The sequence below is a fragment of the Labeo rohita genome, unplaced genomic scaffold, assembly GCF_022985175.1.
Source record: "Labeo rohita strain BAU-BD-2019 unplaced genomic scaffold, IGBB_LRoh.1.0 scaffold_324, whole genome shotgun sequence".
In the NCBI taxonomy this organism is placed as follows: domain Eukaryota; kingdom Metazoa; phylum Chordata; class Actinopteri; order Cypriniformes; family Cyprinidae; genus Labeo; species Labeo rohita.
In genome coordinates this window covers 1-64,594 of record NW_026129242.1, presented here as the reverse complement: position 1 = coordinate 64,594, position 64,594 = coordinate 1, and the positions used below count along the sequence as shown (strand labels likewise).

The 64,594-nt window shown below is 40.6% G+C and overlaps 1 protein-coding gene across 1 annotated transcript; it reads left to right on the top strand.

Annotated features, from left to right (window-relative positions):
* Positions 1-20,861: 20,861 nt before the first annotated feature.
* On the top strand, positions 20,862-45,422 carry LOC127160307 (plexin domain-containing protein 1-like). The gene is made up of 4 exons (XM_051102970.1): positions 20,862-20,973; positions 26,799-26,965; positions 44,959-45,102; positions 45,222-45,422. The coding sequence occupies exons 1-4, from the start codon at positions 20,862-20,864 to the stop codon at positions 45,420-45,422; spliced, it is 624 nt and encodes a 207-aa protein (XP_050958927.1).
* Positions 45,423-64,594: the final 19,172 nt, after the last annotated feature.

Genomic DNA, 64,594 nt, shown 5'->3' with positions numbered 1-64,594 from the left:
TTTAATACATATAACATATAGGTTTTCAGACCTTTGTTTGGGTATAAGCAGCATTCCACTTTTGTTTAACTCTGTGTCAGCTATCTGAAGCTGAATTTTTGCAGAACATGAAAAACGAGGAACTACGAAAACCCTAGGCCAAGAACTGGAGACATAACTATGACAGTTTCAATGCTACTGGAAAACAAATCAGTTGACTTCCTGGACTCAATAGCAATAGGGGTAACATTTCCTGTATCAAACGTATCAGAGCTACATGAAGCAGAAAAGTGCAGTCTCTTGGATGCTGGAGTTAGAATCAGTTAGTTGAAATATGTCTTTCAGGGGATCCTTGTCTAAAAGTACAAAAGTTTTCAATGTCCCTCCAGTTGTTGGAAACACCTAGGCAAGCAGTATTCACTGAAACATTTTGATTTTAAGCGCTTGAACCTTTGGGGAAAGCTTGCTGCCATCTAAATTCATCAGTACCTTCTGGAAGAATTCAAATGTGAACTTGAGACTTTGAGGGTAGCTTAAGTTGAGAGCGTAGACCAGTCCAAACAGCACTACTAATCCAAAGGAAATACTCTTCAAGTTCTGACCTTTATGCTTGTTCCTAAGAGAGTTCACAGTGATTTTGGGGTGTCCAGTCTTGCTGAGTTTAGAGTGAAAATTAGCCGTCTTAATCGTTAGGTAGTGTTTCCATCCTTCATGGCCAGTGCGAGTTCCTTTTTCCCTCAAGCAAGGGTGGGCATTTATCAGGGCTTCAGCTGCCTGATCAAGCTGACTATCAGTGGGGTATGTTGCATACCTAAAGATCTCCTCAGCCATGCCTTCAAGAATGTCCGATCTTAGTTTGGGTGGTGGAATAAGTAGTATTCCACTTTTGCTGAACTCTGTGTCAGCTCTCTGAAGCTGAATTTCAGCAGAACATGGTAAACGAGGAACTACAAAAACCTGAGGCCAAGAACTGGTTCTTGACTCCACAGACGTAACTATGACAGTCTCAGCGCTGCTGGAAACCGAGTCATCAGACAAGCTGACTTCATGGGCTGAGTCAATGACACAAGGGCTAACATCTCCTGTGTCAGGAGTGTCAAAGCCACAAGTTGAACTGGGTGAAGGAACAGGAATGCTGGAGCAGGAAGGTGCATCAGGTGCAGTCTCTTGAATGCAGGAGTTACAGTCATCAGGTAGAAAAATCACTTTCAGCGTATCCCTATCTTGAATTTCACTGGTTGACATGAGATTCATGTATTCATTTCCAAAGTCCTTATCTTGGTACTGGAGCCTGAACTATTGCTTCAACCCAAAAACAGTCATTATTTCATGGACAAGATAATCCACAGACTTTGGGATTCCAGTCTTAAGTGTAAGCTTTCTTGCATCGTCATCTCCACCAAAAACAATGCTCAGGAAGACTGGACTCGACCTTTTTCTCTTCTTTTCTAAAAGAGGGAATGAAGCAGAACATGACATAAATCAGTAATACATTTTTTTTGGCACTGTAACTTATTTTAAATTAAAAAACAATTCATACATACATTACCTTAAGTGAGGATGTGCCTCTTCAGGGTCACTTCTAAGGGCAAAATCCCTGGTCTGAACAGATTCAGCCTGGATCTCCGATCTCTTCCCTATGCAAAACCTGCAAAAGTACTCTCCAGAAAAGCTTTCTACGAAGCCTGCCAAACTGTGGGCCCCTAAATTATCTGCAATGACCGACTAGACTGTACCTTTCACAAACCGTCCAAGCTTTGGAATGTAGACACCATCACTCTCTAATGTAACCAATTCCTGTAAAAGGGGGTCTAAAATTGTGTCATATCCATATGATTTTAGATGTTCAGTCTTGCATAAAACTGCCAGATAGATGGATGAAAGTGTTGAACTGCATCCAGGTGGCAAATTATTCAAAATCCAATTGACCCCACAAAGTTTGTGCTTTTTATGTGAGGTGCCTAAAGGGTTACAGAGCTCAAAATCGTCGATGTACAATGACAAAGATATTTTCAATTCCTTTCTGCAAAAAAAAGAATTATTCTTGCAATAAAGACCATCTCTGATAGACCTATACTGCAAGTCTTTCTCTACCCCTGAATCAGTTTTTTGTCTCTCGCGGTCACCAGGAACACATTTAAAAATATCACTGCAACTAAACAACAGCTGAAGAGAAGGCAAAATTGGTATATACTGATAGGTCTTTCGAGTTTTTTGATCAAAGATAAACTCAATTGGCTCTACAACACTTACATGTTCCTTGTAGAATTGCTTCCGCTTGAAAGCTGTGGCAAGGGGACCACCTTTTTTCTATGGCTTTAACCAAGGGATTTGACCTGCCCACTGCTTCAGAAACTCTTGAATGACAGACTCATCAATTTCTAACTTGTGATTTCTTAGAATGTCAGAAATGATGCTACAAGTCACTGGATTTGATGCTGAGGTTAGTTCCTGAAGTAATACATCAACCGCGGTGGCTGGGACATGCAAAATGTTTTCCAACTTTAATAAAACAAGGGCAATATTAAGGACACTTGCCTGAGAAATATCTTCATCATTATTAGCATCACTGCATGACTCTAACACAGATTCTGTTGAACATGCAGGAAAATCAGCGGGAGGACTGGCTGACTCCTGACAGTCTGCAGTGACTGTGACAACATCTAATTTAAAGTTAGTTAGACAATGTGGATTGTGCTTCCTATTTTTATGTGTATGAAAGGCATTATAAATGTAACTCTTAAACGTACAAACACACACGTTTAAACGTTTAAACACACAAGTCACAGTTTCATGTTTGCGCAAATGTTCATTTTGATGACCAAAGTAATCTCTTTCATTTGAATGAATGCATGCACACAGCTGACATGAAAATATGGCTGGTCTAAAAACTGGTCTAGCTTTGGAGATGACTGATCACGGTGGGCACGGTATATATGACTTAGGAGGTTGTTCCATGATTTAAAAGTGCGAAGGCAATTACTGTATACACAAGGTTGAACCTTACCCCAAAGTGTCCATGTTTAAGCTTAGAATGTTTCAATAACTCATACCTACTGGATACGTCTGTGCCACAGATTTTACATTGCCACATTCCCAAATCTCACATATCTAAAAGTCAAAATAAGATTGTAAGAACATTAACACTTTACAAAGAAATTAAAGAAGTAAAGTTAAGTTGTAACTACATTACAACAACAACAACAAAAAACTTACTGTAATTGAGTTATTGTCCCAAACTGGAGTCAGTGTCGAATAATGTCACAACAATGAGTTCTCTGAAGTAGTAAAGATGTCAAATAATTCCCAAACCGGATTCAGGTTGGAATGATGTCACAGTGATGAGGTCTCTGTAGTAAAGATGACATATACTTTAAGTTTTGTAATGATTCTACAACTCTGCATTAAAAGAGTGCATGATCTACTTAATGGACACAATTTGTTTTAAAGGGAAATCCTATATCATTAAGCTTTGGCATGTGCCTTTCATTTACTCACATAATGTCAAAAAGGAGAGAAGAAGTGCAATACTTTTACAACTAAATTACACCAGTAAAGTTGAGTTCTTTTACAATATATATATATTGCATACCGTAAGTGAGTGATTGTCACAAATCACTCACAAGAAAAATAAAATCACTTACCGTAATTGAGTTATTGTCCCAAACTGGAGTCAATGTGTAATGATGTCACAACAATGAGGTCTCTGAAGTAGTAAAGATGACATATAACTCCCAAACCGGAGTCAATTTGGAATGATGTCATAACCATGAGATCTCTGTAGTAGTAAAGATGACATATACATTAAGTTTTGTAATGAATCAACAGTTCTGCATTGAAAGAAAGGGAAATGGAAATCCTATATCATTAAGGTTGTACCTTTAATTTACTTACATAATGTCAAAAAGGAGACAAAAGAGCAACACTTTTACTAAGAAATGAAACCAGTAAAGTTTAGTTCTATTACAAAAAAAAAAAAAAAAAAAAAAAAAAAAAAAAAAAAAACTTTACATACCGTAACAGAGTGATTGTCCCAAATCAGATTCAGTGTTGGAATGATGTTACAACGATGAGGTCTCTAAAATATTAAGACGACATATGAATGAGAATACATGAAAGAACAACTCAGCATGAAAATAATGCATGTTTCACTCTATGGATACGCTTTGTTTTAACAGGACATCCCATTAACTTGTACATCCAAATTTCATTTACTGTCGAGTCGAGACAATTTTCCAAGTTTGTACAATTTCTAGAAAAGCAAAATGCTTGAATCTATTATTAAAAAAAAAATAATTCACGCGTAACGCTAATCTACCTAAAAATGCACATAGTCGAACATATATATCTTAAAATGATCCAAGATACATACATTTGTAAACAGATTTGTTTTTTAAGTGAAATCCTAAAATGTTTAACGTTAACTTACATGTTCTAGCATATTTGAAGTGAAATCAAATCCAAGTGAAATGTATGTCGAGATGACAAAGCTGGTATTTTAAAAATCATACACGTAATCTGTCTAAATGCAAAAATGATGCACATACTTAATCGATAAATTTTAAAATTATCAGATAGCAGGGTAAGCCGAAAAGATGAAGTCATTCAGCAAAAAAGTGCAGTTACGGCAAAACTAAGGTATTTATTAAATCAAGATCAATCAAATCATAAAAATAGTTGATGGTTTAAGTCATCAATTACAAATAAAGAAAATACCTTACCTATAATCACCACATCTGTTCTTCTTAATCTTCCTTCCCGCTGAATCACTGTCGTGCCCTCGTCGACTTGCCGCCTTTAGTGTTTTTTTTTTTTTAAACCTAAAATGCGCATGCGCAACATCTGCATTCGCACTTTACTGCAACAAATTAGGTATAGCTTATGTAATTTGATCACACTGGTGTCAGATCCATTACGTTCATGTTGAGAAAGCCTAATTCGGAATATTAATAGTTATTTTATACTTTTTAAAATATACTTTATTTAAATTGTTTGCTTCATTTCAATTACTGGCAAGAATTTTTTGAGTGTAGCTGATTTGCTGGGTATTAGAACACAGGGGGCTGTGGTCAGGTCATGGTTCAGGAGTGTCGATCAAATGGATGTGCCATCCAAGTTCTATTTTTTTAGCTTGGAGAAAAAGAATGGTCAGAGTAGGGCCATCCATACCCTGCGCTCTGAGTCTGGAGTTTTATTAACAGACCCTGCTGACATTCGAAAGAGAGTGGTCACTTTTTACAGAAACTTGTATAAAAGTGAACTTGGAAGAGAACACAGGGATGATGGTGAATTTTTCAATGACTTACCCCAGATATCCGAGGAGGCGAATACAGAGATCTCTGGGTTTTGACTATGAGAGAACTCTATAAAGCTCTCCAAGGGATGGAATCTGGAAAGGCACCGGGCATTGATGGTCTGTCAGTTGACTTTTATAAGTCTTTCTGGTCAGAATAAGGGGAAGATCTGCTGGAGGTACTAAATGAAAGTCTGGCTGAAGGCCAGCTGCCTCTGAGCTGCCGTAGAGCAGTGCTTACACTCCTGCCCAAGAAAGGTGACCTCACAGACATCAAATGTTGGCGGCCTGTATCATTTCTTTGTAGTGACTATAAAATGCTCTCTAAAGCCTTGGCTAATAGGCTAGCAGGGGTGATGGATGGCGTTATCCATCCTGATCAGACCTACTGTGTTCCTGGTAGATCAATATTTGATAATATTTCATTAGTTTGTGATGTTTTAGAAGTCTCCAAGATGATGAATTTAGATTGTGGGTTAATTTCTTTAGATCAGGAAAAGGCTTTTGATCGCGTTGAGCATTGTTATTTGTGGAGAGTTTTAGTGGCTTTTGGGTTTTGCCAAAATTTCATTAATCACATTAAAGTTCTTTATAGTGGCGTTGAGAGCATTCTTAAGGTCAACGGTGGTTTATGTGCTCCTTTTAAAGTTCATGTGTTAGGCAGGGGTGCTCACTGTCCGGTATGCTTTACTCTTTGGCAATAGAACCACTTTTGCAACAAATAAGAGCCAAACTCCAAGGTATAAGTTTACCAAACTGTAAAGATAATCTTATACTGTCAGCTTATGCTGATGATGTCATGTAATGATTAGTAGACAAAGTGACATACAGGTTTTAATGAGATTACTTAAAACCTTTCGAGGTTTATCCTCTGCAAGTGTAAATTGGAGCAAAAGTGAAACACTTTTAGTAGGTAAATGGACAAATGGGAAACCAGAGCTTCCTGAAGGTTTGGGTTGGGGAAAATTTGGTTTTAAATATTTGGGTGTGTTTTTAGGTGATGAGTCAATAGTTAAAAAAAACTGGGAAGATATTATCGAAAAAATCAAGGGCCGTTTGGATAAATGGAAATATTTGGTTCCGAAAATGTCTTACAGAGGCCATTAATTAATGATAAATAACTTGGTTGCATCTTCATTATGGCATAGATTTGTGTGTGTTGATCCTCCCTCTCATCTGTTAGATGAAAAATCCAGTCTATTTTAGTGGATTTTTTTGGGGATAAGTTACATTGGGTCCCACAGAGTGTGTTATATTTACCAAAGGAGGAGGGTGGACATGGTTTGATGCATCTTCAAAGCAGAATAGCGACTTTTCGGTTACAGTATATACAAAGACTGTTGATGGGTTCAGTTGATTTTAAATGGTGTGCTATTGCATATGTTATCCTCAGAATTTTGAGAGTTTGGGACTGGATAAAGCTCTTTTTTTAATGGACCCTATGAAGTTGAACACTTCTGGCCTACCAGTGTTTTACAGAAACCTTATTAAAGTCTGGAGTATTTTTGTTATTAAACAAGAAGAAATGTCTCAATCCCTCTATTGGCTTTTGGAGGACCCTCTCATTCATGGAGCACGTTTGGATTTGTCTGTTGGTGGACTGTTTCCAGGACTCAATAAGACACTTATCGACAGTAAAGTCACGACATTGGGTCATCTACTGGAGGTAGCAGGAATGGATTTCAAGAAAAAGGAGGCATTGGCACAACGTTTGAGAATTAGATTGATTTTCTCTAAGGAGGTGTTTACTTTGGGGTTTAAATATATGTTGAAAAAAAGATTTGTATGTCAGTTATTAAACTTTGTTTTAGGTCAGGCGAAACTGGCTATTTATTTAAGCAGGAAAAAGAAAGTTGAGCTAAATGTGGATCAAAATGTAGTTGTCCTTTTTTTAAATATGGTTCAATCAAGAATACTGATTGATTTTAATTATTATAAACACATGGATAATCTTGTTTCCTTTGAAGCCATTTGGTGTTTGTGTTATGTATCTGAAGGTGGTTTGGTTTTTACGCATATATTGTGAGTTGTGTGTATTGTAATTTAATTGTACATTATTTTTAATTGTAATAAAGGTTTGTAAAAATTCAAATTCTCTCTCTCTCTCTCTGAGAGAGGGTGATCACGGAGGGTGATCACGGTGAGAGGGATAATTAAAAGTTTTTCTTAACTACCTTCTTGGGATTTTTTCTTTTTTTGGGGAACAGTTTCTATGTGTTTATTTTCACAAGATTAGCTTGATTTCAGTTCTATTTGGTACATTTCTAAATTCTGGTTTGGATATAGGAATATTGTCACAGCGGGGACGGAGATGGCGCTGCACGTGAATGTGCAGGCGTCATCTCTGTCACTCTGTCATGACATCAGGTGTGTCACTAATGCTGGAGAATCTGTGGAAGACATGCTGTTGGAAGTGGCTGAAAAAGTGGGACATGTAAATATTTTCTCTGCGTCCCAAATGAACAAAGCGGTGGTGGTTTTTCTTAAGGATGAACAACTGGTCCACCATCTGATTGAAAGCAGAATTTCGGTAAGTGGTGTTTTTGTTCAAGTTCAACCGTTAGTTACTCCAACAAGTACAGTAATCATTTCAAATGTTCCGCCGTTCATTCCTGATACAGAAATTGAGCACGAGTTAACGCGTTTTGGGAAACTTGCCAGTGGAATTAGAATGGTTCCACTTGGCTGCAAAAATGCGAATCTGAAACATGTGCTGTCGTTTAGGTGGCAAGTGTTTATGTTTTTAAATTTGCATATTCTTAATGTGTCGTTTAGATGCATGTATGAAGGCAGGTCAAATATGCGAGCACAGGTGAGATGCGTTGCTTTGAATGCGGAGCTGTTGGGCACGTAAGGTTATCTTGTCATGTTAGTGCCGTAGCAGGCCCAAGTGGAAGTGAAGCGCAAGCCAATTCAAATGTTAATCAAACCGTACTCAATACTGAGGATGTGGGGAATGATAAAGAGAACCTTACTGAGGATGTAAAGAATGGTGAGGGCATTCCTACTGAGAGTGTAGGGAAGGATAAGGAGTTGTCTGATGAATATGAGTGAATGGTTGAAAGAGAAGAAGTACAGATGTCTGAGATAAAGAAGGGGGAAAAGATGGAAGGAGAGAACAGCGAGGACTGTGTGATAATAGATTCTGGAGGCATTGAAGGTCGAGAGGGTGTAAATAAGGTAAATTCCTGTAGGCCTGTTTGAATCTTTGATCCTATATTGGCAAAAGAGGGTAGGAGAAGAGAAACTGAGTAATTGTAACACCCCTTGGACTGTTTGTGTTGGTTTTGCCCATTGTCACACCCCCATTGGACTGTTTATGTTGGTTTCTCCCTGCTGTGCCCATATTTGGTTCTTCCTGCCCTCGTTGTGTCCTAATTAGTTAACTCACTTCTCCTGTTTGTGTATCTTTAGCCACCCTTTATAAGTTGTATTCAGTTCTGTGTCTGATCTTAAGGTTGTTTTGATGTGTGTTCACCTGCCTTTCTTGGATTTACCTATTGGGATTTATTAAAGACCTGTCGTGTTATTCTCGTCTTTGTGCGCTTCTCTATACACACATAAGTGACAATAATCGAAAGAGATTTCGATTAAAGAAGATTCTCACTAAACTTAGAAAGGGGAAAAATGCACCTAAACATAAATCAAACTAATCTTGGGAAATGAGATACATACTAAGGGTGTCTTTGCAATGCTTTCTTTTTTCTGTCTCTTTCTTTTTCTCTCGCTATATCGCTTTATGGATATTCTGAGAGTAGGATCTTTAAATATTAATGGAGGGAGAGATAGGAATAAGAGAGCAATGATTGCAGAGTACGCTCAACTTAAAGATATGAATGTAATGTTTTTGCAAGAAACACATTCAGATAGTCAAAATGACGTTGAATGGTATAGGTGGTGGGAAGGAGAATGTATTTTGAGCCATGGAACAAACTTGAGTGCAGGGGTTGCAATTATTTTTTCTAAACATCTAGATCTTAACATTTTGTCCACTATTGAATTACAAAAAGGTAGAACTGTAATGCTATAGTAGAAATCAAAGAGTCAAAGTTTCTTTTTATAAATGTTTATGCTCCAAATATAAGTTTGCAATGAATTGAACTATTTAGAAAGTTAAACTGTGAAATAAGAAAATATGTTGATGAGAGACTGTGTGTAATAATGGGAGGTGATTGGAATTGTACCATAAATTTTGTATTGGATTGAAATGGAGAAGAACCTCATTTACAGTCTAGCAAAATTCTTCTTAAGATTACTGAAGAGCTAGAAATGATTGATGTGTGGAGAAATAGGAATCAATTAACAAAACAATACACATGGGTTAAAATATTAGATTCAACTGTGACTGGAGCAAGACTAGACAATATATGTAAATAAATCAGATAATAATAAAGTCATGAATGTTGGCATATCTCCTTGTGGGTTTTCTGATCATCATATAGTGACTATCGATTTTAATACTAAAAGGGTATCACATCCAAAATCTTACTGGCATTTTAATGTTAGAATGTTAAATGATACGTTTTTTTTTTTTTTTGTTAAAGTTTGAAAAGTTTTTGGAAAATTTGGAAACTGGAAAAAGATCATTTTGAAAATATAATTCAATGGTGGGATGTAGGAAAAGTTCAGATCAAGATTTTTTGTCAGCAATTTTCCTATAATAATACTATGATTGTTAAGAAAAATATTGAAAGGTTGGAAAAGGATATTAGTGAAATGGAAAATTTACTGTTGACTTAAAGAAAAAGAGGCTAGAGCTGAAAACACTTTTAGAGGAAAGAGTGCCTTAATCCAAGGTGCCATGGAACAAACTTGAGTGCAGGGGTTGCAATTATTTTTTCTAAACATCTAGATCTTAACATTTTGTCCACTATTGAATTACAAAATGGTAATGGGTATGGTAAGAACTGTAATGGGTATAGTAGAAATCAAAGAGTCAAAGTTTCTTTTTATAAATGTTTATGCTCCAAATATAGGTTTGCAATGAATTGAACTATTTAGAAAGTTAAACATGGCAAGGTGCCTTAATCCAAGCAAGGATATCTTCCATTAAGGAAATGGATGCTTCAACAAAGTTCTTTTTTAATCTGGAACGTAAAGTATTAAAGTAGTAAAACAATATGGTTTGCCTGCTGAATTTTATAAATCATTTTGGAATGTTTTAGGAGAAGACTTTTATAATGTAATTGATAAATGTTTTAAAAAGGGTTTTCTACCCAGTAGCTGTCAAAGGCCAGTATTATCACTTCTGCCTAAGACTGGTGACTTGGGGTTGTTGAAAAATTGGCGTCCTGTATCTTTAATGTGTCAAGATTATAAAATATTGTCTAAATGTTTAGCGAACAGATTAAAAAAATTATTAGGTATTGTTGTAAAAAATGAGCAAACATATTGTGTTCCAGGACGCACAATAATGGATAATTTATTTTTATTAAGAGATGTAAATGACCTTTCTATGAGAAATGATTGTAATACTGGTTTATTGTCAATCGATCAAGAAAAAGCATTTGATCGTGTAAGTCATGATTACCTTTTATGTGTTTTGAAAGCTTTTGGATTTGGAGAAATTTTATTTCATGGATGAAGTTATTGTATAGAGGGGCATCAGTAATGCTTAAGGTGGGAGGAGGATTGAGTTGCCCAGTACCTGTTAAAAGGGGAATAAGGCAAGGCTGTCCACTTTCTGGACAACTCTATAGCTTAGCTATTGAGCCCTTGCTAATTAAGCTGAACAATAGTTTGAAAGGTTTTCGGATATCAGGAGATGTTAATGGGTCAAAAGTCGCTGTTTCTGCTTATGCTGATGATGTAACTGTTTTCATTGCTGGACAGGAGGATATTCAGACACTCTGTAAAAGTTTAGCTGTATATGATAGAGCCTCCTCAGCCAAAATAAACTGGGCAAAGAGTGAAGGATTTATTGTGGGTCCCTAGGAGAATGGTGGGCCACCCAGCTCCCAGGGGGATTACAGTGGGGCACAGAAGGTATACAAATTCTGGGAGTGTTTCTGGGTAAAGAAAGTTATAGACAAAAGAACTGGAAAGGGATGCTGGAGAAGGTGTCAGCCAAGTTGTCTAGATGGAATTGGCTATTACCTGAACTATCTTACAGAGGTAGAGTCTTGGTTACAAACAATCTAGATTATATGTGTTGGAATTGCCAAATGAAATGATAAAAGCTATACAGAAAAAGTTTGTTGACTTCTTTTGGCAAGGACAGCATTGGCTTTCTGGGTCTGTGTTATATCTGCCTTTGCAAGAAGGAGGACAAGCTTTGATAGATGTAAGAAGCAGGATTGATGCGTTCAGACTGCAAACTGCACAGAGAATACTATATGAAGAGGATCAAGGGTGGATTCGGGTTGCTTGTGCTGTTTTAAAAACAGCATCTGGTCTTGGTTACAGTAAACAATTGTTCCTACTGAGACTAAAGCCTGTATTTTATACCCAAATATAACAGCACACAATAACCCATATGTAATTTTATTTTAAAAATGTCATTGAATGCCACAAGACATTCATCAAATATTTGTTTTGACTGGACTTGTCCTTATCATTAGTTTCCCACGGAGAAAAAAAAAACATGTGGATATAAATTAGGCTATAATTGTTGGCTTTGAATAAACTCTTTAGAAATTTGGCATTCAAACCAACCCCAGCCAGTCAGCAAACAAAAAGCTGTCATATTAATTAGGACTGTTGGTTTAATGTGTTAGCTTATTTAATTAGTATATTAATTAGTATATAATAAGATAACGCAATTAAAATATTTTAACGCAGTTAATGCACTAGCCCCGCCCCTAGACCTGTACATCATCTAATATTTCATATAGCTGACTGTTAAAAAATGTGATGCAGGGCAACAACTTCACAACTGCAGGTGTCTCCAAAAATTGACACAATCACACACGGGCAGCAAGAGCAAATATTTTGTGGAACATAAAATAAGGTATTTTGAAGATTGTTGGTAACAAAGATGTTTTGGTTACCAGTGACTTCCATTGTATGAACAAAAATACTGTGATTTTCAAATTCATTTTCAGCATTATCTTCCTTTATGTTCCATTACGGTTTACCGTTGCAGCCTAAATGTGCAATAAATTTTATGTTGAATCAAATAAAATATATCTTTCTAAAGCTACAATTTGTAATGTCTACTTGATGCTTTCTCATTTAACACAAAAATTGCTTTAAATAATTTTTTGTGTGATTAATTAGATTAATCAAAACATCATGTAATTAATTAGATTTAAAAAAAGTAATTGACTGACAGCCCTTTTCACTGCTGAAAAATCCAGCATTGCTGGTCACCAGCATAAGGTATGCTTTGCATGCTGAGACCAGCATGGGATGCTGGTTGCTGGTTTGCTGGTTCCCAGCACGGTTAGCAGATGTGCTGGTGGATCAGCATAAGGTATGTTTTGCATGCTGGGACTAGCTTGGGATGGTGGTGTGCTGGTGGACCAGCATTTGTTGTCTTTTGGGTGCTGGTATGATCCCAGCAAGACCACAACAAAACTTGTGTATGTGTTACATATCACGTTTCTTTTGAAATTGGTTTGTGTTTGTAGTTAAAGACCAAGTCAATTTTCTAAATTAATTTTAATCAATTATTTAATAAAGAAAAACATGTTGCTGGTTACATGTTTACACAGTAAAATCCCCAGTGTTAAACAAACACTACTCAGTTTTCACATGGCCCTGATCTATACAGAGTAAAAGTAACACTGAAGCAGTGTTGTAGTTAGTGAAATAAAGTAAATTCATTCTAGAAGTGATAACATCTCCGGTTACTGTCGTAACCTCGGTTCCCTGAAAGGTGGGAGCGAGACATTGCATCAGAAGCTGATGCATTTGTGGACTCCCTTCCTTCCTAACCTACCTGAAATCTTATTGCACAATGCCAGTGAAGTTGCAACTCTTCGCTGGCCAATCACAGGCAAGATGACGATTATGGGTGGGGCCTCTGCCGCTATATAATGCGCTGTCTTGGCGGCATAAACTCAGAATCTTCCGACTGAACAGACAGTACAGCAGATCTGAGCGGAGAACACGGCAGCATACGCAATGTCTCGTTCCCGTCTTTTAGGGAACCGAGGTTACGACAGTAACCGGAGACATTCCCTATCAAGAACGGTTTACTTGACATTGCGTCAGAAGCTGATGCATTTGGGGACTGTATAGAACAACGCCGTGTGAACAGCCAAGAGAGAATTCAGCCTCGGCAGAGTTAAGAGCAGCTGTACTATTCAGAAGACATAGCGTAATCCCCTCAACCTATCACAGCTAACAATGTGTCATACACATGAAACATAATAAAGCCAACAGAAAATGTGAGCGGTAAGGCTGGGCACAATAACAGTATAACAGTACAACATACTCAGCGAGCAGCCGCAACCAGCGCCAGTACCAAGCACACCAGAGTAATCAAGCTAGTGCACATAACAGCACTCTGTCCCTCGCCAATTCTCACGCCGTATCATATAGACAGCGGAGGTACGATAGTACTGTGTAAAACAGCTCTCTCTATCAGTAATAAGGCGAGCATCGCAGACGGGGTAAGGCGATGACCCTGCCCCCAAGCTTCACGTATAGGACCTAGTCAAAACCACCTGCAGAGCCAATTGGCTGATAGTTACAGGTGGAATCGCTGCCTGTACTCACCGACAGGACCTGAGAGGCCAGGGAGCTTACGTCCAACTTGTAAAATCTGGCAAAGGTGTTCGGTGAAGACCATCCAGCCGCCATGCAGATATCTTTGATAGAAATCCCCTTGGCCTAGGCCCAGGAAGAGGCAATCGCCTTTGTTGAATGCCATCTGATACAAATAGGGCATTCCATTCCCTGGCTACAGTAAGCCAAAGCAATTGCATAGACCACCCAATGTGAAAGCTGCTGTTTGGAGGCGGGCCGCCCTTTGGTGCCCCCTCCAAAGCATACAAACAGTTGCTCAAACTGACGAAAGTGAGCCAAGCGGTCAACGTAAGCGTGAGGAGCGGCATTTGATGTTGCCAGATCCGGAGTGAAAGCAGGGAGCGTTATCACCTGCACCCTGAACGGCGTCGATAACGATTTAGGCACATAGCCCGATCTTGGCTTGAGTGTGATGTTGCAATCACCCAGTCCAAACTGCACGCAGTCAGCATTCACTGAGAGCGCATACAAATCTCCTATGCGCTTGACCGAAGCCAGAGCGAGCAGCAGTGTTGCTTTAAATGACAGCTCTTTCAGACCAACAGACTGAAGCGGCTCGAAGGGGGGGCATGCCAACGCCTCCAGTGCCAGATCCCAGGGTGGCACGGTGGGAGGACGAGGGGGTCTTAGCCATCTCGCACCTCTCAAGAATCTGGTTACCAGATCATGCTGCTGAAAAAATCTGCACCATTTCATAAAGACTGCCCACTTGAGTGCATACAAGCGTCTCGTAGAAGGGGCCTCCGTGATTGTGTCCATAACACGATGGGATGCTTACCAGTTCCCGCACACCAACCACACATGAAGTTTCCACCATTCGGGGTTCGGGTGCCATATTGAGCCGCCCGCCTGAGACAGGAGGTCCCGTCTCAGCGGGAATGGCCACGGGGGAGCTGCTAGTAGTTCAAGCAGATCGGGAAACCATGGTCTGTTCAGCCAGTACGGGGCGATTAACAGCACCAACACTCTCTCCTCCCTGAGTTTGTGCAGCACTTGCGGCAAAATCTTTAACGGGAGGAATGCATACAGATGGGCTTTCGGCCCAGGGCATTGTGAGCACGTCCCCGCCCAGAGGGGAGCGAGACAGAGAGAAGAACAGAGGGCAATGTGCGTTCTCCTTTGTCGCAAACAAATCCACCTCTGCCTTCCCGAACTGATCCCAGATCAGTTCCACCGTCCTGGGGTTCAGTCTCCATTCCCCGTGAGGGATTCCACTCCTCGACAGCATATGTTGCGCCGCTGTTCAGACAGCCTGGGACATGTGCTGCCCGGATGAAAAGCAGGTGACAATCGGCCCACAGCAAAAGGTGTGCTGCCTGCTCGTGAAGGGCTCTCGAGCGAACCCCGCCTTGGCAGTTTATATACGACACCACTGACATGTTGTCCGTACGAATCAGCACATGGTGACCTTGGACCTGCGTGATGAAGCTCTGAAGGGCTAAGAAGACCACTCTCAGCTCGAGGCGATTTATGTGCCATGTTCTCTCCGACTCTGTCCAGCGGCCTGAGGCTGGTACTCCGTCGCAATGAGCTCCCCAGCCCACCGTCGACACGTCTGTTGTGACGACTTTCCGCCATGTGACCAGACCCAGCTGGACACCGCGGTGGTACAGATCAGGTTCCCACCATGGCTCCAGCGCATTCAGGCACTTGCGAGTAACCACAATTCTCCAAGCCTTCTTTGGAACGTGCGTTCTTAACCATATCTGAAGGGGGCACATATAGAGCAGACCGAGGTGGCACACCGTAGCGGCTGCCGCCATCCGGCCCAAGAGCCTCTGATATTCTTTCAGCACTACAGGCCGTCCCAGGCTGAAAGTATCCAGAGCTGACATTAAATCTCGAATACGCTCCTGACACAGACGCGCTCTCATCGAGACCGAGTCCAGATGCACCCCCCAGATATGTAATCGACTGGCTGGGGCATAACGCGCTCTTTTGTACGTTCACACAGAGGCCCAGGTTCTCCAGGTGACGTAACAGAACGTGTTTGTGGCTGTTGAGCACATCCTCTGAATGGGCCAAAATCAGCCAATCGTCCAAATAGTTCAAAATACTTCGTAAATGTGCGTGGCGCCAGGGCTAGACCAAAGGGCATGACCGTGAATTGATACGCTGTGCCTTCGAATGCAAATCTCAGAAAGCGCCTGTGTCGGGGGGCGATCTGGATATGAAAGTATGAGGCTTCAAGTCCACTGAAAAGAACCAGTCTCCAGGTCGGATCTGCCCGAGAATCTGTTCCAGCGTTGTCATTTTGAAAGCGCGTTTGTATAATGCACGGTTGATTGGTCTCAAGTCCAAGATCGGACGGAGACCTCCACCTTTCTTCAGAACGACGAAGTAGCGGCTGTAGAAACAGCTCTCTCTCTCGCTGGGTGGTACAACTTCTATCGCGCATTTTGCGAGGAGATTGAGAACTTCTTGCCTCAGCACCGGCGCGCTGGACGCCGGAACCGTAGACATGACCATACCATTGAACCGGGGTGGTCTGCGCTGAAACTGAAGTGTGTAGCCGTTCTCTATTACGTTCCATATCCGCTCCGAAATGCCCGTAATTGAACACCACGCGCTGGCGAAATGACTCAGAGGACGGGGCGCCGACTGAGCAATGCTGCCGTATGTCGAGGACGCGTTCAGTGAATTCACTGGGCAAACGGGAGCGCTGTGTGACAGCGAGGGTCGCGCATCGCCGATTAACGGGGAACACGAGCCTCTTACCGAATGTGTGTGTGACACCGCCGTGTTCAGCCGGGGTGGCTGCGTGCGAGCAACCGAAATCATAGGAGGAGGAGAAAAAAAGCTCTTTTTGTGAGAGTGTTACAGACTTTTTTACACTCTGAACAGACACAACAAAGACATTCTCGTAGTCGCCTGCAACTGCCAAGGGGACCTCGTGAAAACATCTCGTACGCTTCGCAGCAGGCCCGCCGCTCAGCGTTCTCCTCCTCCGACCCAACTCGTCAGGAACAAGGCTTCTGATCCGAAGGGGGCGTGCCCCCAGGCCGGCCGCCCTTCTTAGGACCATGTCGGATCTTCGGTGCCCTCTGCCACGCTGGGTTGATGCGAGCAGCAGGTTCCAGGTCTGGCGCCGAAGAAACGAAAGCAGAGGGGGGGTGCTTCGAAGGGCGGTTCGAAGCAGACAAAGATCTACTTTGTGGTGGAGGCTGTGCTGCAGCCCGGCGTGGCAGGAAGTGGCTCGTTGCTCTGGAGCGTTTCTGTGCCTCAGAGAAGCACTCTGCAATAGTCTCCACGGCATCACCAAAGAGGCCGGAGGGAGATACGGGGGCGTTGAGCAGCGCCCTTCTGTCCGCGTCCTTGAGCTCAGTCAGAGTGAGCCACAGATGTCGGTGGAGCACCACCATATAACCCATGCTCTGTCCGATCGCCTGGGCTGTCTTAGTGGCTTTTAAAGCGAAATCCGTCGCCGCGCACAGATCTATAAATGCCTCGGGATCCTCTTTATCCTCGTCTAGGGATTTCAGGAGCTGTGCCTGAAAAACTTGGAGCACTGCCATTGTGTGGAGCGCGGAGACCGCCTCCCCCGAGGCGGCGTACACCTTGTCTGCAAAATGAGCAGTCAGACGGCACGTCTCGATGGCAGCGTAGCAGGGGCAGAGATGAGCAGCGATGGACTCCTCGACGGGTGGGACGCACGTGTTTCGGACGCTGTCAGCGACATGGCCTTGTCAAGATCATCGCCCTCCTCTGCGCCGAATGAGATAATCTCTGAAGCACCAGGGCTATAGGATGCAGAACTCGTGTGTGTCCAGAGCCTCGATAGGTCCGGAACAAAGCGTGCAAACTTTGGACATGCTGGAACGCCAAGAGGGAAACCCGTCTTCTTGCGTCTTCTCCACAGCTGTCTTCGAGTAGGAAATTGCTTGAAAGAGGAAGATTCTGAGTTTATGCCGCCAAGACAGCACATTATATAGTGGCAGAGGCCCCACCCATAATCGCCGTCTTGACTGGCATTGGCCAGCGAAGAGTTGCAACTTCACTGGCGTTGTGCAATAAAATTTCAGGTAGGTTAGGAAGGAAGGGAGTCCCCAAATGCGTCAGCTTCTGACGCAATGTCGAGTGAACTGTTCTTGATAGGGAACTGAGCATTAGTGATGACACCTATGATTAACACGCAGAATCACTGAGAATAAGAGGAACAGCTAGAACAGAACAGTGTGAGGAGGTGAGCAGAAACACATTAACTACTTACAGCAACACATCCTTGGATGAAATCAATATCTCACCAGAGGATGATTAAACAACTGCAAGAAAAAGTGAGAAAATTACCATATTCACTTACTGCAAACCAGTATGGATTTATTTCTTTCATATGGTACATGTACAAATGTTACTGAAGTCTGTTGCCATTATGGTAATTAGTGTTCCTTTTAGTTGTGCACTTGGCCATTGACTTTGGTTGAATTAATTCTATTTCAGCAGTTGCACTCTGAAAGTGCACACTATCACTATGTTCAATGATATTTCATGGTCCTCACTACACTGATATACCTTTTACTATGTGCACATTTGGACATATGTGACTTCCCAGATAAGTATAAGTCTTTAAAAACAACAGTTATCAGTTTTGAACTTTCATTATCAAGTTGTTATTAACTGTCCCATTGAAAGAGTTCTTCTCATAACACCTGTTATTGAAGAAACTGCTTATGATTAAGCTTCTATTAGGCATTTTTGTTTTTTGTATCTTTAAATGAATTTGTTATGCAATGTACTCTTTTTAACTGATTTCAGCTCATTTGTGTACAGATCTTATGAAACAGGAGACATTTCTTTTGATGTTTTGAAACGTTTTACCAGACATAATTAATAATGTAATCATAACTAAAAATATATAATATATATATATATATATATATATATATATTGCTCCCTCTGCTTAAAGTAGACCTATATATATATATATATATATATATATATATATATATATATATATATAATATCATTGTAACTCTGCAACCCACCAGATGAGAAACACTGCATTAAACCAATTTCAGTGTGGGATTAATTTCTTATTTTCACCCAGTTACCACTGGAAGAAATTTCTATCCAAACTGTATTTAACGTAGTCATCCATGACTAATATTTGACGTCAAATTGATACCAAGGTGCCCACTGGAAATGCCTTGTGTAGAGAATACAGTTATGTTACAATGGTCATGTCTCTTTTTAATCATACAACTGGGCCTATTTAAGTGTCTGTCTATGAAAGTATTATTTTATGCACCATATCTCAATAGACAAATGATACTGTCTCTTCATTTTAAGATAAAAAATCTGCAGTCAGTGGAAGTGGGTAGCTGTCTACCACGGCCGCTTTTTTAGGCTCCTGCAGGTCTACACATATCCGTATACCTCCTGTTTTTGTTTAGGTGACTACTGTAGAAGATACCCATTCAGAAGTGTCAATTTTCTTGATGATTCCATGTTGTTCTTGGTAGCGAAGCTGTAATCTTCTGTAGATGAGTCAGTAGATGATTCAACAACTGTCTCCGCTGCAGACTGGACCATTGTGCAAGTAGGCTGGTTTCCTGGCAAGAGCTGACCACCAGAGATCTGCAGATTCAGTGTTGTCACTAGGTCCATTCCTAGAATGGGCGTTCCTGTTTCAACAATGTGCAACTGATGCAGTTGTGCTCTGACAGGAAACATCCACCTTCAGACATCCAATGACTGTTAGTTTTTCTTTTGAAAATGTTACTAACTGCAATCTGAGTTTAGTGAGAGGGCATTTGCAGAACTTTGTCTTGTAAACACATTCAGGAAGGATGGACACTGCCAAGCCTGTATCAGTAAGTAGGTCTAGAACACAGCTCTGATTATTTAGTGCAGTTATTTTTACAGCGCATATAAACTTTGCCTGTTTTGTTGAATTATGTTGCAGAAAAATAGTTGATTTTTATTTTAATAATTTATGTTTGCTGTAAGTAGTTGATGTGTTCCTGAATTTATGTTTCAGTTACTTCTGGCACAGCAATTTCATTGACCGTCTTTTCTTTGGATTTGCATACTTCAACAAAATGGCCAGTTTTGCACAGGATTTACATTTATCATTTTTGGCAGGACAAGATTAATTATTTGCCATCTGACTGGTGGAGCCTCAACAATAGCAGTGAGCAGGAGCTGATTATTTCTCACTGGTGATACATTGTTTCATTTTCATTACATTCCTTGTTTATGAGTTTTGAATTGTACTGCACTGGCAGCTTTTGATTCTCCTTCCAACATCATCTTTGCCTCAGCACTGGCAGTTTCAATTTGCTTCGCTCGTGAGCTACCAGTCGACTTGACATATCTGGCATGAGGTTGCTTTAATTATCCAGTTTCCTATATTAATGATCATTAAACCTGTATTTGATTATTGCGATTTGAAAAGCTCATAGTAAATACCGCTCAGCTTTAAGCAAATTTGTAAAAGTCTCACGCAGGTGCAACATGCAGAGTAGGTTTCATTTTGTGTGAAAATATGACTAAAGGCAGACTGCAGAGGGAAAAAAGGTACAGTTCTGTCGCTGGGACAGTACCCTAAGGTAAAAAAGTGAAACGGTACAAATATGTACTTTGAAAGTACTAATATGTCCCTTTCAGGTACTGATATGTACCATTTATGGGTAGGTAAGGTACAAAGACTTTTGTAATTTAGGGTACCGCCACAGCGACAGAACAAGCTCGCTGCCGCACCCAAGTCCGAGCAGCCAAACACACCAGTCTTCGAGCAGCTAAGCACACCGTCCTCTGAGCAGCCGCTGCTTTCCCAAACCCACGGCACTAACAAGCCTTTTGGAGATGGCTGCCACGCCACAGTCACCGAGCAAAATGGCCACCACGCCAGAGTTCCCGTCCGAGAAGGCCGCCATGCCAGATTCCTGCGGCCAAGATGGCCGCCACGCCAGAGCCCCCGGCCAAGGAGGTCGCCGCGTCTGAGTCCTCCTGTCAAGAAGGCCACCACGTCTCCCCAAGCTCCCTACACCACCATGGCGCCCTGAACTGTATGTGTTACCTGCCTCTGACCTAGGGGATATCTGAACCGTCAGCAAATGATACACAGGTGTTACGCACAGCGGATCGAAGAATAAACTGTGAAAAACACGAGAAGACCGAAATTACGTCAGTCAGTTTATTACTGCAATAATTTCTCTTTAAATTCTTACAACTCTGAAATAAATTCAACATTTCAAATCTCAACAACACTCAAAGTGCATTTTGTGAAATACAATTATACAAACAACAAATCAGTGCAAACATTTGATAAGTGTATGCAAAATATACCTTTAGGTATAATATAATGTATACTTATAATATATAAGTATATATAATCTTACATAGATTTATAAAAATGATCAGTATTTTGGATATTCATTTTACAGTAAGTGCAAAAAGAGTGTCAAAAATGCAGTACACCAATTATCAAGCTACCAGAGAGTCTTAAAGACCAGATTTTAAAAGAGAAATACTTGAGATTTCATTGCACTTGAAATATTAATTTGATATAACTTCTATCTCTTATTCCATTTAACTCCATTTAACACTGAAAAAACGCACGTGCTGAACACTAAAAATGGCGACTGAACCGAGAATACAACATACATGGAGAAACGTAATTCCAAAATACTCTTAAACAATGTAAAATATGACACAGACTCATAAGACAATCAACATAAATCATGCATGAAACATGATTAAACTCACTCTTCAGCTGTTTTTGTAATCCTCAGTGAATTAAAACACTTCTTTTTAAAATAGATTCACTTCAAAACTCTTTGTATTACACATTTTGATTTACACAAGTACAATGAAATGAATATTTTGAAATATATTCATATTTTGAATATTTTATTTTTGAAATATATTTATACCTGTGAAACACACGAGAAGACAGAAATTGTCTTTCCACAGCCGCAGTCCATCTATTACTGAGCCCGCCGACCAGCAGGAGGTTAATCTCTCGCGTCTTGGCGCCTGATGCACCATCTATTGGCATGGCAGTGTAATGCCACAATGATAAAATGATAAAGCGTTACATTAATTAGAAAAGTTCTCATTTTGTAAAAAAAAAAAAAAAAAAAAAAAACATGTACATGCCAATAAATGTGTGGGGATGTCATTGTTGTAAGTAAAATCATAAATGGCATTCTTTCAACCCATTACACTCTCCCCTGCTTTTAGAGATGTCTCTGCACATCTAGAACCAACTAGTTAGGTAACTACAGTTGTCACAGAAAGTGAACTATTAGGTTGTTGCTCATAGTACGTATGTGTATGTTTTAGAATGTCATGTGTCTTCTATTCTTTCACGACTTTATCTCTTGTTTTTTGTTTATTTTTACTTTTTTTTTTTTTGTTGTTGTTTTGGTTTTTTTTAGAATGCCCATAGTGCTGGCACTGAGAAGTGGTGTATGTCAGGTAGTACGGGGTAAGTCTGGACTGGGTACAGAACACAGGGATGCATTGCGTTGACTCCTGGTCTCCAAGCCTTGTTTGTAGATTGGCCCATCTGATTGTACTTAAACACCTCCTTTGGCTTCACTGAACGGGTAGACCTGCGCAGGATGATGACTTCCTCACTCATTGGCTGTGCAACATGCTGTGCTCCGAGGTCAGTATCTTTATTACTTCTTACTAGGCATTCATCCAAATGTTTCTGCAGTTCCACAGATGGCAACAGGTCAGCCGGTGCTTGTGCTGGTTCTGGTGTGACAAACTGGGGGTGCTGCTCATATGTCTCAAGGTTATCTGGCTCTACTCTGTGGCATACTAGATGAAACTCTGGGGTCGCTACTTGAAGATGACTGTGTGGCTCACTCTGGGACTGTTTTAGAATTACTTTCTTTCTTTCATATATTGGTATTGGTACTGGGATTACATGCATATTCTTTCTCGTCCCTGGAATGACTGGCTTCTTTCTATAAGGCATCAGATCTTTGAGTCTGGCTGTTCATGTGGTGTCGTTTCTGTCTTTGTTGTTTCCGTGTCTGATTGTCTTGACCATCATGGGCAAAAGGAGATTACGGTGCAGTACATAGAGTGTGCGGTCACCAGTTTCTGCTTGAATTCAATATACAGGACCGTCTCCTATCCTCTCAACAACATCATGAACTTTGTTCTCCCAGTAAGGGCGAAGTTTACCAGGCCTGTCTCTCTTGGACAGGCTGCGGACAAGCACGCGATCGCATGGCTGAAGCACAATTTTTCTGACACCATTATCATAGTATTTTTTCCCTTTTGCAGAGCAATTCTTACTGTTTTCAGAGGCGATCTTATATGCCTCGTGCATCTGAGAAGCCCACTTCTGCACGTATTCCTGATGGGTCCCAGTCTGTGGCTCAGGCTCGAGGTTAAAGAGCAAATCAATGGGTAAACGTTGGGCCCTTCCATAGAGAAAAAAAAATGGTGAATAGCCCGTGGCTTTGTGCCTCGAACAATTATATGCATGGACTATGTGTGGTAAGTGGTGTTTCCACTCAGATTTCTTTTCCTCTGACAACTTTTGGAACATTTGAAGCAGTGTTTGATTCAGACGGTCAGCGGGGTTTCACTGTGGGTGATAGGGGGGTTGTTCGAGAATGAGTAATGCCAGCCAGTTGCTGAAGTTGTTGGAACAAGTTATTCTCGAACTCAGCGCTGAACATGATGAAGCTTTTGTGGATACCCAAAGCATGGTATAAGATCATAGAAAATCCTTTCAGTGGCTGTTTTGCCTGATTTGTTCTGGGTTGGGTAGGCCTGGGCAAAGCGAGTGAAGTGATCGATGAGAACTAAGATATACTCATAGACTCCCTTACTTAGTTCAAGTTGGGGAGAGTTGACGGACAGAAGCTCAAATGGGTCATTAGTTGTGATTGAGCCCATTGGTGCCTTTTTTTAGGAGCAGTGGGTTGCTTTTGCTTGATACATGGGCATTGACAGATGATGTAATCTTCTGTCGTGCTGCATGAAAGGCCAATAAAACCTTTGCCTTGCCAGGTGGATGACTTTGTCAGCCCTAACATGCCCCATGCCATCATGAAGGTGTTTGAGCACAAGAGACTTCAGAGAGTTAGGGAGAACCAGTTGTCTGTGTTGTCCTGTCTGTCTGTATAAGATTCCCTTATAAAGTCTAAGTTTGTTCCATGTATCATCGTGTGGTTGATCCCATGTGTCTCTTGTCTTTGTCACTGGGGTTCCATCCTCTCTCTTCCAATGTAATTACCTCACAGATGGAAGCATCTTCTATTTGGGCAGATCAAATGTCTTCTGTAGGAAACATGAGTGTGCTGGCAGGAAGATCATCACAACGATAACCCAGCTGAAGGGTACTTCAGTAACTCATGGTACTTCTTTTTCTTCCTTGGCTTTATCTCCCTGCCATATGGCAGAAATAACATCTGGAGGTAGATCCTCAGAGTATTCTCTGATGTGGTCCTGAAGCTTCACTGGAAACCATGATAGGGTGCCGGCATCTGTGTTGGTTTTGCCTGGCCTGTATTTTATGGTGAAGTGAATGTCAGCTAATGCACCCAACCAACGATGCCCAACAGCACTCAACTTGGCAGTACTCAGGATATAGGTTAGGGGGGTTGTTATCCGTGAATAACTGTGAACGTGGGGGCATAGTAGAGGCAATCATGAAATTTATTGCATATTTAAGCTACATGGTGGTCAAATCTCTGATGCAGGTTTTGATATCTCTTGAAAACCAGCACCCGACGTTGGCTTAAGGTAGTCATCTTGATGCATCACCTGTGACAGTTGTTCTGTCACAGGCGACATGTGCTGGATCCCGGACAATGAGCCACCAGTTGTTACCGGCCTCCAACCTAGGGGATATCTGGACCAGCAGCAAATGATACACAGGCGTTATGCACTGTGGATCGAGGAATAAACTGTGAAAAACACGCAAAGACAGAAATTACATCCTTCCACAGTGGCAGTAAGTTCATTACTGCAATAATTTCTCTTTAAATTCTTTCAATTCTGAAATAAATTCAACCTTTCAAAACTCAACAACACTCAAAGTACATTTTGTGAAATACAGTCATACAAACAACAAATCCATGGAAACATTTGATAAGTGTATGCAAAATATACCTTTAGGTATAATATAATGTATACTTGTGTAAAAAAATATATAATCTTAGATAGATTTATAAAAATGATCAGATTTAGTTTACAGTGAGTGCAAAAAGAGTGTCAAAAATGCAATACACAAATAAACACGGAGAAACGTAATTCCAAAACACTTTTAAACAATATAACATGACACAGACCCAATATTTGTCTGATAAAACATTTTTCGAAAGGCAATCAACATAAATCATGCATGAAACATGATTAAACTCACTCTTCAGCTGTTTTTTTTATAATCCTCAGTTAATTAAAACTCCTCTTGTAAAATAGATTCACTTCAAAACTCACTTAAACTCTTTGTATTACACATTTCAATTTACACAAGTACAATGAAATGACTATTTTGATTAAATATATTTATACCTGTGAAAAAACCGAGAAGACAGAATTTTATCTCATCTGTCTACAGTATATTCTCCCAGAAAGATTGTGGTTTTGTCACATAAGTTTTGGCAAACTCAGTCTTTTTTTTTTTTTTTTTTGTTTGCAGTGGTGTCCTCCTCGGTCTCCTACCATAGCATCTCTTTTCATTCAGACGGCGACGGATAGTGCGAGCTGACACCGTTGTACCTTGTGTCTGCAGTTAAAAGTTAATCAGGGTTAATCTGGGCTTTTCTTCTGTTTTTTGTGTTGTTGCAATGTAAACAAAAACAATAAGCATGTGAATATCAAAACATTTGCAATTGGAACAATTTTCTGGGAGAAATTGCAATGGTGCCGATATTTTTGGCCATGACTGTAATATTTCCTGTCTGTTCCTTAGTTGTTGTCCGGTTTACTACTATACTAGTCATTTGTGAGTGTTCCCAAGTTGTATTTCTTCTGCGTTTTCTTTATTAAAGACTGTTAAAGTGAAGTTTGTGACTCCTGCATTCTCCCTTGCCTCACACAACCGTCCGTGACAGTGTCTCTGTAATTTTTTTTTCTGAATATCTGAATGTGTTTCTTCATTTGTTCACATTGTTTTAAACTATACTGTATAGCTGTGTGTTGTGATCAGGGCCGTCCCAAGCATGATTGCAATGTGTCCATTGTCAAACTCCGAAATTGGATTATTTTTAATAAAAAAAAAAATTAATAAATAAATAAAATTTAAAAAAAGTGCCATTATTTTATTTGAAAGAGTTAATGAAAGAGTTTGTCTTGTGTATTATTTTTTATTAGATCAGAGAAAATTTGGTCATTTGGCCATGTTACAACGTGCCCCTCACATTACAATGTACCCCACCTACGGGGCATGTTGTGCCTTTTCACTTCCATTAATTTGAGGTAAATAACAAAAGAGGTATACACTGTAATTATGAAACAAAGTGACATATTTGTACTAGACAAGTGTGAAATTAATGTGGATAAAAGAAATATACTCTGAACTCCACGTGAATTTACACAAACTGAGAAAGTCAAAAATTGTTAGGTTGTGCCCCGCACTCCCCTAGTAAACTACTTTTGCCATATTGCTGTAGCTTAGCTTGCTACATTTCCTAGGGGGGTAACTTCAGTGTAGTGAAGCTTCATTTAGTTAATGGATTTTTGAAAAAGTGGATTTGGATGTAGACTAGTTATTTGATGGAAGTGTTGCATGTATGAATTGTTCACAAGATCAAAAACATGCATTTAGATTGTTCATCTGATGCTTTACTCAGTGTGCAGACAACAAATGTTAAGATAACCAAGATAAGATGCAGTTTTCTTTTGTTTTTTACGTCAGGTATAAATCATGGGGAGTCAGCGAAGGCTGATGGAGGTCCATCAGACATCCAGAGAATAAGAAGAGACCAGCAAGATTCCAGCAGACGCACTCAGAACAGAACTGAGCAAGAGCCGACCAACAGGCTGTCCATTGACATGCTCCCTGACAATATGACACGAGTGGTGGTGAGTTAATTATTGTCAAGTTAAGTCAAGTCACCTTTATTTATATATCACTTTATCCAATATGAATTGTGTCAAAGCACCTTTACAGTGTTAAACAGAAAAATGTTGTGTCAATAATTCTGCTGCAAAGCAACTCTAAAAGGATGTTCATTGTTGATTCAGTTCTCTTCCAATATGTGACCTTGGACCGCAAAACCAGTCATAAAGGTCAATTTTTTGAACTTGAGATTTATACATCAGCTGAAAGCTGAATTAAGTTTTTCACTGATGCATGGTTTGTTAGGATAGGACCATATTTGGCCGAGATACAACTATTTAAAAATCTAGAATCTGAAGGTGCAAAAAAATAATCTAAATATTGAGAAAAATCGCCTTTAAAGTTGAAGTTCTTAGCTATGCATATTACTAAACAAAATTGAGTTTTGATATATTTACGGTAGGAAATTTACAAAATATCTTCATGGAATATGATTTTTACTTAATATCCTAATGATTTTTGGCATAAAAGAAAAAATGATAATTTTGACCCATGCATTGTGCTGTTGGCTATTGCTACAAATATACCAGTGCTACTTAAGACTTGTTTTGTAGTCCAGGGTCACATATAGTGTCTGTGCAATCATGTCAATCGCACTGCCAAGAATTAAGTGTTCCCAACTACCCTGCTGAAAAATCCAGCATTGCTGGTCACCAGTATAAGGTATGTTTTGCATGCTGGGACCAGCATGGGTTGCTGGTTTGCTGGACACCAGCATGGGATGCTGGTTTGCTGGATCCCAGCATGGGATGCTGGTTGCTGGTTTACTGGTCCCCGACACGATAAGACAGGTGAGCTGGTGGACCAGCATAAGGTATGTTTGTGGTATCAGTTGTTGTCTTTTGGGTGCTGGTATGATCCCAGCAAGACCACAACAAAAGTTGTGTACCCGTATGTGTTGCAACATTTCTTTTGAAATTGGTTTGTGTTTGTAGTTAAAGACCAAGCCAATTTTCCAAATTAATTTTGAGAAATTATTTAATAAAGAAAAACACATGGCTGGTTACATGTTTACACATTAAAATCCCCAGTGTTAAACAAACACTGCTCAGTTTTCACATGGTCCTGATCTATATAGAGTAAAATTAACACCAAAGCAGTGTTAGTAAAATAAAGTAGATTCACTCTACAAGTGATGACTAAACATTAGTGATTAGTGAGGTGAGCATAAACACATCAACTACTTACAACTCAGCCTTAGATGAAATCAGTATGATTAATGATTAAACAACTGCAAAAACAAAATTACCATATTCACTTTACTTAAACACAGCCTATTATTCAAGCTGTGTTCAGTCCTGTGTTCCCTCGTCCGGTCTACTATGTCCATACGTGTGATTCCTGCCTGTCTGTCTTCTGTTTGCCCTTGTGTGGATTAATTAAAGACTGTTTACTTTAAATCTGCATCTTCTTTGTGCATTTATCCACCATATCATGACAGAAGACCGAACACATAAAGTGAAATTACGTGGCGTGTTTGATTTTTGTTTACAAAGTTTTTCTTTTGTTTTTTTCTTTGAATGGAGCTTGCCGCGAGACTCATGGTTCTGGCTCGGAGGAGCCAGGAAATTGAGGATTTCGCGAGAGACTTCAGTTGTTTCGCCATCACAACCGCCTTTGATGATGAGACGCTTCCCTGATTAAGATCGGGGGCAAACTGCCATCACCCCGTTGACCTCCCAAACACTACAGAACTGAACTGGAGGGAGGCGATTGTCCGGTGTCTGGAGAGCGTCCGGTAGTGTTGGGTTCAAGTCCACCTAAGTCGAGTCCGAGTCTTTAACCAATCGAGTCCGAGACAAGTCAGAGTCCAAAATGGGCGAGTCGGACTCAAGTCCGAGTCCCAAAGGGCCGAGTCCGAGTCCAAGGAAACAGCACTGTTTGTCAGTATCTTAACATTGTTTTAACCCAAACTCAGTCCCAGACGGCTGGTGTCCTACAGATTTTAGCTTAGACACACCTGAACCAGCTAATCAAGCTCTTAGGCATACTAGAAACCCCCTGGCAGGTGTGTTGAGGCAAGTTGGAGCTAAACCAAGGACCAGGACCAAGTTGGCCACCCCTGTTTTGAACCTTTACAAATAGAAAAACAATGTCAATTGAAATGTAAGAGAAGCAAACCTCTATTGCAGTGTTTCTCAACCCTGGTCCTGGGTGACCCCCAACACTGCACATTTTGTATGTCTGCACATTTTGTATGGGGGGGCGCCCAGGACCAGGACCAGGACCAGGACCAGGACCAGGACCAGGACCAGGGTTGAGAAACACTGCTCTATTGGATCTTGCCATTTTGATTTTTGATTTCACGCCATCTCATAATTGGTGTCCTGCTCTGCTTAGCAAACTTAAAAATCATGTAACAGAAGTTAAGGCTGACTTATGTATTGTGACACATTTCAGAATGAAACAGGTTTTAGAATATGAAAAGTTATAGGGTGGGACTTGACTTTATTCATCAGTATAGGAACTGTATCATTTCAAGGGTGGTATCTTGGTGAATGGGACATTAAGAGCAGAAAATGCACCTCTTATCTCTGATTGTGGCAGTGTTTGTTTTGGGTTGTATATGACAAATGATTAGACCTTAAAAAAAAGGGACAACCACTTTACAAGCCAAGTCACACCTTTTTTATTTGTGAATGTATTTATAGTTACATTAATTACAATAAACTACATTATGTAAGGAATAATTGATGACAGGCCATTGAATTATTAGAAAATCATGCACACCCAAGGTGGTTTTGGACCTAAAAAAAACTATTGTCACAAAGATGTTAGAAAAAATATTTTTCTTTGAAGCTGTAAACTGCAACCATGTTTAAAAAATAATAATCATTTCAATACAGCAAAAACTAATAAACTAATGTAAGTAAAACATTCTCAAGCTTACTGAAGGAAAGTAAACACTTTAAAACAAGTATTACTTACAAGCAAAATGATAGATAAATATATTAATCAAAAATAGAAATGACATGCTGTGACTAACAACAGAACCATACAATATATCAGAAAACAACTTAATTACAAAATTAAGTGATTTTTATTTGTGCGATGTATTCCACATCTTCAGAATCCATACGACTAAGGAACAGACCCAAATTCAAGCCTTTATCTGGCGATCTTCATCTCCATCCCAAGCAGCGAGTCCAGCGACCGTAGGCAACAGCAATAAACCCGCGCTGAAGTGCATCTTACAAACTCAAATAGTGCCGCATCAAGAAACGACATGTTTTACAGCAGGAAAATCGAATGCATTGTTGCTCTCACCTGAACTGGTCACAGATTACAACATGCAGTGTTTCTGGTGAGGTGTGTTTAAATGATGCGCGTGTGTGCCTTCACAGAATGAATAGGGAAATAATCTGGATAATATTTTTAGTGATTAACAATGTAAATTCTGCTCCACACAAAACATACTGTATTCAGCCAGAGAGGACTGCAGCTGCAATGCAACATCATTTGGACTGCTTTTGGTACTGCTTTTCACATTTTTGCAATTAATAAATGATTGTGATTGCACTTATATGTCTATCCTGTTTTTCTTTATTACTGTACAGAGAGTTATGGTTAGGTTTAGAGGTAGGAGTGGGATTAGTGACATATTTTGGTCAGTTAGGTTTTATATCCTTTTATATTAGTTCTAAAATTTGTAGGTTTAGGTTTGGGGTAGGTTAAGGGGGCTAAAAATCTAAATCGCTCATTGAAAAAAATGATTAAAAAAAAAAAAAAAAAGGGTAAGGAGAGATGACTGACAGACCATGCTGGAGGATTTGCTGCTCAATCTTGTGCTCAATGACAAACATCCTTTGCACAGAGTGTGCATTAATCACGTAAAAGCGATGTCAATACCCTGCAAATTGATAGTGCGAAAACTATATACAATATTAAAATGTTTCGGGGTGCGAGCGTTAAGAAGAAAAAAAAAAGGACAAATTAAAATGTAGCTCAACTGAATATCGCTCCAATTTTGCTTTTGGCTGTTAGGCTATGTAGTGTGGGGCCAGGATGGGCCAGGCTTCTGATTGGGTGGGCCAGGCCCACCTTGGCCCCCTTGTGGAGCCGGGCCTGGTTCAGTCCTCTGTTCTCTCGTCCGATCTACTACGTCCATACGTGTGATTCCTGCCTGTCTGCCTTGTGTTTGCCCTCATTTGGATTAATTTAATACTGTTTACTTTAAATCTGCATCTTTTTTGTAAATTTATCCACCGTAGCGTGACAGAAAGTGCATGCTATCACTATTTTCAATAATATTTCACGGTCCTCACTGCACTGACATACCTTCCAATACTTCTTTTGGAAGTAATTTATCAGTCAAATTTGATGTGCGATTAATTTGCGATTTAATTAGGTTAATGTAACGTGGGGAGAGAGACGAGAGGGGAGCGGATCCAAATGCAAGCTTTTATTCATAGGACGAGACAGAGACATGGTCGAACAGGCAGGGTCAGAACAACAGCAAACAGGCATATATGGAGCAAGACACAAGAATAGTCCGAGAGGCAGGCGTTGGTCGATCCGGGGGAGAACGTAATCCGAGGGGAACAAGGGGAGGGAATAATCCATAAAATGAGCGAGCAGTCCAAAAGGCAGGCGGCGAGACAGACGAGACGAGATGGCCAGGCGAGAAAGCTGAACACAGGGAACTCGGAAACTAGGGAACTAGGTGAAACAACAATACAATAAACTATAATACTAACCACAATACTCAGTGAGTAACAGGGGGAAAGTCCGAGGCTTATATAGGGGGCCTGATTGGCCACAGGTGTTGACGCAATCAGCGCCATGGATGATGGGAGTAGTAGTCTAGGGTGCAATGCAACAGTCTGTGTGATATGACAGGGCAAGAGCGACATCTGGTGGTGAGCAGACCGAAGGTCACCGACCAGATTCATGACAGAGCCCCCCCCTAAAGAGCGGCTTCCAGACGCTCCAACCCACCAACAGTCCAGGGGAGCAGTGGGGCGAGGACGAGACAGGGCGAGGGTTGGGGGGTCAGGTGACTGAGGCAGGACCGGCAGGGCAGGAGCCCACCATGGCGGAGCAGGCGGAGCTGGAGCCCACCAGGGCAGAGCAAGCGGAGCTGGAGGCGCACACGAGCCCTCCAGGGCAGAGCAGAAGGCGCAGGGACCCTCCAGGGTGAAGCAGGAGGCGCAGGGGCCCTCCAGGGCAGAGCAGGCACCCGCGTCATGGACTGGGACCTGGGGAGAGCAGGGATAGAGGAGGCAGACAGAACAAGGAGAGAAGCAGAGAGTTCATGGATGAACGCCGCCTCCTTAGGAGGTTCTACAGCAAAAACTGACACCTCTGGAGGCAGGAGACAGGAGACACCGACAGGAGAGGCCTCTGGAGCCGACTCGTGGGCAGACAAGACCTCTGGAACAGACTTGTGAACAGGCGAGACCTCTGGGACAGACTTGTGATCAGACGAGACCTCTGAAGCAGATTTGTGGACAGACGAGGTCTTTGGAGCAGACTTGTGATCAGACGGGACCTCTGGAGCAGACTTGTGAACAGACGAGGCCTCTGGGGCAGACTTGTGATCAGATGAGACCTCTCGAGCAGACTCGTGATCAGACGAGACCTCTGGAGCAGACTTGTGAACCAACAAGACCTCTGGAGCGTAGTGTGCGGCCCATATACTCAGAATAGTGACTGCCATCACACTGGCAGACATGACGTGACGAGGCTCTGGAAGGTCGGACGAGACTTGACTTGACTCTGGATGATCAGACGTGACGTAACGAGACTCTGAACAGACAGAGGAGATGTGACTTGACTCTGGGCGGTCAGACGAGACGTGACTTGACTCTGGAAGACCAGTCGGGACGTGACTTGACTCTGGAAGACCAGTCGGGACGTGACTTGGCTCATGAAGATCAACTGTGACTTGACTATGCTCATGGAGATCAGCAGTGGCCTGACCTGGTTCATGGAGATCGGCTGTGACTTGACCTGGTTCGTGGAGACCAGCTGTGGCTTGATCTGTCTTGTGAAGATCAGTAGTGACTTGACTTGGCTTGAGGAGATCTGCAGTGACTTGACTTGACACGTGAAGACCAGCGATAACTTGACTTGGTTCGTGAAGATCGACTGTGACTTGACTTGGTTCATGGAGATCAGCTGTGACTTGACTTGGCTCGTGAAGACCAGTGGTGACCTGAATTGACTCGTGGAAATCAGCAGTGACTTGACTTCACACGGGAACCACAATTTTGACTTTACTTGGTTCAGGAACAGCAGCTTTGACGTTGCTTGAATCAGGAACAACAGCTTTGACTTTGCTTGACTCAGGAACGACAGCTCTGACTTGACTCGACACAGGAAACACAGCTTTAACTTGACTTGACCTGGGAAACACAGCTGTAACTTGACTTGACACTGGAACAACAGCTGTAGCTTGACTTGACACAGGAACGGCAGCTCTGGCTTGACTTGGCTCAGGAAACACAGCTGTAACTTGGCTTGACTTGGGAAACACAGCTGCAACTTGACTTGACTCGGGAAACACAGCTGCAATTTGACTTGACTCTGGAAACACAGCTTCAACTTGGCTTGACTCGGGAAACACAGCTGCAACTTGACTTGACTTGGGAAACACAGCTTTGCTTGGCTCAGGGGTAGCAGCTGTGATGTGACGGAGCTCCGTTTTCATCGCCATTTTGTGAACGGGCTCCGCCGTCGCCGCCATTACATGAGTGCGCTCCAGCATGGCCGCCATCTTGCGAACGGGGTCCACTGTAGCCGCCATTATGTGAATGCGCTCTGGCGCAGCCACCATCTTGTGAACGGGGTCTGTTGTAGCCACCAATACACGGGCGGGTTGCACGGCCGGCGTTACCGCGATGTCACGTTCCTCATCCGCGACACCCACAGTAAAAGATGAGCCCACACACAACAAAGCATAGTCCAAAAACACAGCCAGAGACGAACGCAGACCCTCGCGTCTCAGTCTCGCTTTTAACAGTTCATTTAAACCATCGCAGAATATTTCAAATAATATACAGTCCGGGAGATCTGAATGATTTGAAATGGCCAGGAATTCACGGATGTGCTGTTCTAGTGTACGTGGTCCTTGTTTAAGTCTGAATAAAATCCGGATTGTGTCCATACCTATATTCTGTAACATGGGGAGAGAGACAAGAAGCGAGCGGATCCAAATGCAAGCTTTTATTCATAGGACGAGACAGAGACATGGTCGAACAGGCAGGGTCAGAACAACAGCAAATAGGCATGTATGGAGCGAGACACAAAAATAGTCAGAGAGGCAGGCGTTGGTCGATCCGGGGCGAACGTAATCCGAGGTGGGAAAGGCGAGGGAATAATCCATAAAATGAGCGAGCAGTCCAAAGGGCAGGCAGCGAGACAGACGAGACGAGATGGCCAGGCGAGAAAACTAAACACAGGGAACTTGGGGACTAGGGAACTAGGCAAAACAACAATACAATAAACTATAATACTAACCACAATACTCAGTGAGTAACAGGGGGAAAGTCCGGGGCTTATATAGGCACCTGATTGGCCACAGGTGTTGACGCAATCAGCGCCATGGATGATGGGAGTAGTAGTCAATGCAACAGTCGGTGTGATATGACAGGGCGTCACCGACCAGATTCATGACAGTTAATTAATTGAAACATTGTGTAATTGTTAGATTAAAAATTGTAATCGACTGACAGCCCTAATACATAGAAATGTTTATTGCATCAAATTAGAATAAAAAGCATCAAATTAAAATGACTTCTGAAGGATCTTTGACATGAAACCTTGCTTAATGGCTGCAGAATAAATATATTACATTAGTTATTTAGACTGCTATTTTATAGAAAGCAATTATTTTATAGATTAAAAAAAAAGTGTCACTCTTATACTAAATTGTTCCAGGAATGAAAACAAAATTAACATAATACAGATTTTAGAAGCAACCTGAGTAAACACAGAACAGCTTTATTTTATTTATTTATTAGTAACCCCCCGTAGTTACTAATTCACAAATCTATGTACTCTAAGTAAATGTACTCTCATCTGGTGTACAGTGTTGCCAACTTGGCGACTTTGTCGCTAGATTTAGCGACTTTTCAGACCCCCCTGGCGACTTTTTTTCGAAAAAAGCGCCTAGCGACAAATCTAGCGACTTCTTGGACAAACCTTATTTAGTTTATGAGACACTCTGGTACTGCCGCGCGAGCGCAAAGTTGTGCTTTCCCAGCGCGCGCGCTCTCCCTCTCTCTCTATCTGCGTCTGCTCTGTTCAGTGTGCGGCAGAGAAGCAGCACTTTCAGATAAAAGAAGATATTCTGTTGCTTCTAACTCTATTTTACATGCAAGTATAGCCGAAATCACAGCACAGCCATTGTCTTAATCGTATGTGTATTTTATTTCATTAGACAATGTCGTGATTATGAATCACGATTTTAGTGTAGATAAATATCTTCGAGAGCTGGTTATGTAGTCCTAATGGGCTGCGTTTCAGTCACTATTTCATATTTACCCCGTTGTCTGACAAAAGAAACCGTAAAATATATCAATATATCTATGAAATATATAAATGAAAACAGTTTTATTGAATTTGGCTGCATTAAATAGCAGTATGTGAGCACAGAGACGCAAGACAATACGACGTAGCTAATATGCTGATGAGCGTATGACGTCATTTAGCGACATTTGACGACTTTTCAAATGGGGTTTAGCTACTTTCCATTGAAAAAGGTTGGCAACACTGCTGGTGTAAAAGAAACACTGAATTCCACAAAACGAATATCATACCTGTGGTCAAGCATGGTGTTGGCACTGTGCTTGTGTGCAGAGGAGGTAGTCCACCTCTGAATGTCTCAAATAAAGCTAAACTAAAGTTTTGGAGTGGCCAAGTCAGAGTGACTTCAAAGAGTTCATACTCAAAACCCCTGAACTAAAGCAGTTTCACAAAGAAAAGTGGGCCATAATTCCAACACAGTGCTGTAAAAGATTGATCTCCAGTTATCAGAAGCATTTGGTTGCAGTTATTGGTGCTAAAGTTGACACAACCAGATTTTAAGTTTAAGCTAATATACTGATCTTTACTGTTGTTACCCATAAGGAAGGTGACACCAGTGACACCACTGTCCATATATTCAATGTGTTATAACAGAGCTTTATGAGATTGCGATGAACTGAGATGTCAGCTTTAAGGGAGCTTAGTTGGCCCGCATTCTGCCATGCATGCAGCAGCCGATGCTTGCTTTTCTGTTAGGAATGACAGTGGTTTGTGAATGTTAATGCTTAGCCTAAATAACAAAGATTTTATAGAGAGCATTTATGCTGGGATCTTGTGGAACTTACAAGATGTTACAGAGCCATTTTATGTAAATTTTATCGATGTACTGGAAAAAAAAATTGATATAGGTTACTTTTATGTAGGCTTTTGACATTAACGGCTCAAGAAGGTGTAATTGTTCAAATAACAGATTCAAATTTCAGATTTTCTAAGGATTTTGAGGGCCCGAGCCCTAAAAGGGCGAAGGCCCTATTGATCCCCCAAGGATTATTAGGGCCCAAGCCCTAAAAGGGCGAAGGCCCTATTGTTTTCCTTCAACCAATTGCGAGCGGTTAAACTTCACATGCTTGGTAAGAGTCCTGACCTGAAGACAGTTATATTCATAGCGCCACCTGTTGGCAGCAGGATATGTCATGTCTTACACTAACTCAAGCATGCCATGTTTAATCTACACCAAACTTCATATGTTTGACAAAAGCGCTGACCTGAAGACATCCACATGCCAATATTCAGTTACATGCATAGTGCCACCAGCTGGCAGCAGGAAGTTTGGCACATCTAAATGACTTTGACATATTTCTCCTAAATTTACTATGTGAAAACCATTGTGCCCACCATTCGCCAACGATCAGCGGTGAGGCCGGGTGTCGAGGGCCCTTTCATCGCTGCTTGCAGCTTTAATTATTATTATTATTATTATTATTATTATTAGGGCCCGAGCACTTGCTCACGCGTCAGACCTGGTGAAAAATTACATCTGATATGGTTTTCAGAAGTGGGTGTGGCAAAATGGCTCAATAGCGCCACCTATAAAATTTCAAAGGAGTGCGCCTCGAGCTATGTTTCACGTACATGTACGAAACTCGGTACACACATGTAACACACCAATACCTACAAAAAAGTCTCCTGGCACAACATCCGAAACCCAACAGGACGTCCGTTATATTGAATTTCCTGTATGATTTTTGTGCAGTTTTTGCCATTTTCAGGCCATGTACTTTAACGAACTCTTCCTACAGTTTTAATCCAATCATCTTCCAATTTGGTGAGTGTTATCATAAAGCCTTTGGGATGCAAAATTGCGACGATCTAGAGTTTTCGTCGAGGGGCTTGTCCCTGGCGGCCTGACAAATTTTGATGTTTCGCCATGAAAAAGGAAGTTGCTGTAACTCAGGCAAACAATGTCCGATCTGCCTCAAACTTCACACGTTTGATAAGATTCATGTCCTGAACACATGTCAGTGCCCATATTCAGTTATAGTCATAGCGCCACCTGCTGACAACAGAAAGTGACATGTTTAAAACTGTTACGGACTCCTAGCAACATATTAAAAAGCGTTAGCAAGTTTTAAATAGGCTAGCAACATGCTAAAATCATGCTAAAACATGCTAGCAACACTGCGCTAAGAGCTAAAGCATGATATTAATACAAAGAAAAAGGAAATTGCTGTAACTCATGCATACAATGTCCAATCTGCCCCAAACTTAATATTCAACATGCTACAAACATAGTAAAGCATGCTAGCAACACTTAGCTAATAAGCTAAAGCATGCTAATAATACAATGAAACAGGAAGTTACTGTAACTCAGGCATACAATGTCCAATCTGCCCCAAACTTAACATGTTTGATAAGAGCCCTGTTCTGAACACATGCCCATGCCCATGCCCGTATTCAGTTCTAGTCATAGCGCCACCTGCTGGCAACAGGAAGTGACGTTTAATACTGTTATGGATGCCTAGCAACATTTTAAAAAGTATCAACAAGTGTTAAATAGGGTAGCAACATGCTAGAAACATACTAAAACGTGTTAGCAACACTTAGCTAAGTGTTAAAGCATGTTATTAATGCAATGAAACAGGAAGTTACTGTAACTTAGGCATGCAATGTCCAATCAGCCCCAAACTTAACAGGTTTGATAAGACTCCTGGCCTGAACACATTTACATGCCAATATTCAGTTATTGTCATAGCACCACCTACTGTCAACGGGAAGTGACATGTTTAACACTGTGATACACTATTAGCAACACACTAAAATAAACCATTGAGTGCTAAACTTGGTAAAAACATGCTCAAATATGCTAGCAACACGTAGTAAGTGCTAAAGCATCGTGTTAAAGCCATGAAACAGGAAGTTGTTGCAATTCATGCAAACAGTGTCCAATCTGTCCCAAACTTCACGTTTGATAAGAGTGCTGGCCTGAAGATATCTACATGCTCATATTCAGTTATAGCGCCACCTGCTGGCAACCAGAAGTGACATGTTTAACACTGTGATGGACTATTAAAAGCACAGCAAAATATGCCATATTGTGCTAAACATGCTAGAAACACTTACTAAGTGTTAATGCATGCTAATAATGCCATGAAAGAGGAAGCTGTTGTAATTTAGCAACACAATGTCCGATCTCCCCCAAACTTCACGTTCAATAAGAGTCCTGGACTGAACACATCTAAAGGCCAATATTCCATTATAATAATAGCGCCACCTGTTGGCAGCAGGATATGTCATGTCTTACACTAACGCAAGCATGCCATGTTCAATCTGCACCAAACTTCATATGTTTGACAAAAGCGCTGACCTGAAGACATCTACATGCCAATATTCAGTTATAGACATAGTGCCACCAACCTTAACCTTAACCTTAAAAAAGGCGACTTTTGAGGGGCTCTGTAGCGCACACCGTTTGACCTACAGTTACCAAAATCCATATGCATATAGACCTCATCGGGCCAAACAATTTCCGTGCTCACAGTCCGTGCTTCGCCTAACAGGAAGTCAGCTATTCAAGGTTTTGTGAAAAACACATGCTCTGGAATTTGCGATACTCCTACTAGGGTTTTTTTTTTTCGGATTGCCACCAAACTCGGTCAACATCATCTCAAGACATTGGGGATGCAAAATTGCCAAGGGACAAACTTTAACATTTGTTTTCTGTGTTTTTGGGCTACTTAATAAGCTTAGATTTTCATGAAACTCAACACACACATCAGTATTAATGATAGTTAGACACTGGCAAAGGTTCATAAATGGGCGTGGAGGAGGCACTCTACAGCGCCACTTTTTGTCAAAAGTGGGGGGGGGTTAGTTTTACAGACACCAAACTCAGGACATATATTGTTCTCATCAAGCCGGACAACTTTCTAATTTACACCCATTAGCTATGACCAACAGGAAGTCTGCTATTTTGATTTGAATGTGGATTTTTGGAAAAATCAGGCTATTAATAAATTCATACTCCTCCAAGCAGGAATAAGTAGTTCACACCAAACTTTGTCAACATGATGCCAACATACTGAATATGCTAAATTGCGAGCGGATTTGGGATATTTTGAACGGTGTTGATATGGCAATTTATTAAAGTAAGAGTAAAAAAATAACAGTAATTTTCTTATATCTTTAAAATGCGTTATTCTAACTCTTTAAAACTTTTTTACATATGAACAATAAGTCATTCTTAGGAAACATGGTTAGTTAAGTGCTATCTAGCTCAGAGGCCCAGAAAACAAGAAAGATATTATATATCATAACTTAGCAGATGAAGACTGTAATACCAAGGGTGACCACCAGATGGAGTCTCAGGATAAGGGATCTTTTTAACTCCTAATCCTTTTTTGCTCATTCTCAGTGTTTAGGAAAGAAAAATAATTCAGTCGAATCAGTTGAATTCAATAATTCAATCGAATCATACATAATTATATAATGACTAAAAAAATTTTATTATTGAATTCAACTGATTCGACTGAATTATTTTTCTTTCCTAAACACTGAGAATATCTTACGATTTCTTACTGATAGGATAAGAAATCTTTAAAGTCTGATAATTTACTGCTCAGTTCAATTAATTAGAATAAGAAACAAATACATAAAATAAGTTAATATGTACTTTACTGGTAATATATTTGTATATAATTATTTCACAAATGCTTATAGATCATTAAAATAAAATATAAAAATGGTTGTTATTCATAAAAAGTGTTGGTAACAGTTTAAAATAAGGTCTGTTGTTTACATTAGTTAATGCATTAACTTGAACTATGAACAATGAACTATATTTTTTATAGCATTTATTAATATTTTTTTATTGTTTCTTTATAAAAATATTCATGTTCATGTTAATTTACAGTACATAAACTAATAATAAAATATTCAACTTTACATTTTAATAATGTACTAATAATTTATAATTTAATATTAATTAATGGTAATAAATGCTATATAATTATTGTTCAGGTTAACTAATATAAATATATTAGTTAACATGAACAATCATTATATAGCATTTATTGATGATAACAAATGATATTGCATGGTAAAGTCTTGCCAAAGATTTATATATGGTTCTTTCCAGATGTGTGTGTGTTGATCTTATAGTGTAACCCTTTCATTGCTGTAACCCTTAAATGTAAACTGCCAGAGGGTTACTGTAAATGCATGTGTCCGCTGGGCACCGTTTTCCTGATACTACCGTCATGGCGATTGCACTGGTGGCGAGGGCCCGTCATTGCTGCTTGCAGCTATATTTATTATTATTATTTATTTATTTTATTTTTTTCGACTAAACGGGGCATTTTGGGGGCCTTAACATGCTCAAAAACTCTTGAAAATCGGCACACACATTGGAATCTGCGGTCATTAGGACGCCGCAGAGACTGGGACCCGGGCGTGGCACAGGGGCTCTACAGCGCCCCCTGGAACACCTTCCCAAAACTTGATGTATATCCCGCACATACTTGCACGTAGACTTATGAAACTCGGTAGACATGTAGATCTCACTGAGCCGAACAACTCACGCACTCTATGTCATTAGCTAATCCCAACAGGAAGTGAGCTATTCAGGCCTGTTTAAAAAGTGCATGCTCTGGAATTTGATATACTCCTCTGAGGCCTTTATTCCGACGGCCACCAAACTCAGTCAGCATTATCTCAAGACATTGGGGATGCTAAATTGTCAGGGGATTTTTGATATCTCGAACGGTTTGGCCGTGGCGAGGCGACGAAATTATGGCGAGAAATGAGAAACAGGAAATGGCTAATAACTATTGCACACATTGTCTGATTCTGATGAAACTTCAGGAGTTTGTTTGTTGTATGATGCCGATCACATATATGTGACTATTGAGAGTCAAAGTTATAGCGCCACCAACTGGCAGCAGGAAGTGTGTCATTTTCAAAATGCTTTTAAATCAGCCTCTTAGTTTTACTCGATTTGCTTCAAACTTCATCAGAATAATGTCAAAACACGGCCGATGAGAATCTGTAAAGGGATCGTGGATACATTAAATGCTGTTGTCATTGCAACGTGTCAAACTTTAACATTTGTTTCCTGTGTTTTTGGGGCACTTAATGAGCTTAGATTTTCATGAAACTCAACACACACATCAGTATTAATGATAGTTAGACACTGGAAAAGGCTCATAAATGGGCGTGGAGGAGGAGCTCTATAGCGCCACCTTTTGTCAAAAGTTGGGGGGTTAGTTTTAGCTACAGACACCAAATTTGGTATGTATATTGGTCTCATCAAGCCGGACAACTTTCTGTTTTACACCCATTAGCTGCGACCAACAGGAAGTCTGCTATTTTGATTTGAATGTGGATTTTTGGAAAAGTCAGGCTGTAAATAAATTTGGGATATCTTGAATGGTTGATTTATGGTGATTTATTAAAGTAGCAGTAAAAAACATAACCGTAATTTTAAAATGTAGCATCCAAACATTTCAATTTTTTTTTACATACATAGAACTAGTCATTCTGAGAAATAAATGCTTAATTTCATTGATATAAAATAGTCTACAAAAAATAGAAAATTAAAAACCTATTACACATCTGATCTCACTCTCTCACTCTAACTCTGTGTCGGGGGATGGGCTTTTGCTATGTGTGTGTGTTGAGTCCAGGGGTGAGTTTGTGCCTGGGTGGCCGTATGTGTGTCAGAGAGAGAGAGACAGAGTGCAGTTAAAGTGCATTATCCTAACTCTTCACAACATTTTTACACATGAAAAACAAGTCATTCTTAGGAAATATGTTTATCATGTTTTCAGAGACTACAAAAACATTTAAACTATCACCCTTTTATTGGCAGATGAAGACTGCAATACCAAGGATGAACACAAGATGACCTCATAGGATAAGGAATGTTTTTCAGCTCATTCTCAGTCTGTCAGAATGATTTAAAAGCATTTTGCTTTTAACCCTTTCAATGCTGTAACCCTTCAATCCAAACTGGTACAGGGTTACTGTCAATGCATGTGCCCGCTGGGCACCGTTTTTTTGATGGCACCAAGGTTGCGGATGCACTGGCAGCGAGGGCCCGTCCATCGCTGCTTGCAGCTATATTTTTTTTTAATATATATATATTTTTTCGACTATTCGGGGGTTTTTGGGGGCCTTAACGTGCTCAAGAGATGAAAAACAGGAAATGGTTAATAACTATTGCACACATTGTCTGATTCTGATGAAACTTCAGGAGTTTGTTCGTTGTATGATGCCAATCACAAAGATTATCTAGACTATCATGAGTCAAATTTATAGCACCACCAACTGACAGCAGGAAGTGTGTCATTTTCAAAATGCTTTTAAATCAGCCTCTTAATTTTACTTGATTTGCTTCAAACTTCATTAGAATAATGTCAAGACATGGCCGATGAGAATCTGTAAAGGGGTCGTTGATACATTAAATGCTGTTGTCATGACAACGTATAATATATAATGTAAAATATAGCTCTGAATAAATGAATACTACAAAATACATCGAATTTACACCAAACTTTGTCAACATGATGCCAACATACTGAAGATTTTAAATTGTGAGCGGATTTAGGATATGTTGAACGGTTTTGACGTGGTGATTTATTAAATTAGCAGTAAAAAACATAACCATAATCCTTAAAATGCAGCATCCAAACACTTCAAAACATTTTACATATGTAGAACTAGTCATTCTAAGAAATAAATGCTTAGTTCCATCGATATAAAACAGTCTACTAAAAATAGAAAATTAAAAACTATTAAACATCTGATCTCACTCTAACTCTCTCACTCTAGCTCTGTGTGGGGGAGGGGTGGTGTTTGTGTTGAGTGTGTGTGTGTGTGTGTGTGTGAGAGAGAGAGAGAGAGAGAGAGAGAGAAACAGAGTGCATTTAAAGTGCATTATCCTATAACTCTTCACAACTTTTTACATGTGAAAAACAAATCATTCTTAGGAAATATGTTTATCATGTTTTCAGAGAACGCAGAAACATTTAAAATATCACACATGTAAACTAGCAGATGAAGACTGTAATACCAAGGATTAACTCAAGATGACCTCATAGGATAAGGAATCCTTTTAACTCTAATCTTATCAGTTCAGTCTCATTGTATCAGAATGACTTAAATGCATTTTGCTTTTAACCCTTTAATTGATGTAACCCTTCAATCCAAACTGCCACAGGGTTACTGTCAATGCATGTGCCCACTGGGCACCGTTTTTCTGATGGCACCAGGGTTGCGGATGCGCTGGCGATGAGGGCCCGTCATCGCTGCTTGCAGCTATATTTCTTTATTGTCCTCAGAAAGAGGAAATTTGATTTCACAGACTGTACACAAGGTGTACTACACATAATAAAAAACATTTAAAATACACAAATGATACACACATATTTCCACCAAATACAAAAATACACATATATACACCACAAATGTAAAAGAGAACATCCCAATCGAGTTGCAGCGGACAATTTTGTAAACGATTTTACTTGGACCCATTGTGCATGCTGTCTCCTTAATACCGTGTGGTTTATATAAATGTTGTTGCTGATTGGGCTGACATTTTTGACACACTCACCAAACAAGAGAAAACGTATCTCAAACCCGTTGCACACCATTTCCAGAAAACATGTCGTTCAACCTGGAAACTGTTTGAGCTTGAACATGCCCCAGGTACACTCTTAAAAATATAGGTGCTTCACAATGCCATAGAAGAACCTTTTTTGTCTAAATGGTTCCATAAAGAACATTTAACATCTGAAGAATTGTAAAAAGGTAAGAAAGAGATGGTTCTTTAAAGATCCTTTGACTGAATGGTTCTTGTGGAACCAAAAATGATTCTTCTATGGCATCACTGTGAAGAACCTTTTAAAGCACCTTTATTTTTAAGAGTGTAAGTTTGTTGCTGCTATATACATCTGGGTAAAGTGCTGCACACCTGAGATAGCAAGCAATCAGCCAAAGAATCATGATAATCCCCAGCATTTTTCTGGCGTGGGTCATGGTGTTCATGGATTACTAACTCGTGTAGATGAACACAAACTCGAACACATTACTAACTCAAATGTAGACGAACACAAACTCAAAAAAAAAACAAAAACAAAAAAAAACAGTGGAACAAACAACACAAAAAAGACTTAACTCGTGAGCAGGTACAGACTGTGTTGTCATAGACGGAGCGTGCGCCAAACATAGTTTCACTTTAAAACATAAAGAAATTGTAACCCTAAAGTGTTTTTCAAGTGTAATATTTCTTTAAAGGCTAGGGACAGAAAAAATGGAAATTTCCATAGAATTACTCATATGTTTACTTAGATTTTTGTTTTATTTTGTGAAGATCTTATGTACTAAATGTTAAGAAAATTCATTTTTAACAACAGGGAGCACATATTTTTAAGGACTTATAATAATATTGATGACTCATCATGAACTAAACAATATTCTCTCTGTCTTTCAGGAGGACTCCCAGAGGTACTACTCCTGGCGCAGTTTTGGTCCTGGTGACAAACGCACACAGGATCTCTGGGTGGATCTTGATTCAATGCATCAAGGACCTGTTAGAGTGCACGCTATCCTATCCAACACACACAGACAAGCATCGGTGAGACAACCACACAGAGAAGTTCCTTTATTCTTAGGAAAATATGCACATGGCTCACATGAGCCAAAGGAATCTTATTCTAGCTTTCTAGCTAATTTTTTTTAATGTCTCCTCACTAGCGGGTGGCATTAACCTTCGACTTCCTTTTCTATGGACATCAAGTGAGACAAATCACCATAGCAACTGGAGGTATTGTTTATAGACTCTGTTCACCTCTCTTCTCCATTAGGCCATTTAGAGCAGGGGCCGAGTTTGGACACCCCTGTTTTAAGGAAATTGTAGATATGTACTTAACCAGGGTTGTCCAAGGTCGGTCCTAGAGGGCCAGTGTCCTGCAGTGTTGAGGCAAGACTCCAACTTGCCTCAACACACCTGCGTGGAAATTTCTAGCATGCCTAGTAAGACCTTGATTAGCTGGTTCAGGTGTGTTTAATTAGGGTTAAAGCTAAACTCTGCAGGACAGTGGACAGACTTTGGACACATGATTTAGAGCATATCAAACCGGTTTGTGTTTGCCTTAGCACACAGACACTCAGAAAGTGGCTCACAAGAGATGCTTCTGTGACCTATTTTGTATTATTCATGACTGGCCAGATCGTCCTGGTTAAGGTTTGTTTTTTTTGTTTTTCCTCAATACTTAGGCCCTATTTTCAAAACTCTTCACATGGTTCTCCTAGCCAAATTTCAGCTTGGCACAGCAGTAAATTTTACATCCAAAATGCACTAAAACTACTTATACTACTCAAACACTTAATACATTGTCTCAAATTCACTTATTCTTCCATAACACTAGTGAACCCTCATAACGCGATTATAATGGGATTTCGGCAATATCGCAATAAAACTTTAAGTAATGTAAATGCAATAACTTTGATAAAAAAAAAGTGAATAAGCTCATGATTGTAACAAGCATAATCGTGTTAAAATATATATATATATATACGTATATAATCATGTTCGGCACCGATAGCCTCGTGGGCAGTGCATCGACATGCAGTGCCGTTGCCTTCGGGTGTCCCGTGTTCGAGACCCGGCTTGTGGAAGGAAGGTCTCCGGGGCGGATCAGGGAGCCATGGCGGAGCACACAGTCTGGGGGGCCATGGCGGATCAGGGAGTTTGGGGAGCCACGGCGGAGCACACAGTCCGGGAGGCCATGGCAGATCAGAGAGCTCAGGAAGCCATGGCGTATCAGGGAGCTCAGGAGGCCATGGCGGATCAGGGAGAGCGGAGCGGCAGCCTTGAGCGCTGAGTGGTGGCCGGCGGGTTTGAGCGCTGGGTTCTGACTCTGGAAGGGCCGGTGGGCTGGTTCTGGATTGGGGCTGGACACTCCAGACACCGGAAGATCCCTTCCCTCCAACTCAGTCCTGTGGTGTCTGGGAGGTCCACAGGGCGGTAATAATTCGCCCCAATCCAGAACAGAGAGTTGAGTGTGGCGTCGTCCAGTAAACAGTCCACAGGGCTGTGACACTATGAGGTGATTCATGTATGCTATGGGGTTATTCATATGTTATATGTGCAGCAGCAATATTTCTTAAATGCTCACAGCAGCATTTTGTGGATGCATTGGCAGTAGCAAGTCTCAAGCCCCCCTTAAGGACTGTGGAATTTTATTATTTTTGTTTTTTTCTGTGTGAAACAAAAGTTAAACGTCTTCAGAAAAGTTATCCACTGCAATTCTTACATTAAAGCGGCAATGGCATCAGAATCTTCTCCTTCATGCTGCCATCGTCGAAGACACACCAGAAGACACAACTTCTCTTGCGTGCTCTGTTCTGACTTGCCGGCACATGGCCTTATGGGGATGAGGCCCATTGAAGGGCATAGTTGCAGAGCTTTCCCCTCTCAGAGCAAGCGGTATGTACATTCTAAATTATCTAAATGACTGGGTGATTTTGGCCCATCCAAGAGATGTGCTTATCAGTCATACGGACATGCCGCTTCGCCATCTGGAGTCCCTAGGAACGTTTGAGGAGCGGAATTCCTCACAGAGAGTGGAGGCTGCATCCCAACTCAGTTTGGAATATTTGGGACTGCTTTGGGAAGGTGAAGGTGGATCTGTTTGTGACGAGTGAAAACACACACTGCCCAATGTTTTTTTTTTTTTTTCTCGCTGTTTTACTTGACCCTAACTGGGTATGCTCTGGCATTGCGCTGGCCAAGAGCCAGACTTACGCATTTCCCTGGTAAAGATTTTGCCTCTGATATTATGCAAAATCAGAGAGAAGAGGGGTCAGTGATCCTCATTACCCTGAATTTGCCAAATTAATCTTGGTTTCTGGACCTCAGGGAGATGCTTGTGGCTTCCCCTTGGCGGAAAAGTCCCCTCAGGAAGGGCCTGCTGTCTCAAGCGGACGCCTCGATATGGCACCCCAGCCAGGAGCTGTGGAGCCTTTAAGTGTGGCTACTTCAAGAGGAGCTAAGTGCACTGTCTTACCGTGTGCATGACATGATCACAGAGTCTCATGCCCCCTCTAATAGCCATTTGTACACACTTAAATGGGGAGTGTTCATGAAATGGTGCTGTGATGAAGATATCGACCTGGTGCACTTCCCTGTGTCAGATGTTCTGCATTTTCTGCAGCATAGGGTAGATAACGGGAGCCTACCATCAACGCTAAAGGATTATATTTTTTGCTTCGTTTCGTTCCCTGGTTGACGGGCAATTGATTAGAAAGCACACTTAAGTGGTCAGGGTTTTCAGGGGAGCGAGGAGCTTGCATCCCCCATGCCTGCCGTCAGTGCCGCCGTGGAACTTATCACTGGTTCTTTACCCCTGTTTGGGCCTTTGGGATCTGAGGAAACTCTCCCTCAAAACTGCTGTGCTTCTTGCCCTTGCTTCGGCTAAGTGCATAGAAGATTTACACACACTCTCAGTGGATGAGGATTGTATTTGCTTTGGGCCCAGAAGCTGCAGTGTTAGACTAGGCTACATGCCTAAATCTGATTTTTCCCCCGTTAAGGTGCATGTTATTTCTGTGCCTGCTTTGTCTGCTGAGCTTACGATATCAAATGATGCCAAGGCTCAGAGCACCATTTGCCCTGTTACTTTGAGGATCTATATCAGGGGTCACCAAACTTGTGTCTGGAGGGCCGGTGTCCTACAGAGTCTACCTCCAACTTTCCTCAAAACACCTGCCTGGAAGTTTCAAGTATACCTAGTAAGACCTTGATTAGCTGGTTCAGGTGTGTTTGATTAGGGTTGGAGCTAAACTCTGCAGCGACACCGGCCCTGGTGACCCCTGATCTATATTGTCCGCTCACCGTCTTTCGACAGTCTACCAGCTATTTGTGTGCTATGGTGGCTGTGTTAAGAGACAAGCAGTTTTGAGGCAGAGGCTTTCTCACTGGATAGTGGTCGCTATCGTGTTGACTTATGCGAGCCGGGGACTAGAATGCCCTCTCAACGTTAGAGCTCATATGATGTGGGGTATTGTAGAGGTTTGTTGCCATGCTTGCAATTTGAGCAGTTGTTTCTGCATATAGCAGTTGACGCTGTGCAAGACTATGTACATTTTTATATGTGCCTTTGTACCAGTGTATAACTGCTTAAAATGTTGACTGGGTTATTGCTATGCTTGTAATTTGAGGACAGTTTGTTACCGCATGTAACTGTTGACACTGCAGGACTATGTACATTTTTATATATGTTTCTGTACCAGTCTGTTACCGTGTGTAGCTGTTGACACTGTGCGGGCCTATGTATGTTTCATGTGCTTGTTACATTGCAGTGTCTGCCCTGTATTCAGTGCAGCCACTTATTCATTCTGTCTGGATATGCAAATTCAGTATACCTAAGCTAAGACAAGTGATCAACTATGGGCTTTCCTAGCGGTGTCACTATCGTTTGGGAATTATATGTGGAATTATATGTTGTTCTACCCCATGCTTGACGTAGTCTTGGTTTTGCCTGATCTCACCGCTCTCAGCATCAAAGCTCATGTGTCGAGGGCTATTGCTGTTTTCGTGGGCCTGGTCTAAGGCACATCTATTTAAGAAACATGCTTTGCAGCTGGCTGGTCTTCACAGAATACCTTCGCCAGGTTTTGCAAAGTTGAACATGCTGTCCTTGGTGCCCCAAGTACTTTCGCTGAGTCACTAACCTCACTTATTCTTGTCAGTTTTTATAGTTGTAGTTGGGGCGCATTTGTTACCATGGTTAGTTGTGCAGACCTATGTGCATTTGTATTTGCTTTTGTTACATTTCACAGCACTCCTTGCTAATGTTGTTGTGTCTACCGTGCAGTCAGATACAAGCTTTCTTAGCGGCATTGCTATTGGTTGGGAATGGTGTGTTGTTCTACCCCATGCTTGATGTAGTCTTAGCTATGTTTGGCCTGATCACTGCCGCTGTCACGGTGGGATTGTATGTAATTCCCACAGCGCTTCATACAATGTAAATGTTTATAAAGGAACACCTAATTTTCCTGAGACATTGCAAAGATTGCCGTGTTCGCTGCTCAATCAGGACTGCAGCCCTCAGTTTTGGATTCTGATGCAACTGTTTCTCTAGCCGCATATATACTGCTTGCAAGCTTGTCAGTTAGGGGTGTAAAGATGTGCTAGTTTTCTCGATGCATCGATTACAAAACCTGACAATGCATATGCATTAATCTTGAAATATGGATTTTTGAATTCTGAATTGTTGATTACGGCCGATAATTGATTTTAAACACCAAGGATCGAATGAATCGCGATTTATATAGTGATTCAGCGCTTTTAAGTATATACACATTAAATTACTATAAGCACCAATTAACAGAGTCCTTAAACAGCGCTGTTCATTCCCTCACATCTCTTCTTCATGCACTCAATTTACTGCCCGTCACAGGATTGCACGCACACTCTCACAGACACATTTTTTGAGCAGCCAATATGTGATCTTAATACTCGTGGCCAGTTCTGCTAGTGTAAAGTAGTTTTACTTTTCTGTAGTTTTTCAGTGGCTCTGAGCAGTTGGACAGAGCAAAAACAATGAAAGTGTCTAAAAGCATTTGCACAATTTCACCAAATGATAAATGACGTTTACCTTAATGTTGTTAAACCAAAAGTACGAAGGAAATGGTTAAAATAACCACAGCATTAACAACAACCTTGAAATAAAAGCGCAAGGTTTATCTGTCAATCAGATGCATCAAAGTTGCGTTCCTTACTATATCATCAGAATAATCATTCGCCGATAGAAAGGAAAAGTTTAAATCATGTAACATTTTATTTTATGAAAATCAGATAAAGAAGCTCACATCATGCGTGTGACATAAAACGTTACCCTATACATTCACAGTATGCTACACAATAGTTAACACGATAGCCTACTTTTAAAGCCTTTTTTTAAACCTTGGCTTACATAGGCTACCCTAGTGAGAAATAAATATACTAAAATGAATTAGAAATAAATTTATTTTATGCTAAGTATACTACAAATAAATGTTATGTTCTTAATAAAAATTAAAAAAAAAACTTGCAAATGTACTTTTAGTAGCCTATACTAAACTAGTATAAAGTGTGCTAAATTGGAAGTATAGTGCCGAATAAAGATGAACTGAAGTATATTTCTTTGTGTTAAAGTGGAACTATCGCAGTTATATTTCAGGTACACTATAAGTATCTTGAATTTAAAGACTTTATTATTCAAAGATCATACAATCCTCAGTGTCCTACAATCCTACAATGTCAGTAGCGACATTAAAACACATTTTAAGCTTAATATTAAGAAATGTGCATTGTACACATGTAGTACTCCAAATAAAGTTGAATTATATGCCATAGCATCATTAAACTAACATGTAACAGTGGACAATAGTGTTTTTTTGTTTTTTTGCCCTTTACTCTCTGACCCCATAAAGGCTGCAGTGTAATTTGCCCGTGATTAAGCATATAAAGATTTTAGGGAACCTTCTAAATAAGCCTGTGATTATTATACTTAAAGAATACAGAATTGAATTGTTAATCGAATCAAAATTTATTGTGAATCGCCTTGAATTGAATCGTTCTGAATTTGCAAAAATCGTTCTTGAATTGAATCGAAACCCTATGAATCATGAATTGAATTGATTCGCTGCTTACCCAAAGATTCACAGTTCTACTCCCAAGGGTAACATTTAAAGTGTGAAAAGTACCGGCTCTAGTACCGAGCCTTGAGGTAGTTGTGATTGGTATGATACCTCTTCATTCACTGCTATGAATTGATGGCGGTCAGATAAGTAAGATTTAAACCATGCCAATGCACTTCCACTAATGCCAACAAAATCTTCTAGCCTATTCAAAAGAATGTTGTGTTCGATAGTACTTTTTGGAGTGTGTTGCAGACTTTAAAATAAAAAAAAAAATTGTTTATATTTACAAAATACATTTGAATAAATACATTACAAGTTGGTGAGTTAAAACTTTGGAAATCTTTTCTTTGTACTTTTGTCAATTAAATAAAAGTTAAATAGTATTAACAAATCAAATTTTATCATTTTACAAAGCATCACAACTTTTCTAGAATTAGGGTTGTACTGTTTTCTTTAAAGTATTTGTAAGCAAACTTTGAAACATTCTCAAAATTTATGAAATATAGTAAAGTAGGGTTTACATTTCTTCCATTTGCATGTGTAAATGTGGCATTTACCAACCAAAATATCCATGTTCACTATGTCAGAAAAAAAGGGAATTCAATATATTCTCAAAAAAAAGGGTATTTTCTAAAACTAAGACATAAATATTTTTTATATTTCACTGAAAGCTAATTGAAAACATCCAAATATACCACAGCAGTAAAAAAGGTGTTCAAGAGTTCCAGGAATGGAAGAACAAACTAAAATCTCTTCTGTAAAAATTTCCATGTGGATATGTTCTAAACAAGAATTTTCATTTAGTCATTTTAAATTTGGGGCAACAAGGTATATTAGCATCTCAACAACACTGAAGCTGTAGCAATGAAAATCACCAACATGCTTAAAAATTCTGTAAATGAATGTTATTACACTTATTTTAAAATAATTTATGTAAAAAAAGTACTTCACTGTTTTGTTTGTTTGTTTGTTTGTTTGTTTAGCAGTTTAATGCATCCTTGAATTAAAGTAATTTCTTAAAAATCACAATGATCCCATACATTTGAATTACTGTAAATATAATGACAGTCCTTATTATAAACACAAAATAATAATAATCAACCTTAATATTCAGTGAGGACAATTGGACTACATTTTATTTGATGGGAGGCATTGAGGGACTTAGATAATGGCTAAGGGGGCACTGGCGCAAAAAAGGTTGAGAACCACTGGTCTAAATCCTGATTGGAAATCCTTACAAATACCATTTTTCTCTTAGAAGGAACATAGTAGTGAGGATAGTATCTTGTCTAGTATTCTTAATGGAAAAGGGAGATTTGAAATTGGTCTGTAATTAACTGTAATTTTATTTAGAGAAGCGCAACCCTCATAGGATGTTTGTATTATTTGGTAATGAATGTATTTGCAGTCTGTGCGTTTTACTTGTTGGGCACCCACCAGCAGAAACATAATTTGAAAATTATACAAATGAAATGAATATATTAATGAATTAATTATATGAACGTACCTCTGGAGGTTCTGACTGTCTTCAGAAAAGATTTGATGGTATTTTGTTTTCATCTTCTCCCCATGTAATATCCAAAGTACTGTTCTTAATCGCAATACTGCTTTATCCACAGAGTTCAAGGGAAACAGCTGCCTGTAATTCAGCTTTTCCATAAGCGCCATCTAGTGTCTAACAGTGGATTTATAGAGTCTTACATTCAGCTTCTGTGCACTTTTTGTTTGGCCAAAAAAAACAGAGCGAATTTGCATGCCCTGCTGTAGCCTAAATTTTGACCAGTTGATGAAAAACAAGCTTATGTGGATTCTACACATTTGAACAATTCAGATAAGTTATCTAGATTTATGCGCAGATAAAATACATATAACAATGTATTAATCAATCATCATTTTGACTAAACCCATTTTTTTATTTAAAGGCTGAAATCTGAGGGATACATTTTATGAAACGTTTTCAAAGCTCTCTTTAATCATTTACATTAGATATTTGAACATGCTATTAGTTAAACTGTTGTCAGTCATGTTAACATTTAAGATCCGGACATCATTGGTACTGTTATTGTTTTAGTAATTATGCAAACAAAAAATAATTTTATTTGTTGTTTGTTGATTTTAAATATAAAACTTGGTGACGTAATTTATGTGTTAATACTTTTGTAACATTTCAAGCGCATTTTAACAGTACCTTGATAATACTGATAACCATGATCATTTTGGTCACTATAATCGTGATAAGAAATTTTTATATCGTTACATCCCTACTGAGGACTTATAAACCTGAACCAAACAAAGGGAACTAATTAGATAATTAATTATACACAGGTGAACATAATGATAATCAGAGCAACAAAGGGAAACTAGGTCAAGGAGGGAAGAACAGAACAACAGGGAAAACTAAACCAAAACAGAACATAACGTGACACATACATGTTGTTGGTTTAGATCATTTAAGAAGTTCATACAATTGTTTCTCTCCTATAGTAGAGAATGAGTGAAAATTGTTCCTTAGGGGATCTAGAGTGCATTATCTGATGCAATACTGTAGTTGACAGCTGCATGGTTACAATTTTATCTCTAATGGTATCAATCTTGGAAGTAAAGTAATTCATAAAGTCATTACTGTTGTGCTGTTGGGAAATATCAACAACTGTTGAAGCTTTTTTTTTTTTTTTTTGTAAATTTAGTCACTGTATTAAATGAATACCTGGGGTTGTGTTTGTTTTCTTTTAAAAGAGACAAAAAGTAATCAGATCTAGACATTTTTAAGGCCTTTCTTCCAGCTGCGCTTCATTCTTCTGGCTGCTCTCTTTAGGGCGAGTGTGCTCGTTATACCATGGTGTCAGATTGTTTTCCAGAATCTTCCTTAAGCGTAAAGTAGCAACCGTATCTAAATTGCTAGAAAAGAAAAAGTTCATAGTTTCTATTACATCATCAAGTTTTTCTGAGCTATTGGATATGCTGAGGAATTGAGATAAGTCAGGAAGATTATTTGCAAAGCAGTCTTTTGTAGTAGAAGTGATGGTTCTACCATATTTGTAACAAGGAGTTGAGTTTACAGCTTTAGCTATATGGAGTGTAGACGAGACTAGATAATGATCCGAGATATCATCACTCTGTTGCAGAATTTCAACGCCATTAACATCAATTCCATGTGACAGTATTAAATCTACAGTATGATTTCGACAATGAGTAGGTCCTGACACGTGCTGTCTAACCCCAGTGGAGTTCAAAATGTCTATAAATGCTGATCCCAATTAATCTTTTTTATAATTAACATGGATATTAAAATCACCAACAATTAAGACTTTATTTGCAGTCAGCACTAACTCAGAAAGAAAATCTGCAAATTCTTTGATAAAGTCTGTATGGCAACCTAGTGGCCTGTATACAGTAGCCAATACAGACATCACAGTGGATTTATAATTAATATTTGTTTCTCTGGATAATGTTATATGAAGCACCATTACTTCAAATGAACTATATTTGAAATTTGACTTATTAGAAATACTGAAAATATTGCTATAAATTGTGGCAACTCCTCCCCCTTTACCTTTTGGACACGGCTCATGTTTATAATAGTAATCTTGGGGGGTAGACTCATTTAATGTAATGTAATCACATCTGGTTTAGGCCGGGTTTCTATCAAACAGAGCACATCTAGGTTATCATAAGTGATCATATCATATGGCTCCCGGTAAACATTGTACTATGGTGGTTGGTGTCTCCATTTTTATGTTCAGTACAATAGAATCGCCAATAACTAGAGCACTTTAATTAGGTTTCCCAGCAGGTGCATCACTGAGTAGGGAGAACCTGTTTGATATTTTGATCGAAATGGAAGAGTGGTGTTTTGACAGAGAACGATAAACTGTAAATGTGACAAGCAGTGCAAATAACAATAACAGGAGAAGAAGCCATTACTTACTGTGATGTTAATGATGTTAAATGAATCCGACTTACTACTGTTGTTTGGTGAACACAGGAAAAATGGAACAGGAGAGAAAAGAAAGTAAGCAAGAGAGAAAAATAGAGCATGGAAAATGACGCGAGAGAGAAAAGAGACAGAGCGAGAGAGAAAAGAAATGATTTTTAGATTGAAAGTAAACAATTAAATTAGATTAGTTAGATAAGAAACATGGTGGAATTAGTTTTTTTTTTTTTTTTTTTTTACCTACCCTGCCCAAAAAGAGCCCTGCTTCAGCCAGGGCTGTGTGTTCTGATCCTCTGACTCTTCTGGCACCTGACTCCATCAAGCCAGACTTGGCAAACTTGCAAACGATCACATGACTAAAAAAAGAAAATTGCACGACAAAAAACACTTCAAAATGAAAGACATGACATTAACATGAACCAAACCCCAAAACACACATGAAAGTTAAACTTGGGTTCAAACTGAAGAGAGCAATGTGCTACATTTCTAAAGTAATACAATATTCAAATATAAAAATGTAAATCTAAAAAAAAAAAACACAAAATACTACAGTACACCTGAGGGTTAGGACAGACGAGGTGAGAGAAAAGGAGATAGAAGGATGAGGAGAGACAGAGACGAGAGAGAGAAAAAGTGGGAAAAAAATCCTTGGTCCTGTTCCCGGACACACTGCCACTAGGTCCTAAACCAAGTGAAAGACCCTCACTCGCAGTGCCCAGTGGTGGTATGTGTCCCACCTTCCTCTCGGGTTTCGGCACCAATGTTACAAAGTTCGTAGATCAGGAAAGAAGGAGGGCGGGAACTGGCAGATGCCAGAGATTTTTTTAATTATAAAATAAACACCAAAACCTAACATAAAATGGCAGCCCCTCATGGACCACTGCTGCACACAAACAAAACAAAAAAAGCACAACAAGAGTCCTGGTCCTCTCGTCTTGCACTGTTGCCTTGAGAACAGTGAGTGGCGCAAGTGGCGCAGGTGTCGCTCGTTATCATTTACTCCACCGGCCTCACTCTCACGGCCCTTAGCCCCACCCCATTCATCACAGGCTGCGTTTATACTTGGCATTAACATGCGACCTGTTGGATGTTGTCTACATACACATTGAAAAGACAACTGTAAACCTACTTCTGATCGGAAAGTTATCCCATCAGCATGTCCTGGTCCAGAGGCAGACGAAGACACTTTGTGATCGAATCTCAGTGTAATGTAAACGCAATCAAGCAATCGTGTCTGCATTCGCAGGTCGTCAATGCCACCCCCTCTCCCGGATTGTCAGAAGAGACATGGCTGTGGAGCGCTAGAGAGGCTCGTACAGTTATTTTAATTTGTTAAATGTCCTGCGACTGAAAAGAAAATCCACCACTGCAGGTCGACTTTGCACCGGGGGCATCCTCTGCAGACTTATTTAAATATTGCACTTATATTTATTTATACTTATATTAAGTATTGGGGAAGACAGATCTGATTGGTTATCCAGATAGAGAAGTCAGCTCATGTTGCCAAGTGTAAATGTGCCGTGTCCTGATTGACTGATGATCTGATCTGTTTGATTGTATCACATGGTATGGTATCGCATGGTAATGCCAAGTGTACATATTTGGGATCGTACTTGGGAGCACATTAGGAGAACTTTAAATAATGTGGGAAAGAGTAGTAGAATATTTTACAAGATTTTAGGGGAAAAACGGATTTTACATTTTTTCTTGTGGGAAAAAAGATACTGAAACATGATGCCACAACTGGAGGGGGCGAAGGAGACCCTCTGCCAGAGCACAGTCACGGACTACTCCATCCTAGTTCGGGCTGCGGGTCACGGAGGACCCAGAGTTCCCAGAAGGGCGAACAACCGGGAAAAAGGCACACGGATCCGTAAGGAATAGTGCAGCAAGCCTACACTGAGCCGTCCTCCCACAGCTGATGTTATGTTAACACACGGGAGGAGACAAGCTCTATGTGAAGATTATAAAAACTTGCAAAGCTGTGAGGTGTCGCCCAGCCCGCAGCTCTACAAATGTCTGCTACAGAGGCGCCGTGCGCCAACGCATAGGAGGAGGTGACACTCCGAGTGGAGTGGGCTCTAACTCCTAGGGGGCACGGCTCACCTTGGGATTCGTATGCCAAGGTGATGGCATCTACCACCCAATGGGCCAACTCTGCTTGGAGACAGCATTCCCCTTCTGCTTTTCCCCCAAAGCAAGCAAAAAGCTGCTCGGAGCTTTTGAAGCTCCGGGTGCGGTCCACGTAAACGTGCAGGGTGCGAACGGGCAGTGCCAAGGTAAATGTGTAAATGCCTCCTCCAAGGGCAGAGCTTGCAGGTTCACCACCTGATCCCGAAAGGGGGTGGTGGGAGCCTTGGGCACATAACCCAGTCTGGGTCTCAAGGTCATGTGAGAATCAGCCAGACTTCAAGGCACGCTTCGTTAACTGAGAATGCTTGCAGGTCCCTCACCCTCTTGATAAAGGCGAGCGCAGTCAGGAGGGCTGTCTCCAATGACAGGAATTTGAGCTCAACTGAACCGAGCGGCTCGAACGGGGCTCTCCGTAGGCCTAGAAGGATCACGGAGAGATCCCAAGATGGGATGAGGTGCGGTCTGGGAAGGTTCAACCTCCTAGCACCCCTCAGGAACCTGATGATCAGGTGATGCTTGCCTAAGGACATACTGTACCGTCCACAGCATCATGATATGCTGCAATTGCTGTAACGTATACTTTCAGGGTGGAGGGGGACATCCTCTGCTCCAGCCCTTCTTGCAGGAAGGAAAGCACCACTCCGACCGAGCATCTCTGGTGGAACATCAATTAACGAACAGACCCCACTTCAGTACATAAGCCTGCCTCGTAGAGGGGGCTGTATCCTGAGTGATAGTGTCTACCACGGCCAGAGGAAGGCCAGCAAGGTCTACCATGTCCCATCCAGAAGCCACACGTGGAAGTTCCACAGATTGGGACGTGGGTGCCAAATTGTGCCCATCTCCTGAGAAAGAAGGTCTTTCCTCAGGGGAATCCTCCAGGGAGGGGCTGTTGCGAGGAGCATGAGGTCGGTAAACCAGGTTCAGGTGGGCCAGTGGGCGCAACCAGCAGAACCTGCTCCTCGTCCTCCCTGATCTTGCACAGGGTCTGTGCAAGGGGGCTCACTGGGGTAAAGGCGTCACTGTGTTGTCCGTGCGGATTAGCATGTGTGTTTGTCCCGCAGCATCGGATGAAACCGACGAAGAGCGAGAAACACTGCTAGCAACTTGAGGCAATTGACATGCCAATGCAGTCAAGGTCCTGTCCAGGAGCCCGAAGCTGCTTGCCTGTTGCATATGGCACCCCAGCCCATCATGGAGGCGTCTATGTTGACCACTACATGCCACATTTCGGGCATGACCGTGGCTGCGGCTGCCATATGCCCCAGAAGGCTCTGGAAATGTTTGAGAGGGACAGCTGTTTTGGCTGTTTTTGTGAATAGTTTCAGGCAGTTCAGCACTAACTGCGCTCGCTCGTTTGTGAGGAGCGCTGTCATGTTGACCGAATCCAACTCCATACTGAGAAAAGTGATGCTCTGCACAGGGGGAGAGCTTGCCCCAAATGGCTGAGGTGCCAAAGCACCAGGTCCCTGTGTTGACACAACAAATCGCAATGATCGCATGAAGCATCCACGAGTGCTGCCTCAGCGTGATCGTGGCCCAGACACGTGAGACAGAGATTGTGCCTGTCAAAGGAAGCCAGGCACCGCACCCAGTAGCACACTGGGAAAGACATCCCGTATTACCGAGGCACTCTCAACGACAGTGCAGAAATTTGCTCTTTTAGATTGGATTACCCAGGGAAGGGCTGCAGTGAAGGCAGCGCTTCGCTGGAGCGCAATGTTGCTGGCGAGGCCAGTTACACAATCGAATCGGAAGACTCTCCTTCTCTCCGTATTCAGCTATGCAACAGGTGATCTTATATACCCATATGTTTAGGGGAGTGGCTTGCCGTGCAGACTCCACTCATCAATGTTCATTGGCCTTTTCTCTTTAGCTCAGAGGTGATTGGGCTCCCAAGTACAATCCCAAATACGTCACTCGACGTAACGTCAGAGTGAACGACTGAAGGGGAACTCTAGGATTCACTTGTCCCAGTCATGGACGCAAGATGATATCATTGTTTTTAAGGTCCTGTTTATCCTCTCAGTTAAGTTGGTCTGTGGATGACACACTGTTTGTTTTAGTTTTTGAACTACACCCCATCGCTTGCAGGTAGTGTTGGGTTCGAGTCCACCTAAGTCGTGTCCGAGTCGAGTCCGAGTCTTTTACCAATCGAGTCCGAGACGAGTCCGAGTCCAAAATGGGCCGAGTCGGACTCAAGTCCGAGTCCCAAAGGGCCGAGTCCGAGTCGAGTCCGTCCAAGTCCAAGGAAACACTACTGTTTGTCAGTATACATTGTTTTAATCCAAACTCGGTCCTGGAGGGAGGTGTCCTACAGATTTTAGCTCTAGCCCCAATTAAACACACCTGAACCAGCTAATCAAGTTTATACTAGGCATACTAGAAACCCCCTGGCAGGTGTGTTGAGGCAAGTTGGAGCTAAACCAAGGACCAGGACTGAGTTTGGGCACCCCTGATTTTAACCTTTACAACTAGAAAAATGCAATGTCAGTTGAAATGTAAGAAAAGCAAACCTCTAGTGGATCTTGCCATTTTGATTTTTGATTTCACAACATCTCATAAGTGTCTATGCTCTGCTTAACAAACTTAAAGTCATGTTGACAGAAGTTATGGGTAATCTATGTAATGTGACATATTTTAGAGTGAAACAGATTTTAGAATGTGAAAAATTATAGGGCGGGACTTGACTTTATTCATCAATGTAGTAAATGTATAAATTCAAGGGTAGGGGTAAAGGAGTAGGTATCTTGGTGAATGGGACCTTAAGAGCAGAAAATGCACCTCTTTTATTTCTGATTGTGGCTGTGTGTGTTTTGGGTTGTATATGACTTTTTTTTTCTTGAATGAAAATGAGGCTGTGAGGGATAAACCTAGTCTTTACAATGGCACACACTGTGTATAAACCCCTCCCTATAAGTAACAGCAAACTCACATCTCTTTTATTTTTGAATGCATTTATAGTTACATTGATTACAATAAGTTACATTATATAAGAAATAATTGATGATGGGCCATTTAATTATTAAAAAATCATGCACACCCAAGATGGTTTTGGACCCATAAAAACTTGCTGCAAAGATGTTAGAAAAATTATTTTTCTTTTAAGCTAGAAACTGCCACCATGTTTAAATAATAATAATTTCAATACAGAAAAAAAACTAATCAACTAATATAAGTAAAACATTCTCGAGCTCAAGGCAAGTAAACACTCCAAGTATTACTTACAAGCAAAAGTATTAATACATATATTAATCAAAAATACAAATGAAATAATATTTTTTAAAATAGAATCTTTTTTTAAAATATAATTGTAGTTTTTTTGTAATTTTTTTTTTTTTTTTTTTTTTTTTTTTATGTAGGTTATATAAAGGCTATTACAGAAATAGACTACAGACATTTCATGAAGTAATAAATGTTAAAATAAAACACTGCAAAATCTTCACTGGATACATTAAAGATAATTCTTATTACAGTTAATAAGTGATTCAGTCAAGAACAGTGAGTGATTTTCTCTTTTTCTTTTGTTGTTTGATTATTGTTTGACGTGGTCGGCTGCTGCAGGCTTACGCTGCTGTCGCTTTAAGATCTGACGCACAGATCAAATATTTTGACGCATCAGTATTTCTCCCAACTGTTCAGGTTTACTTAAGACAAAAACGACTTAATTTACATGAATAGTCTCCAATACGAGCTTGTGTGTAGCAATAACAGAACCTATTTAAAGCGAAAGAGAACTCTGTATTCGCACACTGACTGAGAGGCGCGTTCTGTGATCGCGCTTTGAGTGTGCGCGCACTAGTGATGCGCGGATGGCGGTTATATCCGCGGGTCGGGTGGGTCGGGTAATAAAAAATGCATTCTGATTATTTGCGGGTGGGTCGCGGGTGGATGAGATGAATCAATAATGAGGCAAATATTAACTACATTTTCTAAAATATGAACCTGTTCTAAATACTTTTTTCAGGCAAACGATTTCATTTTTGTGTGTGTGTCTGTGTGTTCACCTGTTCGAGAAGTTGTGACAGAAAAAAATACATTCCAGATCAGGTTTGAAGGGAGTTACGCCTGTGCTAATGCTATTGAGTAGGGTAATATTTCGTGGTGTAGGGCAGTACCTGCGGATACCCATTTTTTAATCCGTCGGCTTTTCGTATACCCATTTCTAAATTCCCTCTGATGCGCATCATTCAGTAGTGTCCTGCATTAGCCAAAATCATGACAGGCCACCATTTCTAACTAAATCGTATGTGAATAAATGCAAATATTCGCTCAAAACACATAGTAAAGACGGTAGGGAATGTGGCGCCGGCTTCCTTTGAAATATGTTTGATGACTGCGCCTGATGCGCCCGCGCCAGCACCAGATTTGCCGAGTAGTAAAATTAACAATTATTATTGATTACTAATTTGAATCAGTACATTATAACGAAAACAATACCTTAAAAATGAAAATAATTAGATTTTTATGATCTGAAATTTCTTAAACTGGGTGAACCCCTGTAATCTTTTGTTCAAGGATCCAGTAGACGTTCAAACACCCAAATGATTTCATCAGAGATTGCGGAGAGTCACGTCCAGATGTCAGTTAACGTTATTCTTTTTAGCGTGGCTTTGGCTTAAAAGCACGAGTGATTAAGCTTATATAAGTGTCCAGCGATGTGCAGATCAGCTGAATCAATCTGCTGTTAAAAATGAATCATCCATTCATCATATCATCATGCAAAACTAAGAATTAGAATAATCGTAAACGACGATCGGGTGCGGTTATCTAAATCAGAGAAAAATACAGGTGCGGGTGGGTGGCGGGCGGATAATTTATTTGAAGCTGCGGATTCGGGTGACGTTTGAGCTCATCCGTGCATCTCTAGTGCGCACATAAACCCGTCGGCTTTCAAGTAACCTACTGGACAAGACTTTCGTGAAAATGCATCGAGTCAGTGACATTTCCGTCAACTGTCTCTGGACTCGGAAGGACTCGGGATATTTTCCGAGTCCGAAAGGCTTGAGTCCGAGTCAAGTCCGAGTAAAAATGCATCCGAGTCCGTGACAAGTCCGAGTCGCCTAAAAATTGTACTCGAGACCGGACTCGAGTCCGAGTACGAGTCGGAGTACCCCAACTCTACTTGCAGGTATCATTGAGTAGTATCATTGGGCAGTAAACTGAGGGCCGCAATCAGAAACCAGGTATGCTGGAGCTCCCCACCGAAGAAATATTTCTTTTGTCAGAATGTTGGTTATGAGGTGAGTTTTTGTAAACCGTAGACCAAGGGTCTTCAACTGGAGGTCCGCAGCCGCACTGCAGGGTATCCGCCAATTAATGTTTGATCACAATTTTTTTTTGTTACAAAAATTAAAAAATGGGTAAAAAACATCAAAAAAGTAAATTTTAAATATAAGCACTGTGAAACGAAAGCAAGCGCACACACTCCCAGGTGATACTGTAATGATGAACAAAACAGATTTAGCAAACACTCCAGTGCGCTTATGAGTTTGAGCTCTGGAGAATATTAAAGGTGCAATAGGAGATCTTGGAAATTGCTAACTTTAGCCTGATAGCACTGAAAGTGAATGTCCCACCCTCCCGGCGAATCACTGCCCATGCCCCCTGAATGCATGAACGCACACAGACCAGATTACCAGAGACAGCATTACTACAATACATTGTAACACCGAGTTTAAATGTTCATCACCCCAGATAGGAAAACTGTGTGGAGCTAATAATGCATGGGAGACTAGAAAATGGAATTTTTCCTGAGTTTAATAAAATGCTTCATGCGTTGATACACAGTCCACATAAATGGGGATTGCGCAAGGAAAAATGTACACAAGCATGCATTTGTAATGACACGCCAGCAGAGGGAGCCCTCACCCATTGACTGCCTGTTGCTGCTCCCTCTGCTGCTTCTCTGGTAACTTCCTGTTTGGTGGCCATTTAAGGAGGCCTAAACCAAACAGGCCCCGCGAAGTATTGTTTTGCTGTGCGGACTCTACTAAGCGTTTTCTCTTGTTTCATTGCCTTGTTTTTGCCACGGTTTTGTTTCATGTCATCGTTTTGCCTTGTTTTGCCATTGTTTAGTTCTGTTTCCTTGCCATAGTTTTTGCCTTGTTCCTTTGCCTTGTTTATTTGTTACTTTTGGACTGCTCTCTTGGTATTTTGACCTTCTGCCTGTTTTCTGGGTTTCGCTATTGTTTTTGCCCTGGATATTACTGTTTGTCTGGAGATCGACCCTGCCTGTCTGACTACGTTGTGTTTAATAAAAGCTCGCACTTGGATCTGTCACGCTTCTCAAGAGTCCTGTTACAGCATTAAACTCAGGTCACAAACAGAAAGAAAATAAATAAAATAAAGAGAGACAGATGCCGGTAGAGCGAGTCATCTCTTCACTTTTCCAGAACAGATGCACGTTATGCACATGTGCAGTTGTCAGTCTGCCACAAAACTACCGTGAATGCTCTGGTGGCCGTAACATCATCACCTGTCATTAACTGTGAGAATACTTTATAGTACAGTTAGTAAAAGTATTACAATACCAGGAAGGAAGATCAGGTTGAAGAACAGGGTGCACAGAGGTATGCAAATACACATGTTGATCGTAATATTCCGACTGAGCATTTTGATTGCACAAACATTTTTTGGTCCTACGCCTTCCACAAAATATATAAAATAAATATAAATACATTTAGATCACTTAACTTAATGATCGTTTTTAATTAATTGATTAACTTACCTTTTTTTTTTTTGTTTGTTTGTTTGTTTAAGAAAAATATCCATATTTAAAATGTAAGAATCACTTTAATCTAGCTTGAGCTAACAGCTGTACACAGAACTTGCTGCTCTGGCAAGGAGCATGGCAGTACTAAAACACCGTCTAAACTGTTCGCCAATCACAACGCATTGGGACAGCTAACTGATCACAAAACATTTAATTTTTTGGAAGGCGGGCCTTCATCAAACCCGGAACTAATCAAGCCATTTGTGACAGACTGGGGATAAAAAATGTAAATGATGTGAAAAATAATGTGTTTTTCGAACCACCAGGCATGAGAGCATGTTCTACTACACCCCCAAAAGAAAATAAAGACTTTTTAAAAGAGCATAATTGGACCCCTTTATGTTAGACTCCACTCATTGCTCAAAATGCCAGAGTTTCTGTTCAGTGATGAGTTATCCTCCCTCTCATGGATCCTCTCTCATTAACGACACGACACAAGTAAGAGATTATGCAGTGTAGATGACTTTATTGATTCTATTGGAACATTCTGAGATTGCAAACTGAGATGGGTGACAGCTTTTTAGTGATTGTAAAGTGTAGGGGATCTACAGAAGTCAATTTTGCTCAAAGGGAATCATTTAAGATTGAACAGAATCT

Bases quoted from the DNA above. Each gene is read 5' to 3' on its own strand.
- LOC127160307 (XM_051102970.1), top strand. From the start codon at position 20,862: ATGGCCGCCACGCCAGAGCCCCCGGCCAAGGAGGTCGCCGCGTCTGAG. The intron at 20,974-26,798 runs GTATGTGTTACC...TTTTTACGTCAG, and splicing joins CCACCATGGCGCCCTGAACT to GTATAAATCATGGGGAGTCA. The intron at 45,103-45,221 runs GTGAGACAACCA...TCTCCTCACTAG, and splicing joins ACACACACAGACAAGCATCG to CGGGTGGCATTAACCTTCGA.